Source organism: Malaclemys terrapin, chromosome 23 (assembly GCF_027887155.1).
Source record: "Malaclemys terrapin pileata isolate rMalTer1 chromosome 23, rMalTer1.hap1, whole genome shotgun sequence".
In the NCBI taxonomy this organism is placed as follows: domain Eukaryota; kingdom Metazoa; phylum Chordata; order Testudines; family Emydidae; genus Malaclemys; species Malaclemys terrapin.
Genome location: NC_071527.1, coordinates 4,887,966 through 4,943,494, shown reverse-complemented (window position 1 = coordinate 4,943,494; position 55,529 = coordinate 4,887,966). Strand labels below are relative to the sequence as shown.

The 55,529-nt window shown below is 50.4% G+C and overlaps 1 protein-coding gene across 1 annotated transcript; it reads left to right on the top strand.

Moving 5' to 3' along the window:
• Positions 1 to 20,121: 20,121 nt before the first annotated feature.
• KRT80 (keratin 80) lies at positions 20,122 to 47,986 on the top strand. Its single transcript, XM_054012253.1, has 9 exons — positions 20,122 to 20,535; positions 25,951 to 26,165; positions 31,523 to 31,583; positions 33,381 to 33,476; positions 40,604 to 40,768; positions 41,036 to 41,161; positions 42,514 to 42,734; positions 43,886 to 43,941; positions 44,030 to 47,986. Exons 1-9 carry the CDS (start codon positions 20,218 to 20,220, stop codon positions 44,260 to 44,262), a joined length of 1,491 nt encoding a protein of 496 aa, XP_053868228.1. The 5' UTR covers positions 20,122 to 20,217; the 3' UTR covers positions 44,263 to 47,986.
• The last annotated feature ends 7,543 nt before the right edge of the window (positions 47,987 to 55,529 follow it).

Sequence of the window (55,529 nt, the reverse complement as noted above, 5' to 3'; positions counted from 1 at the left end):
GCCTGGGAACAGTCCCTTTTCTGTGCGCACACAGAGGAAGAAATGGAATGAGTCATAACAGAGAAAAGACAAAGTCAATACAAAGTCCTTATATAAACACATGGACAGGCACAAGGAGATGAGGCCTCATTTCTGCAGGTCCTTGCCCAGCAAGAGCTAGTTGTTACACTCTGGTGTGTAAACACAGCCCTCTGCATTACGCAGCAGTGAGTCTAACCCCGTGTGAACCTGAGCTGTTAATGTCAAGACTGGTGGGTAGGAAAGAGAGGCCATGTTGGCAGGAAACGGAGATGGAGCTAAGGATGATTCTCATCATGAAAACAAGATGCTTATGTACCACAGATTCATAGATTTTCATAGAATCATAGAACTGGAAGGGACCTCGAGAGGTCATCTAGTCCTGTCCCCTGCACGCATGGCAGGACTAAGTATGCATAGAATCATAGAATATCAGGGTTGGAAGGGACCTCAGGAGGTCATCTAGTCCAATCCCCTGCTCAAAGCAGGACCAATCCCCAACTAAATTATCCCAGCCAGGGCTTTGTCAAGCCTGACCTTAAAAACCTCTAAGGAAGGAGATTCCACCACCTCCCTAAGTAACCCATTCCAGTGCTTCACCACCCTCCTAGTGAAATAGTGTTTCCTAATATCCAACCTAGATCTCCCCCACTGCAACTTGAGACCATTACTCCTTGTTCTGTCATCTGCTACCACTGAGAACAGTCTAGATCCGTCCTCTTTGGAACCCCCTTTCAGGTAGTTGAAAGCAGCTATCAAATCCCCCCTCATTCTTCTCTGCAGACTAAATAATCCCAGTTCCCTCAGCCTCTCCTCATAAGACATGTGCTCCAGCCCCTAATCATTTTTGTTGCCCTCCGCTGGACTCTTTCCAATTTTTCCACATCCTTCTTGTAGTGTGGGGCCCAAAACTGGACACAGTACTCCAGATGAGGCCTCACCAATGTCAAATAGAGGGGAATGATCACATCCCTTGATCTGCTGGCAATGTCCCTACCTACACAGCCCAAAATGCCATTAGCCTTCTTGGCAACAAGGGCACACTGTCGACTCATATCCAGCTTCTCGTCCACTGTAACCCCTAGGTCCTTTTCTGCAGAACTGCTTCCTAGCCATTAGGTCCTTATCTAGACCATCCCTGACAGGTGTTCGTCCAACCTGCTCTTAAAAATCCCCAATGATGAAGATTCCATCACCTCCCTCGGCAATTTATTCCAGTGCTTAGCCACTCTGACAGTTAGGAAGCTTTTCCTAATGTCCAACCTAAACCGCCCTTGCTGCAATTTAAGCAAGACAGGACCATTAGGTCATCTAGTCTGGCCTCTTGTATAGCATAGACCATAGAAGTTTAGCCAGCTACCCCTCCAACGGGCCCAATAATTTACGTTTAGGCTTGGCAGAAATAAATTTTTATTTGTTCATCGTTTCGGTAGATAATATCAATTCTTATTTTTAAGCATTTTTCACAGTTGCACAGAATGATGGGGTTTAAGCATTTTTTGTTACTGATTTAAATTTTCACCATTTCGGGACATGATGGGCAGCTCGGACAGTAGGAGAGGTCAGACGACAATTATTTCATGGCAGTCGACACTGAGATTCGAAAAGTGAAAGCTTTATCGCCGTTGAAACGCCGATTGCCTACGTCACGTGTCAACATATACAAAGTAAATAGCCTTCAATCAAACTTTAATATGTTCTCAAGCAGCATTGCTCTTATTTTGCCTGTCTGTGAGTTTCGATGATTACCAGTGGAAATGTCTTTTGATCGGTTTCGGTGTGTTGCGGTGAAATCAACATTTACCTGCAGCCCCTTGCAGTGTAGACGTCCCCAGAATGGCCCGGGTAGGATGACGATCTCTTCCCCAAATGGTGCATCTCATCTGCAGCCAGCTAGTGATTAAACACAGGTGTGGGTAAGGGTTTGCCCTCCTATGGAGGCTCCCCAGTGCCCCCGTTAATAGGCTGAGTTGGTGAATACGGAGCTGAGGAAGAACAGTTGTAAGTATGTCTGTTGAGGGACCCAGGAGGAAAGAAGATCTGCATTGCAGATCTGATTGTAAAGCAGCAAGTTCTGCAGTAACTTGACCCCTGCCAACATCTGCACAACTGAGAATCTCCTGCAGAAGCGCTGGTTGTGCAGGTTAAGCCTGCCCGGGGGGGAGGCTGGAGGCTGTTTTGATCCACAAATTCTCCCCGATTGTCAATAACGGAGAAACTTGTTTGGGTCAGTTCTATCCTCGCTTCATTCACCTTGAAATAGGCACCTCTCCCGCCTCTGCCTCTTGCATCTAAAAGCTTTGCAGTTGTGTACATCAAGACAGCATAATTTAAAGGAGAGAACAGCATTGCATCACCACCTTACCATTTAGGGCCTGATCCAGGCAAAGGACTGAGTCCCTTTGAATTCAGTGGGAGTTGGATCAGATCAGAACACACAGGGGGTTGAACCAGGGACCGTCAGAGATTTTTTTAAAAATGGCTTGCTACAGTTTGAGCAAATCCAGACCCTGCAGAGTGGGCATACGTAACACCCTCATTGCACTGTGACTTCAGCTACTACAAACAACAACAGAGTATACCATGGGGGGAGGGATAGTTCAATAGTTTGAGCATTGGCCTGCTAAACCCAGGGTTATGAGTTCAATCCTTGCGGGGGCCACTTAGGGATCTTGGGCAAAAATCTGTCTGGGGATTGGTTCTGCTTTGAGCAGGGGGTTGGACTAGATGACCTCCTGAGATCCCTTCCAACCCTGATATTCTGTGATAGGGTTCTTGTGGATCCATTCATTCAAAGGCAGCTTTCTTCTCTTGTGTTTGGTTTGTAGATTGCTTCTGGATTTGCAGCTGCATTCAGTTCTGATGCAGACTGGTACACAAGACACACACACTCTCTCCTGGAAACTTTGTTTGTTCTTTCTCATTTGCCATCTTTTAGATCTCAGCCATATGGCCAGGATTCTTATGTTTTGAGCAAACCGTCCACTTTCAGTACAGATGACTTCTATTCTAGAGTGAGAAAAACAATAAAGAAGAGATTAAAGTAAAGTCTGTGGCAGAGAGCACAGCGTGTTTGCCTCTGCAACAGGCTGCAGCGGAGCTGTGCACAAAATGGCACCTGTCTCCAGCAGACTCTTAGGGCTTGTCTACATGGGGACGCTCAGGAAAATTAATCCAAATTAACTAAAGGTGTAAATTTAACGTGGAATATGTAGAGCACATTAAACTCCTTTGTGGACAGTCTCACTCTGAATTAAAAGTGGCTTTAATGCAGGTTAGCTGAATTCATTTCCTAAGCAAGGATTTGGCCGCGTGGGTCTGATTATCCACCGCTCTGCACTTAGCGATGCTATTTACAGCTGTGTAAAGGGAGGGGTGATGTGCCACCCGATCGCAGGTGCCAATGACACCACCTTACAATGGAAAATCAGGCGAGGTGAGTGGGATGAGAAGGGGGGCAGTGATAATACATAAGGAGTTTTAATATACTAACACCCAGGCCTAAAGGCTTCTGGGTTCCTTAACGAAAGCCAAAACACATAATTAATCACACCCTTCCCAAAGGCGTCTGAGAATAGGCGCTAATAATGACATGGCTAACACAAGCAACTCCCCTCCCGGCGGTACCCACAACCTCTGTGTAAAATAAACAACCCAACAGCAAATGACTCAGGGTATGTCTACACTGCAGTGTAAACCCAGGATTTGAACTCAAGCCTAATCCCCCCTTACCATCTACACCCAAATCATGTTAACCCAGGGCTCGGATCTGGGGTGCCGAGTCTGAGCCTGAGTCGAGCCGGGACACAGGCTTCACGCCCTATTGCTTTGCAGTGTAGACACAGCCCCGCTGGACTCATGCTTTGGGAGTCCACCATGAATACCCCACGAGCTGACTCCCTTTGACTTCTGGATGGTTGAGTTTTCCCCACTCTGCACCATGAACAAAAGGCAAGAGGGGCCACGTTTTGGAAGGGTGCTAGGAAGTCTGGGATTGGGGTGGTTGGATTTAGGCCCACAGAAGGCAGTGTAGATGCTGCAGCCCCAGATTGGGCCTCAGAGTGCAACAATTCCTTAGAGGTTTTTAAGGCCCGGCTTGACGAAACCCTGGCTGGGATGATTTAGTTGGGGTTGGTCCTGCTTTGAGCAGGGGGTTGGACTAGATAACCTCCTGAGGTCCCTTCCAACCCTGACATTCTATGATTCTATGAATTCCTAACCTAGGGTTACACATGAGTGTAGACGCTCAAGCCCTAGGGTAACAAACCCAGGGCCTGCTAACCCGAGTTCTACTAACCCAGGGCTTGCATTGAAGTGTAGACATACCTTCAGGGGCCAATGGCCTTTTCGCCCTAGGAGGATGCTACAGATGGGTTCTGGGGAACACAGTTCCTCATCTGCAACTGGCTGCACTACAGTTTGAACAGGCGCATGCAGTGATGGGGCCAGATCCAAGCAAGTGGGCGCAGACTCTCTGTGAGGTGTATGCCCACAGCATGCTGGACATACATTTGAAGCCCAGAAGTGACCACTGGATCATTTAGTCTAGTGGTCTCCAACCTTTTTACGGCCAAGATCACTTTTTTAATTTAAGGGCAACCCAGGATCTACCCTGCCCCTTCTCCGAGGCCCCTCCGGTTCCCCAAAGCCACGCCCCACTCACTCCATCCCTGCCACTCTCCGTCGCTTGCTGTCCCGCACCCTCACTCACTTTCACCAGGCTGGGGTAAGGCGTTGGGGTTTAGGAGGGGGTGTGGGCGTTGGGCTGGGGCCAAGGAGTTTGCAGTGTGGGAGGGAGCTCTGGGATGAGCCTGGGCAGGGGGTTGGGGTTCAGGAGGGGGTATGGGGTGCTGGCTCTGGGAGGGGGGTCAGGGCTGGGGATGGGGCGCTGTGGCTAATGGGAGCTGCGGGGGCGGTGCTTGCAGGCAGAAGCAGTGCATGGAGGAAGACCCCTACCCCCAGCCCCCAGGGCCACTTCCGGGAGCGGCTTGGGGCTGGGGCAGGCAGGCAGCCTGCCTTAGCAGCAGCCCCACTGCACCACTGGAGATCGCGATCAACTGGGAGATCCCCTAGGATCAACCAGTCAATTGCAATCGACCGGTTGGTGACCACTGATTTAGTCCAACCTATTGCGAATCACAGGTCACTAAATTTCACCCCTGTGTTATGCCCAGTAACTTGTGTTTGACTAAAGCATCTCTTCCAGAAAGGCCCCCAGTCTGGATCTGAAGTAATGTGCAACTGTGCAAGTCCAGATACATCCTGTAGAATACACCTGCACGAGTAGGTGGATGCCAGGGTGCGTAGAGCATAAAATGTTTATATAAACAGTGTAGTATGATTGCATGTATACGGTGGCGCACGGGTGAGGTAGGAGAGTCATCTAATTAGGGCACACGACTAGCCAGCAGATCTCGATACTGTGTGACCTCAGGCAAGCACTTCCGTGCCTCAGTATTCCCCTTCTGTAGAATGGGCATCGTGAAACTGGGAAGCTGAGGCGGCTTCATCCATTAATGTTTCTGGGGTGCCCGGATGTTCCACTGAACAATGCCACAGCAAAGCCTCTAAATAAACAAGGAGATTCTAACAGACACAACGCCAATGGGAGTTAGGCACCTAAATGCTCCTTGTGCCTTTGAAAATTTCACCCTAAATTGCTACCCGTGAATATAGTCTCTGGGCCCGATCCTCGTTCAGCACAGCTCCATTGACTCCCTGCGCACGCTCTAGCCCCAGTACCGCACAGGCGGAGTTTATACCTTGTGTTGAGGCTGCTGCCTTGGTAACTTTGTTTGTTTCTCCGGTATGTGCGGCTGAATGGTGCAGATGAATGGTGCTCACCGAAGTGACTCATTGGGGAGTCCACCTTGGGACAGAGCAAGGTGCTGCATGTCGCAAGATGGTTAAACCTCTCTGTTTGTAACGGATATATTTACTTTCAAGCTGTGGCCATTTTCCTTCCTCTTTGTGCAGTGACTCTCTTGGGTGTAACTGATTATATATTTCCTACACCTTTAAATCTCTATGAACAGTGCAGAGACAGGCAGCCATTTTGAGTTCATTTCAGTGCAGACCGTCTCCTGGAAGACTTTGACATACATTTCCCTAGCAATTTGGGGTTCCTCTATGTTTTGGATCCCCAACACGAGATGCCTTCCAGGATAGGGGCCACTGGCACTGCCAACCCCAAGCATTCGAAAATCACGAGACCAGTCCCCAGAAAACACGAGACGGGCTTAAAAATACGAGGTTTTCTTTTTCAAACGAAAGCTGAGATTTTCACGCAATACCATGATTCCAGCAACTGAGGCTTTAAGAAAAACGCTAGAAAGCTCAAGCCTTGTGATGAGGTGTTGAAAGTTGGTTCGGCGCTTTCTGAAAATCAGGCGTCTCGAGTTGAGAACTGAACATTCGAGGCACCCCAAAATGACTAGTCTTTCTGAAAACAGATCCACTGACGTCAATGATTAAAGATCTTTATGGCAAATTACACCAGTTGGGGATCTCATCCACTGACGTCAGTGGAGCCATGTTGATTTATACCGGCTGAGGGTCTGGCCCAATGCATATATGTTTTAATTAATTAATCAAATTGCATAATGTGCCCAATCCAAAGCTGGTCTAAATTGGCATGGATCCACTGAAGTTAAGAAAGCAACACTGCTTGACACCAGCTGAGGCTAATAGCATTTCTATGGTACTTTATGGGCGTGATACACCATTGTGTTACCCTAGTGCAGTGGTCCCCAACCTTTCCATGTGGCGAGTGCCGGACGACTAGCCGCCGAGGAGCGTGGCTACCGGACAAGCAGCTGCCGAGAAGCGGCAACGCCAAGAAGCAGCGACGCCGAAATGCCGCTGAGAAGTAGCGTCATCAAGAAAATCAGCGGCATTTCGGCGGCGATGCTTCTTGGCATTTCCGCTTCTCGGCGGCATTTCGGCAGCTGCTTGTCCAGAGGCCAGTAGGTGGGCGCACATAGATGCCCCGGCGGGCACCAGGGTGCCCGCAGGCCCCGTGTTGGGGACCCCTGCTCTAGTGTGACTCCAGACCCAGTTGAAATGAATGGAGTTACACCAGGATAAAAAGGAAGCTAACACAATAGGTAACCAGAACCAATCTGCTTTATCTTCATCTGGTATAAACGGGAGTAGCTCCACTGAACTCAGCGGCACTGTGCCAGTTTACATGCATTGACCCAGCAGGTTTAAAGGCGTTTGAAACCTGATTTTCAAAAAGACTCAGCCCCCAACGCGTGGGACACTTTAGAGAAGCTCATAGACTGTAAGGCCAGAAGGGACCATCATGATCATCTAGTCCAGGGATCTCAAACTCAAATCACCACGAGGGCCACATGAGGACTAGTACATTGGCCTGAGGGCCGCATCACTGACACCTTTTCATATAAAGGTACAAAAGCCCTCCCCTCCCCCCCGCCGCTGCTGCCCCTGTCCCCCACTCCACCTCTTCCATGAGGCCCCGCCCCTGCCCCACCTCTTCCCACCCCTTCCCCGCCCCCATTCCAACCCCTTCCCCAAAGTCCCCACCCAACTCCGCCCCCTCCCTGCCCCTATTCCAATCCCTTCCCCAAATCCCCGCCCGTGCCCCACCTCGTCTCCGCCTCCTCCCCTGAGCGCACGGATCCCCACTCCTCCCCCCTCCCCCCAGGAAAGCCAGCACGCTGGAGGGGGAGGGGAGGTGGCGGGTGAAGGGAGCAGGAAATAACTCCGGGGGGAGATGCGGGGGGCTTGGCGGGCTGCAGCAAATAACTCCACGGGCCACGTGTTTGAGACCCCTGATCTTGTCTGACTTCCTGTGCATTGCAGACCTCAGAACCTCACCCACCCACTCCTGGAATAGACCCCTCACCTCTGGCTGAGTTACTCAAGTCCTCAAATCATGATTTGAAGACGTCAGGTTACTGAGAATCCATCCTTTACACTAGCATTTGGCTGTGTTTGTACAGTGCCTAGCACATCGGCATCCTGGTCCAGGATTTGGGCCCTTAGGAGGCCGTACAGCAATAGGAATAATAACCCTAATAATTCTGCTGCGTAAATGGGAGCCGAGCTCGCCTGAAAATCTCGGCCCAACTGTGAGCGCCGAGATCTTTTGCAGCTCAAAACCGTCAACGCAAATTTGTTGCTTAAAAGTGTGAAGGGATGTTCATGGGCAAGGCGCAGGAGGAAAGGGGAGACAATTTGTTGTGTTTGCCCTGGTAATTCGGCACCGAGAATACCTCAGCTAGAGTCCTGAGTCCAATTCTGGGCACCGCTCTTTAGGAACGATGTGGACAAATTAGAGAGAAGCCAGAGCAGAGCCGCAAAAATGATGAAAGGTTTCGACAACCTGACCTGTGAGGAAAGGTTAAAAAACACGGGCAAGTTTAGTCTTGAGAAGAGACAACTGAGATGGGACCTGATAACAGCCTTCAACTATTTCAAGGGTTGTTATACAGAGGCCAGTGATCAATTGGTCCTTAGGCGCCGATTCCATGGGTTCTGTGGGGCAGAAGCACCCATGGGGGGAAAAGAACAGTGGATGCTCAACAACTATCAGCCACCTGCCGATCAGCTGTTTGACGGTGGGCTGGAGGTGCTTGGTGAAGGGGGCGGAGCTGGGGTGGGAAGAGGCGGAGCAAGGGTGAGGCCTTGGGGGAAGGGCGGACTGGGGGCGGGGCCTTGAAGCGGGGGTGGAGCTACTACTACCATAAAGAAGTAACGGGCTTAATCTGCAGCAAGGGAAAGGTAAGTTAGATATTAGGGAAAACTTTCTAACTATACCAGTCGTTAAGTGCTAGACTAGGTTTCCAAGGGAGGTTATGGAATCCCAGTCTTTGGAGGTTTTTAAGAACAGGCTGGGCAAACCCCTGTCAGGGGTGATCGAGGTATAGTTGGTCCTGCCTCGGTGCGGGGGACTGGACTAGATGACCTCTCGAGGTCCCTTCCAGCCCTGCATTTCTATGATCCTAGGATATTATCTAAGAAAGGAGACTATTTCAAAACAGGAAGAAAAGAGGCAAAATTCCTTCACACTGCTCCATTGCCAGCCTGCACGCTTGTAGCAAATGTAATTGCTGATGCTGGTAGCAGCATAGGATGGAATTGATCTCTGACAGGGTTAATGACAATCTTTCTCTTACACTAGTGTAATGAGGAATTCAGTTACTCCAACCATGTCTATGGGGTCAGGTGAGTGTGAAAACAGTGTAAGATCACAATCAGGTCCTTAAGGATGCGGGCCCAATTTTCCACTGCATCTGGTGTTAGTCATTCAGACCTGGGCGAAGTGCTCGTCCTTTCCACAGGGGTAAGCGACGGCACGAGATCCTATGTGTGCATGGAGGTGTTAACACCATCTAAATCACACTGGAAGCAGGGCCGGCTCTAGGCACCAGCACTCCAAGCATGTGCTTGGGGCGGCACTTAACAAGGGGTGGCACTCCGGCTCCTTTTTTTTTTTTTTTTCCCCTTGGGGCGCAAAAAGCCGGGAGCCGGCCCTGAGCGGAGGTGAGCAGCGGCGGTGGGGTGCGCGGAAAGGGCCGCAGGAAGTAACCCCGGGGGGGGCAGAGGAACCGCTCCCTCCCCCCAGCTCACCTCCGCTCCACTGCCGCCTGCTCCCCTGAGTGTGGTGCCATTCCGCTTCTCCCCCCTCCCTCCCAAGCTTGCCTTGGACGGGAGGAAAGGGTAGGAGGGGAAATACGGCATGCCCAGGGGAGGAGGCGGGGCCGGGGATTTGGGGAAGGGGTTGGAATGGGGCGGGGAAGGGGCAGAGTTGGGGCGGGGCCGGGGGGCCATGGGACATTCTTTTTGCTTGGGGCGGCAAAATACTTGGAGCCGGCCCTGACTGGAAGAACCAGATTCACCGGCGCTGCCTAGGGTGTGAAACATCAGCATGGAATTTGGCCCCGGGAATTAAAATGAGGATGAATCCGATTATGTATCACAATCAAAGTGGATTAAATACTCTCCTGAGAGCTTTTGTTTGGCATTTTCTCTCTCACACACACACTCACACATATAAACTAGGCAAGCGAGAAGATAATTCCTCTCTCCCGGTCAAGGGGCAGTGCACTGACTCAGAGCAAAAGCTACTGCATGGTGTGAGCTTGTTGTGCAATGCACTACAGGGCATGCGATTTGCTGCCAAATTTTCCCATACAGCCAAGCTAGGACAGCAGGTGGCACTGTTCCAAAACGGGCGATGCTAGGAGTTAAGTTGCCCAAACAGCATTAGCTCATGCCTACAGCATCACTGACAAGTACCCATTAAATGCTTGCCCTCAACACTGACCAACTGGTAGTGCGTGAATTGCATAACCCAACATGCTAGGCAGCTGGCTGGGTTGCATCATTTACAAGGTGGTTCACAGTGCGGAGCCATACAGCCCCGAGGGGGAGCTTTGGGAAGCAAGGGGAGCATATAAGCCCTGCTTTGCACTCATTATGAGTAGGGTTACCAGATAGCAACTCCGAAAAAACGGGACGGGGGTGGGGGGTAATAGGCGCCTATATAAGAAAAAGTCCCCCAAAATGGGACTGTCCCTTTAAAAACGGGACAGCTGGTCACCCTGATTACGAGCAGTTGCTAACAATGGAAAACAGTAGCAGAGAATCCGGTCCAGTGAAAGTACCTCAGCGTAAGTTGCAGGAAATCAGACCCTTTGCCTTATAAAATAGCTTCTTAAAAATCAAATTTTTAAATGTTTGAAATTTCACATAGTTGAAATTTTGTATTTTCTCATTTGTGACTTTTGTAATGTTGAAAAATTTCAGTTTTTATTCCCCCTCACACTCCTTTTTCTCTTCCTTTTTGCCACTGAGAGCCGGGAAATGAATAATTTCTGGGGTCCTTTCCCCTCATGCACTTTTCCTCTTTTCCCACTCTGTACCCTTTTTAAACTTCGCCAGTTTGGAAAACGTGACCGTGTGGAGCGTGACAGAATTTCATTTTTCCTCGTGCGTGGAAAAAAGAAAAGGCGGGGGGCGTCATTCGTGTGGTTACCTTCTGTGGCAAAAAAGGGGGGAAAACTGAAGTGAAACAAATTTCAGCTTGAAGCAAAACTAAACTGAACATTCGGTTTCAAAGCGTCTCACTGAAAAATTTCATTGGTAACCTTTTCCTGTGAGAAATTTCACACGCGACACACCTTTATTTTTCGTCATTTTCAGGTAATGGCTCTAGCTAGCCACTCTCTCTGGTGTCTTCCTCCCTCCTCATGACACTTTCTCCTTCCTTTGATGGCTCATAAGGCTCCCTTCTTAGCCCCGCTCGGGCTCAGCATATCGCTACAGTTGTGTCCCAGTACCACCCTGGAACAAAACTGCGCCTTACCAGCAAATGAGGAGGTGGTTGTTTTGGTTTTTGTCCAACAAAGGTGGCAGTGTATTCTAACCTCACGATCCATCGATTGCAAGCGGGTACGCAATCTTATAAAGACCCACGTTGCCTCACGAACCGCTAGCTTTGAAATGTTTGCAGCGCCCACTGTAACAGAATACACCATGACGGATGCCATGAACAATGAGTTAATGAGACATGATATAAAACCACAGGGCATCGTTAAAGAAGATGATGCAATAAAGCAAGCCAGATCCTAATCTCATTACAGCAGTGTAATGCGGTGTATTGTAAATGCACTGTGCTGCTCTACTGTGGATTGGATTATATTTAGCAGCAAATGTCAGAGCACTTTGCAAAGGCAGGTAGGTATCACTTATGTCCAATGGGGAAACTGAGGCACTGAATAGCCATGTTATTTGCTCAAAGTAACACAACAGGGAATAACAGTAATACCTAGCACTTTTTATCAGGAGATCTGAAACCACTTAACAATCTTTAATATTTTTAGCCTCACAACACCCCTACCAGGGAGAGAAGTATTATCCAAAATGTACAGCTAGGGACCCGAGGAGCTGCATATAACCCACAGGGCTGAAAACAAAACCAAGATTTTGGGGGTCCCATGGTAGCATGTTAGCCACAGAACCACATGGCCTCCTTGTGCATAAGGGTAACTGAAAGATCACAATAGGCAGCAGGTTTAAAACAAACAAAAGGAAGTATTTCTTCACAAAACGCACAGTCAACCTGTGGGACTCATGGCTGGAGGATGTTGTGAAGGCCAAGATTATAACAGGGTTGAAAAAAGAACTAGATACATTCATGGAGGATAGGGCCATCGATGGCTATTAGCCAGAATGGGCAGGGATGGTGTCCCTAGCCTCTGTTTACCAGAAGCTGGGAATGGGCGACAGGGGATGGATCACTTGATGATTCCCTGTTCTGTTCATTCCCTCTGGAGCACCTGGCCATTGTTGGAAGATAGGATATTCTGCTAAATGGACCTTTGGTCTGACCCAGTATGGCCATTCTTATGTTCTTACATTATGTTCTAATTTGGCTATGTGTTTTTTGTTATTGCTGAGTTCATGGCATGCAAACAGAAGTTAGATAAGAACATGAACTATACCAGCTAACCCAGGTTGAAAGCACTACTAAATTGGGGAGAGAGGGTTTTGTGTGTGGACGGGTGGCGGGTTGGTAGGTACAAGCCTGAGTTAACTTGGCAGTGAAGACAGACCCTAAACCATTTCAGCTGCAGTGCTTTCTGGATACCTTTCCCACAATTCTCAGCGCGGCTCTCAGAAGCAGTGCATTTTGGGAGATTTTTGCAAGACCACCAGTGCAGCAGTGAATAGGACAAGTTGACCTGTTTTAGCTTATCTGCGTCCACACTGGTACTAAACAAGTTTGGGCTGAGCCAGTTTAACTTTGAACCAATTTAACCGCTATGCTAGCTGGCTATTGGAGCATTTGTGTGTGCATATGAATGCAAAGTGTTCCATCACGTTCTGAGCCTTTACATGGAATTTTTGAAAGAGACCAAGGGCGTTAGGCACTCAAATCCCATTGAAAGCCAAATGACTCCTTTGAAATTCTTTTAGTGTAGACCAGAGCAACAAGGCTGGGAGTAGAGCTGGGTGGGGAATGTTTTTTTTTTTTCCATCCTGTTTTGCATTGGGATGAAACTGACACCACTCAAAGTTCTTCATGAAAAAATAAGAGAGCGTCCTACAGCCCTGATAGTCAATGGGCCGGTAGTTAGGGTGCTCACCTTGTAGACTGGTGACTCCGGTTCTATACCTTGCTCTCCCTAATTCAGACCAGGCGCTTCAATCTGTTACAGCGCTGATTGCAGGGGAATGACCTAACCACTGGGGTGTGGGGCTTTCTGGATTTGAGCAGAAATTCCATCCTGAACCTGATAAACTGCTCCTGGTTAACATATGCTGAAGCTGGTATGTTCCCATGAGAAGTTTTGGTTTCGATTAACTGGCATTTTTGGATGAAAAATGGTTTAGTCGGAAAATTTGCAACCAGAGCCAGCAGGGGGGTCGTTCCAGAGATGCTGGGGAGCGTGCGAGTTTCTCTCGGCCTTCCCCTGCAGGGCAGAAGGGAAAGAGACTGGGTGTCCGCCAAGGAAGGCGGGCAGGAGAACAGGAAGAGACAAATGATTCTGTCACCGCTTAATTGGTGTTATTGTTGCTTATTTTTTAATGCCTGAAATTCCCAGGAGCTTACGTGGGCAGTGAATGGGTTGAAATCATCCTTGAGTGTGAAATGGGAAGTATCGCGCCGGCCTGTCCCATCCTGCCTTTTAAGCCTCTTTGTAAAATTCTCTTTGGGCGATGTCTTTATTTTTATTTTTGTAACATCGCTGTTAGCTTTGGCAGCTCACAGCCACTGCCAGAAATCTGGGTGAGAGGGGGAAGGAAGGAAGGGGGCAGTGGGGTGGTAGGAGGAGTGGTGGGGTGGGGATGGCTTTGGAGGAGCAGATAACAAAGGGATGAGAGAAAAGAAGAATGAAATGAGAAAAAAAGGGGGACGGACCAGGAATAAATGAGAAAAAAGAGGGAACAGAAGAATAAATAACAGGGGAGAAGAATAGTGATGGAGGAGAGCTAGGATGGGGAAGGAGCCAGGGAAGAACATTGGAGCAGTGGTTCCTAACTTTCCCGGACTGGGACCCTTTTTTCCATACAGAGAAACCCCTATTCTGATGCTCCCCAACCCCAGCTTCTGAGGTCAGACCAGATCCCCCCTCCCATTTAGCAATATGGAAAGCAATATGCCACCCACCGGACACCCATTTGTGAGCTTCCAGGTTGAGAACCCTTGGACTAGACGCAGAGGTTCGCAAACGTTAGCAACCCGAGTTCCCCCGTTTTGATTTTAAAATTTTCAGGGACCCCCAACCCCCCCATTCAGCCCCAGGCACCGCACCCACTCCACCCCTTCCCCAAGGCCCCACCTCTTCCCATCCATGCTCCAACCCTGCCCCTCCTTTTCCCCTCTCCCAAGCACACCCCATTCCCGCCCCTCACTCTCCCTCCCAGCGCCTCCTGCACACCGCTGAACAGCTGTTCTCCGACATGCAGGAGGCACTGGGGGGGGGGGAGGAGTTGATCAGCGGGGCCCGTGGGAGGCCATGGACCCCGGTTTGAGAAATGCTGTACTAGAGGGATAAGCTGAACAGAATGACAGAAGGGAAAGGAGAGAGAGAGAACTAAGACAGTCCAGCAGAGGGAAGGCTAGTTAGAGCACTAGCCTGGGAGTTGGGAAACCCAGCAGCCATTCCCTGCTCTGCCACAGATTTTCTAGGTGACCTTGGGCTAGTCACTTAGGCCCTGATCCTGGGAGGTATTTAGCCTTCTAGCGTCCATTTAATTTCACTGGGAGTTAGTAGCCTATCTCTGAGGATCTGGGCCTTAGTCTCTCTCTGCCTCAGTTCCCCACCTGTAAACGGAGGGTAATAGCACTTGTGAGAATTAAAGATTGTGAGGTGCCCAGAGACTCCAGATAAGTAACAGTGTGACAGCGTTGAAAGAGCAGGAATGGACAGAGACCCAATTAGAGGAAAGGGAAAGGAACTGGCTCCCCTGGTATTTACACGGCTGAACATCAGGAATGAGGCCAGGGGAGTTACTCCTGTCTTATGCGGCTGTGAGGGAGAGATGAGATGGGATTGATTGTCTGACATACTTGGAAAGGTGGGGTTGAAAGAAGTAGCCCAATCAGGCTTCCCCCAGGCAGCCTGGCCCTCTGCTCCCCTCACAGGAGCGGCACAGCGTCTATTAATGAATATGAGCCTCTTCGCTTAGAGTACGTTTCCGCTGGAATAAAAGACCCGTGACATGGCGGCGGCTGGCCCAGGTTAGCTGACTCGGGCTCAGGCAGTGGGGCTAAAACTTGCTGTGTAGACATTTGGGCTCAGGCTGGTGCCTGCTTCTGGGGCCTTCCCCTGGCCCAGCCGCCCCCTCGCGGAGTCCCAGAGCCCAGGCTCCAGGCCAAGCCCGAAGGCCTACACAGCAATTAAACAGCCCCATAGCCCAAGCCCCATGGACCAGAGTCAGCTGACATGGGCCAGCCCTGGGTAGGGGGAGAGGGATAGCTCAGTGGTTTGAGCATTGGCCTGCTAAACTCAGAGTTGTGAATTCAATCCTTGAGGGAGTCTGGGGCAAAAATCTGTCTGGGGATTGGTCCTGCTTTGAGCAGGGGGTTGGACTAGATGACCTCCTGAGGTCCCTTCCAACCCTGATATTCTATGACATGTCCTAAGGGAGAGAATTAGCCTCCAAAGACACCAATTTTTGCTTGGACCTCTGTCCTTATTATGGTGGCTTCTGCCATCTCCAGGAGGGAGAGCTAAGCACTTATACAGCCCGAGTCAGGGCTTAACCCACAGGGACAATTAGAGCTTTACATGAAACCTCAGAGGGACCGAGGGACCCGCCGCCGAAGAGCCCGACGTGCCGCCCCTTCCCCTTGGCGGCTCCAAGCACCTGCTTGCTGGGCTGGTGCCTGGAGCCGGCCCTGGGTAGGGCTGGCTTGTTTATTGGTGACACGCTCGGCACCTGCCTATAGCCCAATAAACAGCGTTGAATGAACTAAGAACTAACCCCACTAGGCAAGATAACCCCGGGTCGATAACTGGATGAGGTCAGTTTTGGGGGCGCGGGGGTGAATCACGGCAGGTTGGGGCAAGGTTTCTAGGAACGCCGTGATTCATCTGAACTACATGGATTGTCACGTCGTGCAGTGACACAGCAGCTGGGTTTTTGTTTGTCAACCTTTCCCCCGCCCTGCAGCCCAGAAAGCCCCAAGTGTTATAGACGGGCACTGCCGATTGCAGCCTTCAGAGACCAGCCCATTTTCAATTGCTCCAAATACCTGGCCAAGGCTGGTATTTTCAATTGCTCCAAATACCTCCATCGGGAAGGGAAGGGAAGGAACACCTTGAGACGGAACTGCTGCCTCTCCCACAGGGCGGGGGAGAGACACACACACGCAGCAGGATTCATGCTGGTGCCACGCAGGGTACCCGCCCTCCATCCCTGCAGTAAGATCACACAGAGATGCCAATTCCTGCTGCTGGATTGGTAGGTGCGGAGTGGCTGCGGGCTTCCAAACGGCAGTGCCATGTCAATGCCAGGGCAGACAGGCCGGAGCAGGGCCATGGCTGGATGCTCTCCGTAGCAGCCTTGCAAACAGCAGCGCCAGACAGGACACCGGCAATGTGAGCTCCCTTACAGCAGTGCCTTCTCTTAAAGGGCCAGACCGGGCCCCATCTTACACAGCCCTGTAGGGCGGAGTGAAGGGAGTAAGAAGTCTGTACCTTGCAGAGGCTGCTCAGAACAGCGCTCCCTGCACAGGCTGGAGAGAAGAGGCCATTACCAAATTGCATCTCCCCCCGCCCGCACCCCCTGCTTGCCCCAGATGAAGCTGGGAGGAGGTGGGGGAATGGATAGAGCCTATAGGTGCTGCAGGGGGAAACGGGGCAGCAGAACATTCTGCTCTCCTTAAAGGGCTATACCTCTCTCTGCCCGGCGCAACCAGAGAGCTCTGGGGATGTGTCTACACTGCAGCCGGGAGTGAGCCTTCCGGCCCGAGCAGACACAGCCACCTTAGCGGGGCTCAAGCTAGTGGGTTAAAAATAGCACGGGCACGGCTGCTCGAGATGGAGCGCGGGGTCTGAAGCCCGCCTGCCCCCTTCGGCTCGAGAGCCCCAGCCGCAGTGTCCACACACGCTGTTTTTAGCACACGCGCTCGAGCAATCTAATATAAGTCCGTTCACCCCCCCAATCAGCGCCTCCAGCTCCCTCCTCACAGCTCCCAATCAGCTGTTTTGTGGCATGCAGGAGGCTCTAGGAGGGAGGGAGAAGGAGCGAGGGCACGGCAGGCTCAGAGGAGGGGGCGGGAAGGGGTGGAGTGAGGGCAGGGCCTGTGGCAGAGACAGGGGCTGAGCAGTGAGCTCCCCACCCCCGGCACATTGGAAAGTTGGTGCCTGTAGCTCCAGCCCCAGCGTCGGTGCCTATACAAGGCTAGAGCAAATCTTGTAAAAAAAACCCTCCAGTCTTGATTTAAAAATTGTCAGTTATGGAGAATCCAACCCAACATCTTGGCAAAATGTTCCACTAGTTAAATCCCTCCACTGATATTGACGCTCTCCCTGTAATCAAACCGCAAATGAGCAGCCCACAATGCAGGTTGGATAATCTTGCCTCATCTTTCAAGAGCCATTAGTTTCTCCATTTCCTATGTCTGGATTTTGCTTTGAACCTTACTGTTATTTTTTACTTATTTGTAGTTCGGTATCACCTAAAAGCCCCCGTGTGAAATTGTTGACCCATTGTGCGAGGCGCTGTAAAAACGCTCGCGATGGTTGAAAATTGTTCAACGGAACATTTGTCCCCTCTTCGAAAATGCCGTTTCGTCCAAAGCGAAACTGAAAATCGAAACTGGCCACAGAACTGTGGCGATTTCGATAAAAGTTTGTTTAAAAAAAAAAGTCCGACGTCTCGGAATGGAACCGTTTGATTTTTCCTTTCGAAAGTTATGTTATTTGGTATTGCATTATAAATTATAATACACATTTTTTTAAAATTGGAATTTTTTAAAAAAATTGGAATGAAACATTCGGCTTGACCAAAAATGGAACATTTTCAAAAATGTTGTTGAGTCAGAAATTTGGAATGTTTTTGGTTTTGTCCCAGTTTGGAATGAAAACAAATTTCAAAATGTCAACATTTCCCGCCGAATGGAAATTGTGAGTTTCAACCAACTCTAACAACCTCAAAGCAAGGGATAATCTCGGCCCTGAAAAGTTTATCATCTAAATAGGCAAAGGGTGGGAGAAAGGCTGTATCATTTTATCCCCATTTTTCAGATGAGGAACCATAGATGGTAAAATGTTCAAAAATGACTAAAAGTGACTTAGGAGCTCATGTTTCATTGAAAGACAACGGGATTTAGGCTCTTGGGGGGCCAGATTTTAAAAGATTTTTGGGCACCTACCGATGCAGGGACATGCCTAGTGGGGTTTTCAAAAGCACCTAGGTGACTAACTGATATTGGGTGCTTAGGTGCTTTCAAAAATCCCACTCGGCACCTCACTGCATATTCAGGTGCCTAAATACCTTTAATAATTTGGCAAAAAGGGCTCACGCCACTTTTGAAAATGGGACTGAGATTCCTAAGTCACTTAGGGTACGTCTACACTGCATCATAAGCCCACATCTGTGGGACCCGGGTTTGTGGACTCCGTATTTCCGAGCCCGCGCTTGAGCGTTCACACTGCGTTGTTAACCTGGACCTGGGTCTCACAGCTGGGCTACTGTGTCCACAATGTGCTACACAGACGTTCTATTTGTCTGCGGCTTGAGCTGCCTCCACACTGCAAAATGACAGGGCTTGGACCCACGTCACAGCAGGACTTGGGCTCTGACGCATCCCCCTCGCAAGGTCCTAGGACCTAGATCCTGAGTGTTTGCTGATCCGAGTCACAGTGATGTGTGTGTGGACGGAAACAGGGCTTGGGCTCAAATGTGAGTGAGAGCGGGGGCATAGTGTGCAGGGCCAGTGCAAGGAAATTTCACACCCTAGGCGAAACTTCCACCTTGCACCCTCCCCCCCCGCCCTGCGGCAGCTCCCCCCACTCTGCCCTGAGTCGCCCTCTCCGCGGCAGCTTCCCCCCCCAGGGAGCCATGCAGCAGCTCCCCACCCCAGCTCACCTCTGCTCCGCCTCCTCCCCAAGCACGCCGCCCCCGCTCTAATTCTCCTCCCCTCCCAGGCTTGCGGCGTCGAACAGCTGATTGGCGCTGCAAGCCTGGGAGGCGGGAGAAGTGGAGCGGCCGCTGCGCTGGGAGAGGGAGTCTGAGCCGCATGTGTCAGCGTGCCGCCGGCAGCCCAGCCCAGGAACGCTGTAAAAAAAAATTGGGGAACCACTTTTGGTGCCCCCCAAATCTTGGCTCCCTAGGCAACCACCTAGATTGTCTTAATGGTAGCACCGGCCCTGATAGTGTGCAGACATATCCTTAGGTGATTCTGAAAATCTTATTCATGCCTAGGGTGACCAGATGTCCCGATTTTATAGGGACAGTCCTGATTTTTGGGTCTTTTTCTTGTATAGGCTCCTATTACCACCCACCCCCTGTCCCGATTTTTCACATTTGCTGTCTGGTCACCCTATTCATACCCAAGGTCACAGAGGGGCTACAATTGTCTCTGATGACTTGTGATTTTACATGCCTTAAATGTTAGGTGCCTGACTTAAGACATCTCAAAAGGGTCTCATTTTTAGAACGTGCTGAGCGCCTGCCCTCTGAAAACCAGACCTTTGTCGGTACCTCCCGCCGGCCACCCAAAATTGCTGGTCTCCTCAGAAAGCCCGGGGTAGAGTTGAGAATTAAACCACCATCTCGTGAATCATTGCCCATTACCTTAATGACATACCTATCCACTTTGTATGAGGGAGGCAGATCCTTGCGCCACTGGTTTGTTTCTTCACCATTTAAGGATGAGGAAGCCGGCTGCTTGGGGCACGTGGGTGCGAGTGATTTAATTTCCCTGTGAGTGTCAGGGCATATGTGCTCGCTCACCAATCAAACAAGCTCCACATGAAAGGCGGGAACATAAACAAACAAAACCAAAAAAGCCAACAGGTTGATCTGGATTACCTCAACGGTCACGCCCTTCTCATTTTATGAACATAGCAGAGCAGGTGTTTGTAATGCATTAGCTAACCCCAGCTCAGTGGAGGCAGGAATTAAACAGACCATATTCTCCAAGGTGCCACTTCTCTTTCCCAGCTTAGTTCATACACCTTCCCCTACCTCCCCGCCACCGGCCGAGCCAGGATGACCAGCCGCTCCAACGAATTCAGCAGCAGCTCGCTCTCGTCTTGGCAGGCGTCATGGAATCAGAACAGGGGGAGCTCGGTGGTGACGTCCTCTGAATACGACGGCTGCAGCAGCCCGGGTGGTCCAGCCAGCAGAAGCTTCAGCACCTCGAGTCTTGGTGGATACACGTCTTCCTCTTGCCCGTCCGTCTTCATCAACGAGAAGCTCTTGACGCCGCTGCGCCTAGACCTGGACCCCACCTTCCAGGAGAGGAAGAAGCAGGAGAAAGACGAGATGAAAATCCTCAACGACCAATTCGCATCCTTAATTGGGAAGGTAAGAGAAGTGCCAGGTTCGAGTGACCACAGAGGCCAGTGGTGGATGGGCTGTGAGGTGCCTATGGCAAGAGAGATTTGCTCTAAATGTTAGCTAATTTCCCAGTTGCGAGGATAGTTCTTTCCTCCCGTGCTGTCTATTTTCCCAAAAGTTTGCATGATTATTAGCTAGTACCCCAGTCCACTGCTTCAAAGACCCTGTCTATCCCCATCGGCTAGTAATCTCCCTGGGAAAAGGGAAACTCGGCCACTGATGGAAGTAGCTATGGGGTAAGCAGCAAAGGAAGGGGCTGTGAGGACAAAAGATGGAGCAGGAGGCCCTTCATACCTGTAGCTGGGCAGAGAACCAACACAGCAGCTGCAATCAGTAAAATAGCCGACAGTTCCTGCTCGTTTTGTTCTCTAATGCCTGAAAACTAACCAGCCAATAATGTGGTGAGTGACAGGGGGGAAAGGAAGGGTCACTGGATCTGCTAAGCAAGCTCTCCTGCAGAGAGTCTTTCCTCTGCTCAGGTCCAGGGGAAGGTAGAAGATTTTCTCAAAGCAAAACAATTCGCCTACTTGAGGCAGGTTCCTGCAAAGCTCTTAGACTCTGTAAACAGATGGTAATCTCCCGAAAGGGTTGCTTCACTGAAGTCTATCATGTAGGCAGCTAATTCCAAGCTACTGCATTTAAAAAAAAAAAAACAGTGCTCATATGGGTATGAACTAGTACTGTGGGGCTCTGTTTTCAACAGCATCTGCCTAAACTGCGTCTGCACAGCCCGTGTTTCCGTGTGCCATTGGGCATCCAGGCAGGCACGGCTGCCCGCTGGAGTGTGCAAATGTGACGATCTGTGCATTGCACTTTTTCAGGGGCCAGCCCTGAGAATGAAATCTGGTACATAGGAAATTCACCCCTGGGCAGAGAGTCCACCACAAGACCCGGGCGCCATTTAAACCCTCAAAACTGGCCTTAAGTGGCGCCTACGAATCCCGCTGGTGAGCGTGTATTACAGGGCCTCTTCTGTGTCTGACCCACATGAGAGTCTGGTACAACCCTAGCTAGGGTGCATTGGCTCTTTAGCTCAAGGGCTTCTAGCTCTGGAGATCTCTGGTAGGTCAGCCAAGATGGCGGCCATCTCCCACTGGCCTTCTACACAGGGGTGAATTTCAACCCATTGGCAGAGAAATGTAACACACAGTTGCCAATGTGCCTCTGGAATTCACATGACCTCAGTCAAATGCCACACGGGCCATAGGGGAGTCGCTATGGCCATAGCTGGGAGGTAGGGGGTTGACCATTCCCAGTCAGGAGGCCACGCACCTTTGGGATCTGCCATGCGGATAGGGATGATGAGTCCTGGTCAAGCTGCTACGCACTCTGGGTTTCCTTTGGATGTGGCTCACGTGTGTTTGGACAGGCGGAAATAATGGCTGGCTAGTGGGTTCTCGGTTCTGACCCCTTTCTGCAGCCTAACGAATACAGGAACACAGGACGATGGACTGGAAGGGACCTCCTGGGTCATCGAGACCATCCCTTCTATCCCAGGCAACCCCGGCATCTCATCCTGTTCATACTTAGCAAACCAGAAACAAGAGACCTGGCAGGTTCTCCCACTCTATGCTCAGTGATGGTCATCGAAGGCCCATAGATCAAATCTTGGGTCCCGCTGTGAATAGCCCCAGTAACTTTGGAAGGAGGGGAGTGGCATGGTCTCCCCTCAGTCCAGACTTAAGGACCAGAACGCCCAGGCTGCAAGGTCTCAGCTATCCCTGCAGCCTCTGAGCAAGAGTAGCATCAGCCACCACCTATGCCCCTTTCACGCCGGTGTTTGGAGTCCCTGTGTCGTGCAGGGACCTGGTAGCCACTTCCCCAGCCCACCAGCCACCCCACTGTCCACGACTCCTCCTCACTGAGCTCTGCCACAGAGCTCTTGTTCGGTGGCACTTTCCAGGTTGGCTCTCCGTGCCCCACTGCCTTGTACATCCGAAACGGGACCTTTCCTAGTGTGTCCCGGAGGATCTTTCACCCAGGCACGGGGTGGACTTGGCTCAGTGTTTGTGCCGGCCGCTTCCAGCGGTGCCTCTGTAGGCTTCAAATTGGATAGACGTTTCTCAGCACCCCTTGTGCAGATCCCAGCGGAGAGAGGCAGCGAGGTATAATGGGTAGAACACTGGGTCGGGTTCAAGGAGCCCCAGGTTCTATTTCTGTCTCTGCCTGCTGCGTGCTCTTGGACAAGTCACTTCCCATCTGTACGCCTGCTTCCACTCCCACTTCTTCTCCGTTTAGATGTAAGCTCATCAGGGTAGATGTTGCTTCTTATTTTATTATTTGTATTATGGTAGCACCTATGGGCCTTAGTCATGGAGCAGGACCCCATTGTGCTAGGTAGTGACTCCCGTTACGCTAGGTGCTGTACCTTATTGGTTAGGTGTGATATGGTAGCAGCTCCCATCGCTCTAGGCGCTCTAAAAACACAGGACAGAAAGACAGTCCCTGACCTAAGCCGCTTTACAATCTAAGCATATGACAAGAGACAACAGGTGGATGCAGACAGGGCTAGGGTGGGGCACTAGGAAATAGCTAATATTGGTCAGCCTCAGAGGCAATGACTTCAGCAAAGCAACGGTCTAACCATTGTCCGGCCTTCTTTGTAGGCCGCGTGGCAAAGGAGAGGTTTAAGGGGGGTTTGGAAGGTGGGTAATGAGGTGGCTTTGCAGACGTTCACAGGGAGTTCCTCCAAAGCATGGAGGGGCAGCATGGGAAAAAGCAGGATGGTTCTCCCTGTGTGAACACCGCTTCGCACAACGGGGTCCTGATCTCAGCTGCAGCCTCGAGACACCGCTGTAATGTAAAGAAGAAGGCAGATCACGGGGGTCGTTCCGTGCCTGCTGACAGCTGAACCAGGGACAAACTAAGCAGATAAACCACCCTCTGTTAGAAGATCTTGTCCCAATGGCCAGCGCATTTTTCTACCCCTGGGCAAAGAAAGTTAAATCAGTCCTGCTGAACTTATTGGATGGGCAGGAGCTGGCAAGTTTGCACAGATGATGCTGTTACTATCCTTCAGAGAGGACGCATGGGTGAGCCATCCCCTCAGCTGACTTAACGGCCGCTTCACAGCATTGACGGCAATTGGCAGCTCTCACCTGCCGAATTAAGTACGATTAAAGCAATTTGTTTCGTGCGCGGAGCGGAGAGAGGAGAGCTGGCGAATAAATCGTTAATGGAAGCGCTTTGAGGCTGAAAAGCGCCACGTCGTTGCTGAGCCGAACGGCCATCACCGCGAGTGTGCCAAGTTAGAATGGAGGCTGGACGACCAAAAAACGTGCACTCACACACACCGAGATACACGCCCGCTGACAGGACACAGGGTCTGTCATTCTTGCGGTGACCGTATGTAGCGCCGTAGCTGTGCACGGCCCTTTGCAGTGCAAACGTCGGAACCTGATTCACACGACATTACTCCAGTTTTGCCCCGGTGTCAGCCTCTTATTATTTATTGATTGTATGGCTGTAGTCCCGAGTAACTCTAGTCACAGCCCAGTACAGCTCTAGTTGTACAAACACAGATCAAAAAGACAGTCCCTTCCCCAAGGGGCTAATCATCTAAGTAACCCTTCCGATTTCAGTGGAGTGACACCGGCATACACTGCAAGGATGCAGCAGCGAATCAGGCCCATATTTATGTTTTAGGACCAACCGTTATTACTGGTACCTGCAGGGAAGCGAATATCATGCTAGGCCAACTGGGCTGAGGAATTGTCTTATCATAGTGTTATAATTTGTAGTATAGTAGCAAGATGGGGGCCCCTGTTGCGCCGGGCGCTGCACGGACACATAGTAAGAGACAGTTCTGTCCCTAAAGAGCTTACAGTCTTAAGGGGCAGAGGCTGGGGGGAAGGATTGTCCGGTGACTAGGACATGAGCCTGATGCTCAGGAGATACAAGTTCATTTCCCTGCTCTACCTCGGATTTCCTCTGTGACCTTGGGCAAGACCCTTCTCACTGTGCCTCACTCCCCTGACTGTAAAATGGGTACAATAGCAGCGTCCTACCTCACAGGGGTGTCGTGAGGATAAATGCATCAAAGATTGTGGAGTGCTCAGATACTACAGTACTGGTGGCCAAATAAGTACTTTAAATAGAGGGGAAACTGAGGCACAGAGGGGGGAGTCACTGGCAGAGTTCAGGTCTTCTGCAGCCCAGCGTGGTGTGCTACTCGCTGGACTGGCTCACAGGAATGTGATCCAGACTTCAGATTCATATCGAGAAGAAGGGGTGTTTACACAGAGGAGATAGTACCTTGTATTGTTTATGCCCCAGGTGACATATGATGGTGCGGGAAAGATTCCAATACAGATTAGATTTATTCTATCCATGAGACCTTGTCTTGGGATCCTTCTACCAGCCTCTTCTCTCCACTCCTACCCATTTCCAGGAGTTGGTTTTGCTATTTGAACCCTGATTTGCCACATTCTTTAGATGGTGCTCTCAGCAGCCATCCACAGCTGTTCTCCTCTATCCTGGGCCTCTCTTTGCATGTCCTCTCTGTTGTTCAGTCCCATACGTTTTCCCTCTTTAACGTTCGATGGAGGTGTTCTATTGGTTGGCCCTTTTTGTGCATTCCTTCAGCTGCCCAATGGTGTGGTAGAAGCTCTGGCTTCATTCTTTATGCATGTCCTAGATATTTCCCGCCTCTTTTGTATAAAACTTTGGCACTTAGGGATCGTCGAACTCTCTGACAAATCTCAGCATTCATAATAAAATCATTCCATTTAATACCTAGTATTTTTCTAAGGCTTTTGTTCTAGACGGCATTGAGATGATTGTCTGTCCCCTTGGTAGATCTCCAGCTTTTCACATCCGTATGCGAAGACAGAAATAAACTTTGAGTTGAAGCTTTATAGTTTGGTCTTTAACTTGTCAGTTTTTGATGACATGTCCAATTGGATGTGCTAATCAGCTGACTTGAGTGATGATCTGTCGGGCTGATTTGACTTGTCAGGAAACCACCGAGTAGCAAAGCCAAGCCTCCATATGTCAATGTAATGCCCTTCTGTGCCTGATTTGCAATGGGATGGGATTCTTTTACAGCTCCTTGTTTGAGAGCCCAACTGTGTCCCTCAAGCTGTAACGGTTTAATATATGGAGATATACCTATCCCATAGGAAAGGACGTTGAAAGGTCATCAAGTCCAGTCCCCTGCCTTCACTAGCAGGACCAATTTTTTTTCCCCCAGAGCCCTAAATGGCCCCCTCAAGGATTGAACTCATAACCCTGGGTTTAGTGGGCCAATGCTCAAACCACTGAGCTATCCCTCCCCATGTATGGCTGGAGGTCCCAATCTCAATGTCTAGTGTGTTGGCTGAAGGGGTTCACATCAGCCTTCCGCCATCAACCTTACTAATGTCTCTGGATTCCGTTCTGCAGGTCCAATGCCTGGAGCAGCAGAACAAAGTTCTCACGATCAGGTGGAGCTTCCTGAAAGATCAGGACAATTCCCGTTCCGAGTTAGACATCAAACTCCTCTACGACCAGTACATGAGCAAACTGAAGCAAGAGATGAGGGCTGTCGGCCACGAGCGAGAACAGCTGGAGTCCGAGTTGACCGAGGTGTTGAAATCCATGGATAACATCCGAAACAGGTGCCGTTTGTCCTAGTTTGTTGGGGGTCTTTGGAAATATAGGGATTAATTTGCAGCCTATTGTTAGATACCAGTTCAACAGTATGGACTGTGGATAATAAGAGATTTCTTCTCCTATTGTCCATACTCAAAAACCTCAAGGGTCTGATTTTGGAGAGCTGATGAGCTTTCAACAAGAACTGCAGGATCTGAAAATAAGGCTCACACTTTTTTCCTGCTTAATGAACTTAGACAAGTAGACAAATAGAAATCCATAGAGGGAAACAGAGAGAGAGAGATTCTAAGGGCTTGTCTACCCAATTTGCACGCACAAAATCACAGTTGCATGAACAGATGTGGGATTTTTGCATGCACAAGTGCCCTGTTTGCACAAGTCAGTGATTGTATTTTGACACAGAAATGAATGCCTCACTCATTTCAAGGGAGTGCTCTCTGAGCCCCTATGAAATGGGTCCCTTCTGTCATGTTCTCCCGATCTGTGTACTTTAGAAAGTGGGACTTTACCCCCGGGTTAACTGTTGTATTGTCCAGTTATTATGGTTTTACAACTATTAATGAACCTGATTCTTCTTTCACTTACACTAATTTTACACCAGTGTAACTGCATGAACTACAGCTGAGTTACTTCTGATTTACACTGGTGTAAACTGAAGCAGAATCAGGTATAATATTCATTATGAGTCTGATTCTTATACCCTTTAAACCACTTTGGCAGTTGAGGCAGTGTTGCCTAATGGTTACAGTATTGGACTGGGACTCCGCAGACCTAGGGTCTATTCTCGGCTCGGCCACTGGCCTACTTGATTTCCTTGACCAAGTCACTTCACCGCCTCGTGCCTCAGTTTCCCCATCTGTACAATGGGGATAACAATGCTGTTTGTTTGTAAAACATTTTGAGATCTACTGAAAAGTGCTATAGACGAGCACAGATATAAAAAATTAGTATTGTTTAAATGGTTGTAATTTTTTAATCTAATTTACGTGCAATTTAAGCCCACACTGTCAGAGTGATGCAAAGGAGCCTTCGTTTTAGTTAGAGTCATGCCCCTCTGAATTCAGCCCCTTTGTGGATTGACAAATCATACCCAACCCTTATGGGTTTTGAACATATTGGTTATTTGTACCTTTTCAGCCAACACTGTGAACAAACCATTTTCACACAATGGACTCACCGTTCACCTGGCTTAATTCGATCTGTTCCCCCATTGGGATGGTTCATGGAACTCGTGAATAATTAACAGCGAATGTGCTTTGCAAAGCAAATTTTCAGACCAAGCAAACCGCAGGAGTAAAAATTCGTGGCATTTTGGGGCATTCGTGAAAAGTTTCTCGAATGCACGGTAATCGTGCAAATACTTGTGCTTAACTATTTGACCCAACAAATCATAGTGAAGCCAGCTCCCTGCTTTTATTCCAGGCGTGTTCCTCAGCTGATGAAAATAAATGTAGCTCCTGGATGATCCACACCAGCTGAGGATCTGGCCTCAAAGGGTGGACTTTTCCTTTACTCTTCAACCAGCCCTTGATTTCGCACACTTTTTTCTCAAGCATTTAGAAAATGTCATTCTTTACCTCATATTTTCCCCGACTGCTATAACAATATTTACCTTTTACCATCCAGAGATCTCAGGGCACCTTTACAAAGATGGGTAAATATCCTGATCCCCATTTTACAGATGGAGAAACTGAGACACAGAGAGGTACCACTAGACAGCAGCAGAGCAGGGATTAGAACTTAGGTTTCCTGATGCTGGAGCTGTTCGAAAAACAGAATTGCTGTCCCCTGGGAAATTCTGATGTTTTGACATTTTGCATCGGTCCTGCATTGTCCATGAAAATGTTGAAACTTTTCATGGACCCAAAATGTCCAAAAATTTTCAATTTAGAAATATTGTAACATTTCATGAGACATAGGGCGAGAGGAGTGCATCATGGGAGATGTAGTCTGGCCAGGTAGCAGGTCCCATAAGGGAGAGTAGAGGCAAGAAGGGTTCATAACTACGACTCCCATCTGGCACCATGGTGCTCAGGCGGACTCAGAGATCAATGTCAAGTCCATCAAAAGACGAAATGTTTTGTTTTGCTTTTCCCAACAGAAAACTCCATCAAAACCAAATTTTCCCCACGGAGAATTTGCTGATTGGAAAATGCTTGATCTGAGATTAGTCAAGCAGCCCCTAGCTAACTCCGAGTCCACTGACTCAGACAGGAGGACCTTACACAGTGCGTTTTTGCCAGACCCTGCTGCGCTGCTACTTAAAGCTACACACCACCACACACATCCCAGGCCCTCCTCTCTGCCACCCTTCTCCAGCCGAAAGCTGGATAAGCCATGGGGGCGGGGGTGAGCATCGGCTGCTATCCCATCAGGATTGTAGTTTGCGCAGTAGGTGACATGATGTCAGTGTCCTGCAATGCGTGAAGCGTTTTCGGCAGGGATTGGGGTGCGGATGGAGCGGGAGAGACGCAGGCTCTCATTAACAACACATGTGCACTGGCACGGAGTCAGACATTCCAATTAAAGAGCAGAAAAACCAGAAGAACCAACCACTTCTCCCATTCGCCTCCCGACCAGGGCTTATGAAACAGTTAAATACCAGGGCGAGGCAGAAACAATGGCATCACCTGTCGTTGTTGTTGGTTTTTTTTTTCCTTTTCCCTGTTCTCCTCCCTTATGCCCTTCCCCTAGGCCCGGGTGGCCAACCTGATCCTGAGAAGGAGCCAGAATTTATCAATGGACATTGCCAAAGAGCCACAGTAATATGTCAGCAGCCCCCTCATCAGCTCCACCCCCCGCCCCAGCGCCTTCTGCCCACTGGCCGCCCTGCCGATCAGCGCCTCCCCCTCCTCCCCGCACCTCCCAATCAGCTGTTTCGTGGGGCGCAGGAGGCTCTGGGGGGAGGAGCGAAGGCAGGGCAGGCTCAGGGGAGGGCGTGGGAAGGGGTGGAGTAGCGACAGGGCCTGTGGCAGAGCCAGGGGTTGAGCAGTGAGTTCCCCCACCCCCGGTACAGTGGAAAGTTGGCACCTGTAGCTCCAGCCTGGAGTCGGTGCCTATACAAGGAGCTGCATATTAACTTCTGAAGACCCGCATGTGGCTCCGGAACCACAGGTTGGCCACCCCTGCCCTAGACCCAGGCTACTTTAGCACTTAGATTGTAAGCTCTCCGGGGCAGGGACCGTCTTCCCGGGCGGTAACTGGCGCTCTTACCGCAATGCAAATGATTATTATGAACGATCAATTATTAAGAAGAGCCACAATAACTGGGGGCTAAGTTTGGGTTCTCTATTACCATATAGATTTGTCTTCTTTGCAACGGTGACGCTCACTTGGGCTCCAGCACGGTTTCCGTTAGATGTAATTGCGGCTACATTTATAAGCAACTCATAAAGAGTTAGCGGAGGCTATAAGCATGTCACCAGCGAGAGTGGCATGTGCCACTCGCTCCCCATAAAGCACATCACTAGAGGTGTGGTAGCCTGCTTATGAGCCAGGGTTATAAGCGACCGATTGACCTGTTGGACGCCATAACAATTGATTAGCCATGTCTTAAAGCAGGTAGGAAGCCTTTATTAACCCTTTGCACACTCTTTATGCAGGTACCCTCAATATCAAGGTGTAACGGTGCTGCCTCTGGCGGGACACAACTGAGAGTATCAATTCAGGACAAATTGCTTAGAGCAGGACAGTCACGGCCCAAGGCTGGGGTCCTTTACTCTTAAGGCTCACCAAACCAGCCAAACAGAGAGGACTTCGGTCTCACCCCACTGGCTAACCATAAGTCACACAAGCAATTCCCTCAGACACTCCAGTTTCCCAGTATCACCACCAGCACCACTCATTTTGGGGAGGAATGGTTATGAAAACCAATACCCCAGTAAAAGAAAAAAGGGTGTCCCGATCCCAAAAGACCAAGCCCCAGACTCAGGTCAATATACAAGTCAGATCTTACCCACAAATCACACTGTTGCCAATCCTTTAGACTCTAAAATCTAAAGGTTTATTCATAAAAAGAAAGAAATAGCGATGAGAGCCAAAATTGGTTAAATGGAGTCAATGACATACAGTAATGGCAAAGTTCTTGGTTCAGGCTTGGAATAAACTGCAGGGTCAAATCAAGTCTCTGGAACATCCCCAGCTGGGATGGGTCATTCAGTCCTTTGTTTAGAGCTTCAGTTTGTAGCAAAGTTCCTCCAGAGGTAAGAAGCAGGATTGAAGACAAAATGGAGATAATGCAGCTGCCTTTTATAGTCCTTTTGCCATACGACCTGTGCTTCCTTTGTTCCGAACACACGCTACCCAGCACATGGCATGAAAAAACCTTAGAGTTCGGTCCATAGGCATGTCCCTGCATGTCTTGCTGAGTCACAAAGTGTATCTGCCTTCTCTCAGTGGGTCACTTGTATAGCTGATGGTCCTTAATGGGCCATCAGGCAGGCTAGGCAGTGCTGATGCCACATTGTCTGGGGTGTCACCCAGAAGCATAGCACAAGTTTGAAATACAGGCAGTATAGAGCCAATTCTTATAACTTTAACTACAACATGATACATGCATTCAGATAGCACAGGAGTCAGCAACCTTTCAGAAGTGGTGGGCCATGTCTTCTTTTATTCACTCTAATTTAAGGTTTCGCGTGCCAGTAATACATTTTAAGGTTTTTAGAACATCTCTTTCTATAAGTCTATAATATAGAACTAAACTATTATTGTATGTAAAGTAAATAAGGTTTCTAAAATGTTTAAGAAGCTTCATTTTAAATTAAATTAAAATGCAGAGCTCCCCGGACCAGTGGCCAGGACCCGGGCAGTGTGAGTGCCATTCAAAATCAGCTCGTGTGCCATCTTCGGCACGTGTGCCATAGGTTGCCTACCCCTGAGATAGCATAATCGTAACCAGCAAATCATAACCTTGGTTGCACCAATGATCTCTACGGTCACTGTTCATATCAATAACGTCACAAAAGGGTGTCCATCATTTCCTTTAAATGGCCCTTTATCTTTGCCACTCTGATGGAAGCTGAAGGAAGGCTGCCATTGCTGGACTGGGTTGGGTTGTTCCCTTTCGAGAGAGGCAAATGGGGAATTTGGTCCCCTGGATGCAGGGTGGGCCAACGAGGAGACCATTGGCCTAGGGTTCAGAAGACCTTGGTTCTATTTCTGGCTGGACCAGCCACTTCCCCTCCCACCGTTTGTCTGTTTCAATTATAAGCTGTCTGGGGATCACTGTGACTCTTATTGATGTATTGGTACAAGAGATGTTAGGTGCTACTGTAATAAACAAAGCAACATGCAAGATCTCCAATACAGAACTGAGCTTCGCCCTGCCGGGATTCACACCAATCTGCTTCTCTCTCCGTAGATACGAGGATGAAATACATAAACGGAGTGGCTTGGAATTCACCTTCGTGGAGCTGAAAAGGGTAAGTGGCCATTCATTTTCACAGGGCTGTGTGCGCATCTACAGCAAAGATGCACCTGCAGTGGAAGGAGTGTCTAGTGGTTAGGGCCCCAGCCTGGGCTCAGGAGACCTGGATTTGAGTCTCTGCTCTGCCACAGACTTGCTGCGTGGCCTTGAGCAAGTCACCTCGTTTTTCTGGCGCAGGGCCTCAAAGATATTTAGGTGCTTAATGTCCACTGATATCAAAGGAAGTTAGATGCCCAGGTTTCTTTGAGGACCTGGGCCTCAGATCTCTGTGAAACGGGACTAGCAGCAGCGTGGTGAGGCGCTCAGATACTACATTCACGAGGGCCAGGGAAGCACCAATAAGAGAGTTGGGTTGGCTCTGTGTTTGCATGAGAGACCTGCCCCTATAGGAAACCTAGAGCATGGCTACCCAGCACAAAGAGACCAGCAGCCGTGAGTTGCAGAGCTAAAATAGACGTTCAAACCTCGGTTCTGAAACCCAGAAACCGGGGGAGGGACTCAAGACCCAGGCTCCAGCCCAAGCCTGAACATCTACATGGCCATTTTTAGCCCTGCAGCCCGAGCCCCACAAGCCCCAGCCAGTTCACCTGGGCTCTTTTGCTGTGTAGCCATTTCCCTACAGCGCTAAAGGCAGGGGCCCAGTAGATGACAACCTGGGCCAGGAGGACCACAGACTGGTGGAGGTGATGTATTTTGAAATGAACCATAGACAAGTGAGGACCTGAGCACCTGTGGTTGCTAAAGACCGCGTAGCATTTGGTGCAAAAGCATGGAGTATTAGCTGCCGTGTCTTGGCCAAATTCTATCCGGCAAGATTCCTGTGCCGTTTCAGTTGCATATACCATGGGGTCTCAGCCTGGGGTCATGATCCAGTAGGGTCGCAAGGATGGGTCGTAACCACCTTCCCTTCAGGGGCATCCTGAAACATTTCTCTACATGAGATCACCGTATGGAAAGGTTGAAAACCAGTGGCAGAAGTGTAGTGCAGCCAGGCCCTGCTAAATAGCCACCAGGTTCTACCCCAGAGGTAGCTGCACTTGTGACGAGTGAGTGGAAATCAATTGTGTATATGGGTTTGGAATCTTGGGCAAGGAAAGGTAGGGTGTTATGAGCTGTGGAAAATGCTCACCATAAATGATTGTTATTGTTAATTATAAGTTGTTCCCAAGCGTGCTCATGGCCTGGTAGGGGCAGTTTGTGTGGCTTTTGTTTATTGCATCAGTGTTTTCAACAATCTCTGCTTTTCCTTATGATTAAAAGATGACTGTTTATGGGCCAGTCCTGTTTGTTTCCTTTTATGGAATGGTTATTAGCCAGGATGGGCAGGGATGGTGTCCTTAGCCTCTGTTTGCCAGAAACTGGGAATGGGTGACAGGGGATGGATCACTTGATGATTCCCTGTTCTGTTCATTCCCTCTGGGGCACCTGGCCTTGGCCACTGTCGGAAGACAGGATACTGGACTAGATGGACCTTTGGTCTGACCCAATATGGTCATTCTCATGTTCTATGCCCTACCTCCTTCCCTGCACTCAAGCACTAACAAAAAGAAATTTTATCTAGAGGTCTTCTTCTCAAATCACCCACCCTCAATGGGAGCAGCAATGCAAGGTCCCACCAGCAACATCCACCATCCTGCAGAATGGATGGATAGTATCCCCAAAGGACACTGCTTTGTCCCAGGACTGGGTAATCAGTGCACAATGGAGAAGATCTCTCACCCCAAGGCACAAGTCAGAGTCCAATGTACAGATCATTTGTTACTAGCGCTGATATGTCTTCTTTGTCCCACAGGATTTAGACGCTGGTTCCATGCATAGAACCGAGCTAGAGGTAAAACTGCAGGGGCTTCAAGAGTTGATGGAGTTAAAGAAAGCCGTATACGAGCAGGTAAGAAGCAGCTATAAGACCAGATGCCTAAGTGTGTGCAACGAGGCTGGTGGAGCTGGGCAAAATTTTTCAGCCGAATACTTTCTTTTTGGTGAAAAATGCAATTTCGGCAGCCAAAATGTCGGGTAATTTATGTCCGTTGTGCCGAATTGTTTGTTTTGGGTCTCTTGTTCCCCTGGCTTTCCAAAGACTCTGGAGTCTACCTTTTGTGGGCTGCAGAAGTCTCTTGACCTTTTCTGTATTTTACCCTCTCCCCAAGGGCGTGCCAGAGAGGTCTAACCTTCTACACCATCACAGGGCCAGGTTCTGATCTCAGTTACGCTATTGTAAACCCAAAGTAACTCCATTAGGTCTGATTTCTTCTCTCAGCAATGGTACATCAGTCTAACTTCACTGATGGTGACCCAGTTGGGCCCCGATTCAGCAAAGTCCCAGAAGCATGTGTGATGGGCCGTATGCATTTGCTGAGTGCTTCGTTGCACTGCAGAGCATGCTTAAGGTTAAGCACACGCTTAGGCGCTTTGCTGCACTGGGGCATTGTTCCTGATTTCCATTGAGTAGGAGCAGGATTTGGCCCACTGATTTCCTTGGGGTCATTCCAGATTTACGCCATTCTCAATGAGATCAAAAATCTGGCCCACTGAATAGAACAAACTACCTCTGTGCGTACATCTGCAATACAAAAAACTCACGGCATCAAGTCTTAGAACCCGAGACAGCTGACTCGGGTTCCGGGGGCTACCGACTGCAGTGTAGAGGTTTGGCCTTAGGCTGGAGCCGGGGGTCTGAGACCCTCTGCACTCCCGGGGTCTGAGAACCCAGCCTCCAGCCCAAGCCCGAAAGTCTACACTGCAATTCGATAGCCCCGCAGCCCAAGTCAGCTGCCCCGGGCCAGTCCCGGCCATGCCACGGGTCACTTATCACAGTGTAGACGTAGCCTGTGTCATTTTCGTAACGGGATATTGCTAAGGGAAATAGCTTAGCGAGAGTCAAAGGAAGGGGATTAAGGCATATTAGCATCAATAGAATTGCATCTGCAGTTAAGCTAGCTAGGATGATTTTACAAGCTCAGTGCTGCAAGGCATATACTTGTCTCCAGCTGGGATCGGGAGGGAATCCTCAACCAGCACCCTTATCCGCAGCGCCTCTATGGTACTTTATAACACAACAGGTGCCTTCTAACCTTGTTCAACCTTCCTCCGAAGCACCCGGAATAGGCAGCTCTCCAAGGAATGGGCCCGGCCCTTCCATTTCGGAAGCATGCTGAGCGATAGTCTCCTTCAAACTCGCACCGGGAGTGTTGCCTAGGCGCCAACTCTGTGGGTGCTCCGGGGCTGGAGCACCCACAGAAAAAAAATAGTGGGTGCCTGGCACCCACCAGCCACCCGCCGATCAGCTGCTCGGCAGTGGGTGGGAGGTGTTGGGTAGGGTTACCATATTTCAGCAAGAAAAAAAGAGGACGGGAGGAGCCCCGCCCTAGCCCCGCCCCTGCCCCTCCCACTTCCCGCCCCCCCAGAACCCCCAACCCTCCCCCCGTTCCTTGTCCCCTGACTGCCCCCTCCTGGGACCCCTGCCCCTAACTGCCCCCCAGGACTCCACTCCCTATCTAAGCCTCCCTGCCTCTTGTCCCCTGACTGCCCCAACCCTTATCCACACCCCCACCCCCAGACAGACCCCTGGGACTCCCACGCCCCATCCAACCACTCCCCACCCCCTGACAGCCCCCCCAAAACTCCCAACCCATCTAAACCCCTCTGCTCCCTGTCCCCTGACTGCTCCGATCCCTCTCCCCACTCCTGCCCCCTGACAGCCCCCCCCCAGAACTCCCAGCCCCCTACCCCCCGCTCCTTGTCCCCTGACTGCCCCCTCCTGGGACCCCTGCTCCTAACTGCCCTCCAGACCCCCACCCCCTACCTAAGACTCCCTGTTCCTTGTCCCCTAACTGCCCCCTCCTAAGACTCCCCCCCAACTGCCCCCCAGGACCCTACCCCCTACCTGTACCCTGACTGCCCAAAACTTTCTCCACCCCCCCCAAAAGCCCCCCCCCCCCGTTTCTTGACTGCCACCTCCAGAACCTTCCTGCCCCCGGTCCCCCTTACCCTGCTGCTCAGAACAGAGTGTTGGGCTCTGTGCAGCCGAGCCGGACACGTGGCTGAGCTCCCCAGCACAACAAAACCCGGTCCCTGGCCCTGCACAACAAAACCCGGTCTGGCCCTGCACAGTGCTGCCGGACCGGGTTGCAGGGGAGAGCTGCCGGCTCAGAATGCAGGGCGGATCCGGCTCCTCTACAGCTGCTCCTGAGTCCAGCCCGGGACTTCCCTGCAGCCCTCCCAGCTGCTCGCTCTGCTGTGCCGGGGGGGAAATCCCGGACATTGTGAGTGCTTTACAAATTCCCCCCGGACGCTATTTTTAGCACAAAAAGGAGGACATGTCCGGGTAAATCCGGACGAATGGTAACCCTATGTTGGGGGGCAGGGGGCAGAGCAGGGGCAGGAAGAGGCGGAGCAAAGGCGGGGCGTGCCCGGGGAGGGGGCGGGGCAGGGCGGGAAGAGGCGGAGCAAAGGCGGGGCGTGCTCGGGGAAGAGGCGGAGCAAAGGCGGGGCGTGCTCGGGGAAGGGGCGGGACAGGGCGGGAAGAGGAGGAGCAAAGGCGGGGCGTGCTCGGGAAGGGGGTGGGGCAGGGCAGGAAGAGGCGGAGCAAAGGTGGGGCGTGCTCGGGGAGGGGGCGGGGCAGGGCGGGAAGAGGCGGAGCAAAGGCGGGGCGTGCTCGGGGAGCGGGCAGGGCAGGGTGGGAAGAGGCGGGGCAAGGGTGGGGCCTTGGGGGGAAAAGATGGAGTGGGGGGTGAGGCCTCGGGGTAGAGCAGGGGTGGAGCACCCGCCCAAAAAGAAGAAAGTCGGTACCTTAACAACACAGCCTCCACCTCAGTGAATTGACCCAGAGAATGCAGCTGACTCTCAGTTGCGTGGTGCTGATGTACCATTGTAACATGCAAGTGAAAAAGACTCTGCTTTTCAACAGTAAAGCGCCAAGTGCTTTCCAAAGCAGGCCAGGATCATTCTCCCTGTTTTATAGGTGGGGGAACTGCAGCACACATCACCCAGCCGTGCACTGGGACTAAAACTCAGGTTTCTGGAGGGTTAGACCTGTGTCCTAGCCACTAGACCGTACTGCCTCCTGATTGACTTTATAAGCTGCCAGGCTGTCTCCCAGTGCTGGCTCCGCTGCTGGAAAAGGATGTCATAGAGACGGGAGGAAGCCGTCACTGTCCACCACAGCTCCTACTGGCCTGGCTGTATGCACCCTCGCTACATTCCCAGCCTCTTCTTGAATTCATTTCTGTTGGGATTCACACTGTTGACTTTGGCAGCCCGTCGTGTTCTTTCATCCACCCTTTATGCAAAGAAATTATACCTGCCCCGGCCGTTCCGCAAACCGAGCCTGTTTTCAGGTTAAGCCACTTTTCTAGCAACCTTTGTGGAGCTATTTGACGTCAAGGATCTTGTTTCCTGGATCCCTCGCTTTGCCTCCCCTTTTCCAAAGCTACAGGGGCCGAGGGAACAAATCTTTCTTCTATGGCAAGAGCTATGGGGGAAGGTCTCTAAGGGTATGTCTACACGGCATTGTAAACTTGGGTCTGGAGGACCGCGTTGGTGTGCCCAAGCCCACGCTTGAGCGGCCACACTGAATTGGAAACCTGGGTTTACATTTGCCAGATCCGGCTCTCACAGTCATGTTAACGCATCCACACTACTCTGCGTAGACCTTCTGCCTTGAGTCTTCAGCTAGAGTTGTGGCCACACTGCAGAATGACAGGACTTGGGTTCTGACCTATCCCCCTAGCAGGGTCAGAGGACCTGGGTCATGAGTGCTTGCTGACTCAAGTCAGATTGATTTGTGTGTGGACAGGAGGAGGGCTCAAACCTACAGGAGAACTTGGGCTTAGAGTGTGGTATAGACATACCCTAGCCATGTTATAAATCTGTTGTGCATAGTTTTTCCCTGGTACAATTCAAAATTGATAGTGAAAGGTCCCTTTAACAGCATTATAATGTCTTCTGGGACTTCCATCATAACTTACGGAGTTTTTTTGTTGGTCCTGCTGGTCTGCTAAATCTGGATTAGTGGTTAGAGCAAGGGGGAGTCAGGACTTCTGGGTTCTGTCCCCACCTGTGGGAATATAGCCTAGAGCGAGTGGGACTTGGGAGTCAAGATTCCTGCGTTCTATTTCAGCCTCCGGGAGCATACTCTGCTGGGAGAGAAAAACTTGGTTCTCTTCTCAATGAAAAACTTTCCTTTGGAATTGATTTGTCAAATAGTCAGGAAAATCCACCAAAAAAATTTGAACATGAAATAATCCCCCTTTTTGAACCACCCCTACTTCTCCCTGAGGTAACTGATATGCAACCTAGCCCCTAGTTTGAATTGGTTTCCTCTGTTATTCTGTAACGACAGCCGCACTAGAAGAAAAGTTCTTGGGCTCGATTCTGCTCTCACGTCTGTTTCACAGCCTTCTAACTCCACTTACCTGATTCTGCTCACCCTTATAACGGCGGCAGTCACAAGTAGCACTGCTGAGTTACTCCTGATTTATACTGGTGTGAATGTGAACAGAATCAGGCCCTTTGTGCATGGAAATTGCTCCAGCATATGAAATTCTCCCACATTAACCTTTCCTGTAACAACCCCTATACATTTACCTGGGGATCAAGCCTCAATGGGGAAGAAATACACTTAAAATCCTGTTCATGGAAAGAGATTTGTCACCGGTAACAGATGAATCATCCATCCAGTCCCAATCATTGTTCCCCCAATCAGGGAGAGGTAACGCAAACAAAGCCATAAGTGCCCTACCTTCTAGCAAAGCCTTTGATACAAGGGCTACAAAAGCGTGGAATAAAAGCACGTTGACGGGGACAAAAGGCCGAAAAAGCAGAGACTGAGTGCAAAGGGGTAAACGAGGAGTAACCCCACTGAAATCAGTCATGTTACGCCATCATGAGAGGAAAATGAGACCTACAGTGAGAGGCAGAGTGAAAGAGGCTTATCGGACATTCCACTAGCTTACGATCCCTTCAGGTTGGGTCTTGTCTGAGTACCAACAGCACAGGAGTGTGGTTTCCTAACATAGATTAGGGTGTCTTTTTTGATTTGCTGAACCATGTCTGCATCCGTTGTCACTTCCCCCGAGTCATCAAGAACAAACACCCCAGAGTCAGGAGTTGCAACACGTGGATACGGGCTGATATGAGCAGACCACAACTGCCCAGTGTTGGATGGAGTCACACCTTCTCATGGGCAGGAGAAGGCATAGGACATATAGTCCCCATTTACCCTTTGGGTGGCGGTGATGGGCGATGGCTCAATATTGAGTGGTGGACAATGGATAGCTCCCTTTAGTTCGGCTGTTTTCCCAGAGAAAAGCTTTCTAGTCCTGTGTCCGGCTGCTAGACACTGTAATCCTGAGACGGTAGCAACCCCATGCCACCGACAGTTTCCTCATGGAGGGCATCTATAACCAAGGACACATGGCCACCTTAGCTTTGCGACGTGTGCAAGCGCCACACTGCCCTCTACTGGATGGCAGGCATGTGTCATAGGCTGTATATTGTCAGGAGCTAATGGCAATTCTTCGTAAGCGCTCAGGGGCCTTTGCTGCAGCACGTGGACCCCCGTTCTATCTATAGCATTGGTATGGAGTCCCAGGGGGGCATGTGGTACAGTCCAGAGTCAGCCCTGAAGTCCGTGGGCCGCCACAGTATGTCAGCAGGTATCTGGCACAAACTCGCTAGCTAAGAACATAAGAATGGCCACACTGGGTCAAACCAATGGTCCATCTAGCCCAATATCCTGTTGTAACAGATCGCAGACTCACCGGCACGGCGCCTCCTACTGTCTCGCCTGCCACAGGCCCCGTGTCCCTCCCAGACCCCGGTGCCCTCTTATCTTGGGGTGTTGCCCCACAGCAGTGCCCCCACGCTCTGGGTCCCCCTCCCAGGGGAACCTCCACCTCCTATGCCCACCTTGCCTCAGGGGCTACTGCCAGTCGTCATCTAGCCCCCTTTTTCTGGGGCAAACTGCAGCCTGTCATGGCCACTCATCACAGGCAAGGGGATTGGACCAGCTGCCTCGGCCTATCCCTGGGCTGCACCTCTGCAGTCCCAGTACCTCCTTAGGCCTTTACCAAGGCCTCAGCCTGGGGAGTTGCCAGGCAGGAGCTCCCCGGCTCCTTGTGCCCTTCCCCAGCCCTGCTCCGCTCCAGCTACCCTTGTGCTCACAGGCAGCTAGGTCCTTCTCGCTCCCAAGCTAGAGAGAGATTGACTGCCTTCTGGCTCTGCAACACTTTTATAGGGCCCAGCCTGGCCCTGATTGGCTGCCTCCCCGCCTCTTCTTATTGGCTCTCAGCCCCAGCCCTCTCCAAGAGCTGGCTTTTAACCCTTTCAGGGCTGGAGCGGGGTGACCGCCCCGCTACGCCGGTCTTCCGACAGTGGCCAGTACCAGATGTTTCAGAGGGAATGAACAGAACAGGGCAATTATCGAGTGATCCATCCCCTGTCATCCAGTCCCATCTTCTGGCCATCAGAGGCTTAGAGAGCATGGGGTTGCGTCCCTGACCATCCTGGCTAATAGCCATCGATGGATCTATCCTCCATGAGCTTATCTAATGTTTTTATATACTTGTGGCCTTCACAGCATCCCCTGGCAATGAGTTCCACAGCTCTCCCATTAATTCACACCCCCATGATCCCTACCCCACTTGCCCACTGCAGATCAGCACAGCGGCTGGGTATTGACATGACCACAAACACTTGCTAAATCAACCAACACCCACTAGTGCTCTCATGCGACACGAGCACATCATTTTGCCCAGGGTCTGGGAGAATTAGAAATCCCAGCAATGGCCAAAGCCAGAGCCACTACTCTGAACCCCAGCCCAAACCTTGGGGAGGGTTGGTTGAATTAAGCAGGACACCAGAGCCAAACCACTCCATGGTGGGGTTTGCAAACCTGCGCCTTGACTTATGAAAACTTCCCACCTCCCAGCTGCGTATGGGACGGATTGGACTGGCCCCGCTCAGCTGACATACGTGTCCGCTCAGTTCTCCTCTCCTCTCCTCCCCGCCATCTAGGAGCTTCAGGAGCTGCTGGCAGAAATCAAGGACATCTCCGTCGTCATGGGGATCGATAACAGATGCAACCTTGACCTGAGCCGCATCGTGGAGGAAGTGAGGGCGCAGTATGAAGCCCTCGCTTTCAGGAGCTGGGAGGAGGCAGAAGCCCTTACCTGGAGCAAGGTACACGGCTCTCTCTCGTGGGAGACATGACGCAAAGCCATTGGTGTGGGGGAGCAGGAGAGAGCCTGCCTAGAAACCATGGGGATTGGTGAGCGGTAGATAGACAGAGAGGTGGTGGAGAAAGAAGAGGGGCAAGGGGAAGTGAGAGAGACGAGAGAGCTAGACAGTGTCTGTCCCCGGCACCCACGAGGGACCAGCTCCCTGCAGAATCCCGGGTGCAACTGCAAGGCGGGGAGGAGGTGACGCCGTCTCAACTCTTCCCTGCAGCTGAACGAAGGAGCCACCCACTCCGCCACGTACAGGGACCAGCTCTTCAGTGGCCGGAGGGAGATCGCGGAGCTGACCATACGCATTCAGAAGCTGAGGACCTGCATCGTGTCCCTGAAGAGCCAGGTGAGGCCTGGGCCTCGGGAGAGGGGAAGCCTCGGGCACTGGAAACACAAGAGAAATGGCAGCTGCCCCCAGGTCGGAGCCAGGTGCCCGCGCACACCCGTCATTCCCCCCCTTGGGATGAGTCTGGCGGGGGAATCTGTTGTTATTCTGTGTTACCCCGGCGCTTACAGGCCTCAAATGAGATCAGGGCCTCGTTGCGCTGGGTGCTGCACAGACACACAGTGGGAAACAGTCCCTGCCACAAAGAGCCCACGGTCTAAATAGCCTAAGGGTGGGAGGGGAAACTAAGGCAGAGAGGGGAGGGCTGTGATTTGCCAGTGATTTGTTGTGGAGGGGAGAGTGGAAGTGGGAGAGGGCTTTGGGGGGGCAGTGTCATGAGGTGGGGCTGGGATAGGGCTATGGAGGGAGGGAGGTGGGGATGTCATGGGGTGGGGGTGGGATAGGGCTATGGAGGGAGGGGGATGGGGATGGGGATGTCATGGAGTGAGGATGGGATAGGGCTATGGAGGGAGGGGGGTGGGGATGTCATGGGGTGGGGGTGGGATAGGGCTATGGAGGGAGGGGTGGGGGATGTCATGGAGTGGGGGATTATGGGGGGAGAGTGGGGGGAGGGGTGCCATGGGGATTGGGTTGGGGGAGAGTTATAGAGGGAGAGTGGGGCTGGGGAGAAGGTTATGGGGGAAGTTGGGATGGAGGTGGGAGCAGGAGTGATATGAGGGGAGGTCGGGGGAGAACGGTTATGGGGGAAGTTGGGGTGGAGGTGGGAGCAGGTGTGATATGAGGGGAAGTCGGGGAGAAAGGTTATGGGGGAAGTTGGGTTGGAGGTGGGAGCAGGTGTGATATGAGGGGAGGTCGGGGGAGAACGGTTATGGGGGAAGTTGGGGTGGAGGTGGGAGCAGGTGTGATATGAGGGGAGGTCGGGGGAGAACGGTTATGGGGGAAGCTGGGGTGGAGGTGGGAGCAGGTGTGATATGAGGGGAGGTCGGGGGAGAACTGTTATGGGGGGAGGGGAAGATCTATTATGGGTGGAGGGAGGTTTATGGAGGCAAAAAGTACTTGGAGAAAATAGCTGCTGGCCTGTCCTGCTGTTTCTAAAATGTGGGAAATCTCCCAAAAGTAGAAACTTGAGCATTTCAGACCCCTCCCCCTCAATTCCCCATAGACCCACTGCAGCAGCCACCCCCAGACCTCTTCATTTATGCTCTAGGCAGAAAAGCACCCTAAGAAAGGCTGTGCGGGAAATCAGGGGTGTGCGCCTGGACCCCTAGTCATGGGGGTGGGGAGGAGCTGCCCATCTGGCTCAGCACCCGCTGCCCACCTAACGGCGCTTCCCTTCCCCTTTGCTGCCCCAGTGCCTGCGTTTGGAAGAGGACATCAAAGAGGCCGGGGGGAGCGGCCAGCTCGCCCTCCGGAACGCTAACGCCAAGCTGGCCGAGCTTGAGCAAGCCCTGCACAAAGGCAAGGCGGACCTGGCTGGCTTGGTGAAGGAGTATCACGAGCTGATGAACATCAAGCTGGCCCTGGACGTGGAGATCCTCACCTACAGGAAGCTGGTGGAAGGCGAAGAGAGCAGGTGGGTCAGAGGAACGTGTCAGGGGAAAGGACGTGCTTGAGCCTCCTGGGAGAAAACCAGGCACCCAGCGCATGCGTCTGGCTCTTAAAGGCCGGATCCAATGTCCTTTCAAGTCAATGGAGAAGTAGATCCTGAGTCTCATCTTTGTCGCAGGAGAAATTGTGCCACGGTGGATTGCATTCATTAATGAGGCCACGCCGCCAAAGCTTTAAAACTCGGGGGGAACTTGTTATATCAAATACGGTCGTTAATTCACTTGAAGGTGTACCAATGAGAACACAGAGACACAAACGGACAGAGCCCTCACCTCCAATCCCCGTACAGCATGGGTTCGGTTGCCCAGCAACTGTCCAGTCTAACTGAGCTCAGAATTTAGTCAGTGGGGTTTTTTCGGATGTGAACATTGCACTAGCACTATATCTGTACCTAACAGCGAAATCTGGACAGATGGCTAAAGACGGATAGTGTTATGGGGTACGCGGGCAGCTGGTAGCTCTGGAAGGCGGTATGCGGGCAGCTGGTAGATCTGGAAGGGGGTTCGAGGGGCGCTGGTAGATCTGGAAGGGGGTACGCAGGGAGCTGGTAGATCTGGAATGGGGTACGCAGGGAGCTGGTAGATCTGGAAGGGGGTTTGAGGGGAGCTGGTAGATCTGGAAGGGGGTTCGAGGGGAGCTGGTAGATCTGGAAGGGGGTTCGAGGGGACCTGGTAGATCTGGAAGGGGGTATGCAGGGAGCTGGTAGATCTGGAAGGGGGTTCGAGGGGAGCTGGTAGATCTGGAAGGGGGTATGCAGGGAGCTGGTAGATCTGGAAGGGGGTTCGAGGGGCGCTGGTAGATCTGGAAGGGGGTTCAAGGGGAGCTGGTAGATCTGGAAGGGGGTTCGAGAGGAGCTGGTAGATCTGGAAGGGGGTATGCAATACTCTCTGGTGTAGAGAGTCAAATTCTGTCTCCATCTCCACCCATGTAACCTCATTCAAGTGGGGACAGTACGCAGGATCAGATCCTACATCCATTTCCACCTATCTAACCTCCCTGAGGTCATTCGGGTCACGGTGCCTGGGTATCACATTGTTTGGAGGGCAGCATTTTGCACAGGGGTCTGAAACCCGTCTGTGTTCCATAGCCTCTTAACGTCTGTCTTTACCTTCCCAGCATGGAGTCCCCGACGTGCCCTGTCATCAGCAGCATCCACTCCAGCCCTAGGCATTGTAAGCATCTATTACTATAGCTTGATGCAAGTGGCAGCTGTAGGAAAAATAAACACCACGCCACTACTCTCCTCTCCTTTCCCTGCAGTTTCATCCATCTCCAGCTTCTCGGGGTCTTCCCAGCTGGCTTCTCGAGCGAGGGGCAATTCTACTGATGGAATGATCCGAAATGGAGCGGTGGCAGAGGCCGTCCTCGCCAGGAGCCAGAGCGGCGGCTCAGCAAGTCGGGATGCAGACGAACGGCCCAGTGGGGCACGTCCGAAGCATCGCTTGCTGTCTGACGAAGAACACTGCCGTGAGGAGTCGATCCCTGCGGAATAGATGCCAGACGCATTGCCATCTGCACCTGAACGAGACCAGAATGCCTTCTCCTGAAGCCCGATTCTTGCCAGCGTCTGCGGGGCCAAGAATGGGAATCAACCTCAAACCGGCTCTTCCCAGGGTTTCCTTGACGCCTTCCCCACTCCATCACTGGTTAGAAGCGAGACCCCCATCCTGGCAGAACTTTCTTTGAACATGCCCAATTCTCACACCAGCCCCAGCAAACTCATCCTGATCCCACCTCCCTGAGGTGGGGCTCGTAAGGCTTAATTCATTGATGTGCTTTGAGATCTTCAAACTGAAAGCAATGCAGAAGGAGGAAGTGTTATTACTTAGGCTCCAACGATGGTAAACTGAAGGATAGTAGCAACATAGCAGAAGGTAGTATGGGGGAGACTGGTGGGTAGAGCACTGGACTCAGGAAACCTGGATTCTATTCCTGACTCTGCTGGGCGAGCCATGTCCACCATATGCCTCAGTTTCCCCCTCTGTGAAATGAGGATAATGCTATTGACCTTCTTTGCAGAGCGGTTTGAGATCTCAGTGCTAGATAAGAGCTAAGTATTATGAGTTATTTTACCAGTATTACCAAAAGATTTCTCGCGTTCCTTCTTACTTTCGTTCTTTGGTTTGTGCGGATTTGCGTTAGGGTCTCTTTCACCAGCTGATGATGTGATGCGGGCGAACGTTCTCAGCCACATGAGTTGGCAGAGGCTGTGTTTGGTGATGTTTCACCACTAGCGCTCTGGCTACTTAGGGGAAATTATTGTGTAGACCCAGAATCCTCAGTCAAAGGCTTTTTTTCCTACTGCCAATGGGGACTCTATCTTGATGGTGTCCTTTAAAAATAAAATCAAATAATCGTGACCTCGGGTGCACTGGTGTAAATCCGGAGCAACTCCGCTGACTTCAAAGGAGCGTGACCCAGATGCTGATCTGAATTACAGTGCTGTAAAAACGGGTTCACGTCACCTGGGGGAATGGCATTAGGGCCTGTCTGTAATCTCATTTCCACTAGCATAAACCCAGAATGACTCCACAGCAGGTTTATCCTAGTGTGATAGAGATCTTAAAAGAAACCCCTATGTTTGTAAGTGTCCTTCTCTGTGTTGCTTGATAATGGCCCAGCCCAGTATATTGAAACTGAACATAGTTTAGAAATCTGTTATTTTTTACCGTTTCTCCTGGATTTGGGGGTGCACTTTTCTCAACTGGACAGTAAAACTAGATGGGCCAGTTTTACTTGCGGCTCATGGTGGGTCGAGGAGCCCAATTCTACAAGGCGCCGAATTCTCCTTTACTAGATGTCTCAACCCCCACTGCCTCCTTTATTGATGCTTCAACCCAGCACCTTGTATGGTTGGGTGCTCATGGAATTGCCGTAGGAAATCCCACTGCACGCTGGCTGTTCCGTATCCTTTCAGTGCTGACCTCTGCATCCTTTCGCAGAGAAGCAGCACATGGCGGGGACACCCTTCAAGGTCCACTTAAGCAGGGTCAAGTAGACCCAGTGCACGAGGGAGACCGTCATCCTCAGAGCTCCTGGAGGTTACAAAAAATCCAACATGACTGTAAATGACAAGCCTCAGTGCGGGGAGGGAGGTTAGTTGTTATTTGTTCTGGGATATTTATTGGTTGTCATTTAAAGAGAATAATCAACATTATATAAATATATATTTCATAACGTATGAGGTCGCTTTTAACTTAATTCGCTAGATCCCCAGCTGGTGTAGATCAACATGGTCCCATTGATCTGCCTGCGTGTATATATTTGTTTCCCTCTGGCACAGACTCAAGTATACCCTGCATTGCAGTACTGCTTTGTACCAAGGGCCAACGTCTACACAAAGCCAATGGGCTTGCTCTGGTGGCAATGAGTCACTTGCGAGGCCCTTTTTGTATGTTTCTGTTAAGCGTGTTGCAATATTTCCACGTGTTTCTGTAGGGTCGCCACCTGCTATGGCACCCGTGTAACCAGCATGTCGTCTGCGCTGCGCTATGGCTGTGTTATTAAAGTATTATTCCGAGTGGGTGTAGCCATGTGGGTCCTAGGATATTAGCAAGACCTGGGGAGTGAGGTCAGATCTTGTAATGGGCCAGTTTTTGTTGGTGGAAGGGGAGAGACAAGCTTTCAAGCATATCAGAGCTGAAACAGAGCTGGCAGAAAAACCAAAGTTTGTCTCTTTCTGACCCGCTTCGTCTCTTTCATAAAGTATTGAGAGGCACGGAAGGGGGGAAAGGAGGCGGCGTGTCAATTATTTCCTTACAGCGTCCTGACAGCTAAGGCACAATCCTGCTCTCAGAAGCCAATTCCAACCCCCTCTAGAAACAGTTCCTTGGCTATTGCCTCACATCAGTGGCTGGAGAGGAAAGCTGGCCTGGGGGCTTGGCGGCAAATTAGCAGACCTCTGCTCTGCTGTTGGTGACCTAGGGCAAGCCGCTTAGTCTCTCTATCTCTCTGGGCTTCAGGTCCCCCTCTGCAAAATGGGGATCATCCCACTTCCGTACGCTTGCCAGGGATGTGGTGAAGGCAAATACATTGGAGACGGTCAGGTACTATAGTAAAGGGGGTGTCACGGAATCCCCGGGCGATGCTTTGGAACTGCTCCCCACAAAGCCAGTCAGGACTTTGGGGAGCCTCCTCTCCCTTGGAGCAGACTGTCTTCAGGGCAAGGAGCTCACACGTCTTCATCTTCCTGGGTCTGACTTTGGAGCATTCAGCATATGCCCCTCCGTGCGCTTCCCACAGCAAGTCCGCCCAGGCGGGGTCCTGGGGAAGCCAGAGGGTCCTGCACACACACCCACTTCACAGTCAGACGTGACTCTTAGCCAGCCAGTCAAACAGAGGTTTATTAGATGACAGGAACTAAAATAGAGCTTGTAGGTACAGCGAACGGGACCCCTCAGCCAGGTCCATTCTGGGGTCCAGCGAGCCAGACAACCCCATCTGCACTCACTCCCCGTCCCCAGCCAGCCCCGAACTGAAACCCCTTTAGTCCCTCCTTTCTGCCCTTTGTCTCTTTCCCGGGCCAGGAGGTCACCTGATCTCTTTGTTCACCTTTAGCTATTCCCTTGCAGGGGGGAAGGGCCCAAGCCATTTGTTGCCAGGATACAGAGTGTCGGCCATTTATGCACACTGGAGACTTAAGAAATGCATAGGGGAAACTGAGGCACCCACACAGTACTCAGAGGAAACATTAAGAACCATCCCACTTTGTCACAGGGGGCCAGATGCGGAGCTAAGATTGAGCCAGCTCTATCAGAAATCAGTTGGATTTCACTCCCACCTTAGCCTTCCTGCTCATTCAATGAAGAGCGTCCTCCACCTTGACCTACACCAATAGCCCTTTATCTCTGCCCTAGATGGACTCCCCTTTGCTTGGGGTAAAAAGGAAGCAAGGAGGAGACCACCCTCTCGGTGGAAGGGGAGAAGAGAATGTAGCCTTTGCTCTGAGTGGCAGTAGGGTCCAGTGGCTAGACCAACGGGCTGGAACTCAGGAGAGGTGGGTTTAATTCCAGACTTTGCCCCTGGCTAGTGCAAGTTTCTCCACCTTTTCCCCTCCCACTCTTTGTCTCAGCTATTTAGACTGTAAGCTCTTTGGGGCAGGGATTGTCTCTTACTATGGGTATGTACAGCTCCTAGCACTATAGGGGCTTTATCGAGCTAGACCCTGCTGTAATGCACATAATAATAACAATAATAATAAATGTTATTTGTCCGGTTCCTGAGCCTCTGATCATGTCATACAGTGATGCTAGACCCTTGAAGATTCGGGACTTCATGGTCAATGTATTTGATGGGAGACCCAACAACAGCCACCTCCAGCGTGCCGATCTAGAGACCGGTTTAGAAGGGAGGGAACCTTATCATTGCTCTGGCATTCGCGGGTACAAAATGTGTCTCCTGGAGAGATCTGACCCCCCCCCACCCCCCGAGTTGCGATGAAACCAAATTTTGAAACCGCAGAATTTCCCACGGGAAGGAAAATCCCTATTTCGGCCAGCTCTGGATTTCACACATCCCTGAAGTTTGTGTTTCCCTGCGACATGTGAAGAAATGGCGTGTGGCTTTTGTCCCTGGTGGGCCTGTACTATGGTAACCCACACGTCTTCTGGGTACGATGTTCTGTCCCACCTAGTGACACCGAGACCACTTAGAGAGAGAAATAAAATGAGTCTACTCTACAGCCTTATCTAACAGACAGTTGTGTTTTAGCTCCTGTGGTAGAGGCTCATGCACTAATCTCCAGAGGTCCCCGGTTCGATCCCGCCCACCACTGACCGGGGTCTGTTGGGGTTACACTACCTCTTCGGAAACAACAGTGGGACGTCTCTTCTTCAACCCACTCCTCCTCCCTGAAAATTGCACCAGCATCTCCCCTCAAATAATAACATCTCCCTCCTTTGCCAAGAGCAAGTTTGGGAACAACCTTGGCAAGAAATCAGAATGTTGCATCCTGAAGAAATACGCACACAGCGAGATCAAGAAACTGTATGGGAAAGGTATACCAAACATGGGTGGTGACTGGAAGTGGAGGCAGGGTGTAGCAACCTGAATTCCCACAAGACACTACTTAGCTCTCATTCGAGATGCCATGGAACTTTTCATAAGAGTAGAGACTTCTCTACACACAAACTTGAACCAGTTTAATGAAGCAGTGCCAACCCCCTGTGTGGACACACTTATTTCCATTTAGGAGTGGCTTATTAAGACTTAGCTTAACCCTATTCCTTATTGATTTAAGCTCAACCAAATGAATCTATGCTCCAACCAAAGTAACTGTCCACACAGCATTTTGCACTGGTTTAACTGGTTTAGTACCATAAGTTAGACCAGTACAACTCTACATATAGCAAGCCCTTGGGGTATTGGCCCTACTGTGCTGGCTCTATCCTAACTTGGGGAAGCAAATTCTGTCTCCTGGGATACAATCTCCTTCTTTAACTCATGCTCTAACCTGTAATGCCGGCAGTGTTGCTGTTTGCTGTTAAATAGCTGCTGTGTTCTACCCCAGAGGCAACTGCATTTCACAGATGGGCGGAGAGATCCCGGTATATCTCTTTGGCTCTTTTATTAATATAAAATACAAGCTCTGGAGATTCTCAAGGCAACATTTTCAGACGTGGGTGCCTGAAGCTAGGCACCAAAATCCATATGGAAGGAATCTAAATGAAAGTGGCTAACGCCTCTGAAAATCAGGCCCCGTTGATTTAGGCGCCTTGTTGTGGAATTAAGTGCGTAAATTTAGCCACCCAAACATCTACAACATACCATCATCCCAAACAGAAAATGATATGTTGATTTTAATGGGGACTCAGAGGGGTAAGGACCAGCACTGACTCACCTGAGAGTTGCCTTCACAGGTAGGGGTTTTTTATGCATCTGCTGACATCCTGTTTACTCGATTTCAGAATGTCTCCCAACACCGGCAGCACTTGTCACAGCAACGCTCTCTTGCACAACACCAGCATGGAGCTTTTACTGGAATGATCGCATTCCTTCCTGGGAAGGCGAGGCCACCCGCCTTGCAGAGTACCTGCCCCGCACATCTCTGCTCTGACTGTCCCCAAGAACAGCAGTGCAAAGACTTCCCTCTTCTTGGCTGGATCACTCGCCAGTACATGAGATGGGATGAAAAATATAATGAAAGATGTTCTAAAGCCCTTTGAAAGCAATAGAAAGACCCCCTCATTCATTCCAGCGGGGCTGGAATCAGGCCCATGAATGCTTGTTGCCTGTATTGGCCTGTGCGGTTAGCCATTATTCGGAGCCTTTCCAGGTTGCTTCCACTGGGAGGAGAAATCGCTGATAGGCAAAAAATAATTGGTTTCAACGAATCGGCGCTTTCCAATGAAACCAACGTTTTGTCGAAGAAGTTCCCCATCTGCTCTGTTTTAATAGAATAGACTGAATTGATTAATTGGGCCGGAGAGAGGGAGAGAAAGCAAACATGAGACCTAGCCTTGTGCATTCACCTGGCAGGTAGGAGATCCAGGGTACATCTACACTGGAATGAATGACCCGCGACACAGGGTTGTTTCCCTGACGGTCTTGGTCAATAGCCATTGATGGACCTATCCTCCATGACTTTATCTAGTTCTTTTTTTTTTTTAAGCCAGCCATACTTTTGGCCTTCACAACATCCCACAGCAATGAGTTCCACAGGTTGTGCATTGTGTGAAGTACTTCCTTTTGTTTGTTTTAAACCTGCTGCCTATTGATTTCATGGGGTCAACTCCTGGTTCTTGTGTTATGAGAAGGAGTAAATAACACTTCCTTATTTACTTTCTTCATACCATTCATGATTTATAGATCTCTATCATATTCCCCGCCACCCCAGCATCTCCTTTCTAAGATGAACAGTCCCAGTCTTTTTAATCTCTCCCAATGATTTTCTAGGGACTTAAAAGTTAGACATGGTGATGCCCAGCAACTGTCACCATGTGTACGTTTCTTTGTGAATCTATTTCTCAGTGTGGCCAACTCTCACAATTTATCATGAGTCTTACAATACTGAGTGCTTTTCATAAAGCCCCAGCTCCTGGAGTCAGGTGATGACTGTAAGAATGACATTTTTAAAAAATAGTCCATTTCTAGCCCTTGTTATGGCAGAGAAGAACTGGAAAAGACGACTGCTAAAGGCTCCGACACTGGAAAGCAAACGAAAAGAACCAAACATGTATTATTATTTTCAAAAGACGATGATTTTTAAGCCAATCTCGTGATTTGTTTTGGAGACCTGACTCATAATTTTTGAACGCTCTGGGCTGGCAGTACTGGGTGCTGTACAAACACATCAAGGGGGAGAGATTCAAGCCCTGCCCTGATGCGCATGCAGTCTGAAGAGACAAGCAAGGCAACTGTGCCCATTTTACAGACAGGGCACTGAGAGTATATCTACACTGCAATGAAACACCCATGGCTGGCCCATATCAGCTCACTCAGGCTCAGGCTATGGGGCTGTTTAATTGCAATGTAGATGTTTGGGATTTCATGATGGGGGGTGGGTCCCAGAGCCTGGGCTCCAGCCAGAGCCCAAATGTCTACACCACAATTTTACACCCCTGTAACCTGAGCCAGGCCAGCCGCAGGTGTTTCATTGCAGCATAGATCGACCCAGAGAGGCTAAGGCCCAGATCTTAAATACCTCTGCGAAGCTGCACCTAAGTGACTTGCCGAAGGTTGCGCAGGAATCTAAACCCAGTGCCTGACCGGAAACAAACTGCCGGCAAGTGAAGCTGGAGGATTGTTCTGGACGGGAGGAAGCGTAACTAGTGCTGAGATAATTCGTGGGTGAGACGTTACAAGCTGCTGGCAGGTCAGGCTGTCCCCTTGCCTCAGATGCTCACAATAACCCAGTCATTAATGAGCTGGTAGTGCTGCAAGTCAACTGAAAAGCTGTGGCACAAAGGCACATTTCTGAGCTGCTAATGAGCACCCCCTGTGCCAGTCATGCCAGAATTTCAGCAATTCGTATTTACTTGTTGGAACATCCCCAGCCGTCTGGAGTGCACTGGGCTCCCTGCAGACACAGGGTCTAATGCTGATCTCGCACCTGTTTCACCCTGGTGGCCTGGATGCAGGAATTACTGGGTGAGCATCTCGGGCCTGTACTATGCAGGAGATTAGAGAATCCAGTGGCCCCTTCTGGCCATAACATCTAGGAGTCTCCTTTGTCCTCACCTAATTTGCACCAAGGTAAGGACAATTGTTCATGATGGGCCCCTTGGCTGATCTTCCCCTTTCATCACTTTCTCCTCCTTTATTAGAGTTGGTTTGAGTTTAGAAATTTCACCAGAATGGGAAGAACTTTTTTCATGGAGAGTTTTGTGAAATTTTCACCTTTTGTTTTAACTGGGCTGGTCAAAAAATTTCACAATATTGTCTGCCCCTTCTCCCTTCCATTCTAGTTTTCAGGATTCCCTCGCAGGTGATTCTTCTCCTGCCTTCAGTTCATCCTTCCTCTCAAGCTCTTCCTTCTGTCTCTCAGCAGCCCTCAGGGTTTTGTCCTTGAGCCCCTCTTACCCTTGCCCCTCTACCTGGGTAACCTTTTGTGGCTTCCACTGCCATCTCTATGCAGATGAATCCCAAATCTACCTCCCCACGACTAAACTCCTTCCAGCCGCTCACTCACACGTTCTGAGCCTCTTCCACACGTCTCCTTCGGGGATGTCCTCGCAACTTGATCAACTTGCCAACCCAACTTGCCTTCCAAAACCTCCTTTCTCCTTCACTGCTGGAAAATCTTCATCTCCCCATCCTGGCTCCAGCTCCGGCTCCGTGTTGCTCAAGATTCTTTGCTCTCCTCTCTCACGGTATATGGGATGTTCGTGGGAAGGTGTGTGGCATGTTCAGTAGAAGGATGTTCATGAGAAGATACATGGGATAGTTATGGCAAGGTACAATGGAAGTTCATGATAAGGTACATGGGATGCTAATGAGATATTCACAGAATCATAGTATCATAGGGACCTCGAGAGGTCATCTAGTCCAGTCCCCTGCACTCAAGGCAGGACTAAGTATTACCTTCTAGACCATCCCCGATAGGTGTTTGTCCAACCTGCTCTTTAAAATCCCCAATGATGGAGATTCCACCACCACCCTAGGCAAAACGGTAACTACCTCAATTAGCTAGCGGCACTTGTAGGTTTTTCATGACACGGTACAAGGGATGTTCGTGATAAGATCGAAGAGATTTTCACTGGAGGGTACACTGGATGTTTGTGGCAGGGTACATGGGGTTTTCATGGGATGTTCATGAGAAGGTACATGGGGTGTTCTCTGAAAGGTACGTATTAATGTCAAAGTACATGGGACATTCATGGTAAGGTGCGTGGGATATTTGGGCAAAGATATGTAGGCTATAGATCAGGGGTCGGCAACCTTTCAGAAGCGGTGTGCCAAGTCTTCATTTATTCACTCTGATTTAAGGTTTCATGTGCCAGTAATACATTTGAACGTTTTTAGGTCTCTTTCTATAACTCTATAATATATAACTAAACCACTATGTAAAGTAAATAAGATTTTTAAAATGTTTAAGAAGCTTCATTTAAAATTAAATTAAAATGCGGAGCCCCCCAGACCGGTGGGCAGTGCGAGTGCCACTAAAAATCAACTCATGTGCCGCCTTCGGCACACGTGCCATAGGTTGCCTACCCCTGCTATAGATCAATAGAATTCAGGGTAAGGTCCTTATACCAGCACTGCATGCACAGGGACAAGAGAAGCCTGTGGCACTTGCAAAACTAAAATGTAACACAGTAAAATAATCCGTTCACCCCCCAACTCCTGGAGGGCAGAGGTTGCTGCCCTGAATTTTCCTTTGTCACCAGTGATTGTGCCACGGGATTAATAATAGACTCCTGGCATTTATATATAGTGCCTTTCAAAAGAGGATCTCAAAGCACTTTACTAGCATGAATTAATTAGCAATGTCCCTGGGAGCTATTTATTATCATCCCTGTTTTGCATATGGAGAAATGAGGCACAGAGGTAGCATGACTCAACCAAGGTCACCCCACAAGTCAGTAGCGGAGCTGGAAATGGGACCCACACTGATTGCTGATCCCATGCTGCCCTGGTCACTGGCGGTAGCTCTTTTGTTGCATAAGGTACCTGCTGGAAGATTGTTTTGTCCTTGTGCTGCCTGGCCCACCTGACCAGCACAGGTGTGATTCTGCAACCCTTACTCGTGGTCAGTTGCACTTAATTTTGCAAGCGGTTGTACTGAACGAGAGCGTTCCAGCGTGAATAAGGACCATAGGATTGAGCCTTGCAAGTTTGCAACTAAAGCTGGTGGGTGATATTTCTCAGCTGAAACTTGGGGGGGGGGGGCAACTTTCATCAATTTCATCGAGTCCAAGGCCAGAAGAGACCGCTCTGCTCACCTAGTCCAACCTCTAGCATAACACAAACCACAGGACTTCAACATACCAACAAGCCACAGGACTTCCCCGAAATAATTCCTAGAATGGATCTGTCCAAAAAACATCCAGTCTTGATTTTAAAACGATCCAGGCTGGAGAATCCACCACGACCCTGGGTAAATTGTTCCAACGGGTAATTACTCTCACCATTAAAAAAATTACACTTTCTTTCTGGACTGAATTTGTCCGGCTTCAACTTCCAGCCATTGGATCGTGTTAGACTTTTCTCTGCTCGACTGAAGAGCCCCGTTCTTAAATATTTGTTCCTCAAGAAGGTACTTATAGACTGTGACCAAGTCACCCCGTAAGCTGAGATCCCTTTTCCTGACATGCACACGCCCAACACCCCTGCAAACATACTCCCCCGGTCTCCTGGCTAGAGCCATGTCCCTCGCTCGCTACAGCAATCACCAACCCTTGTATCTCTTTCAGACCACTGCTAGACAGCATGACCATTAAGGCATGTGCCTGGGTCCTGTTTTTGATACTGCAAAGCCCCTCTGAGAATTACTGTCTTGTGATTGTCTCCTTGATCAGCTATGGTTTGCACTTAAAATTTAGGTCGACGTAGTTACGGCACTCAATGGCGAGGGCCGTAGTTATGCCGACCTAATCCCCAGTGTAGATGCAGCGAAGTCTATGGGAGAACACTTCCTTTGCCCTAGCTGCCGTCACTCAGAGCACCGGAGTTCCTATAGCAGTGGAAAAAACCCTTCCATCACTGCTGCATCTCCGCTACGAGAGTTATGCCGTCAAGTTAAGATGCGATATATTGATCCCTGAACGCGCTCCCCGTCGACTCCAGAACTCCACCGGAGCGAGCGGCTGTAGTGGAGTCGACGGGGGAGCCGCGGCCGTCGATCCCGTGCCGTGAGGCCCCAAGGTAAATCGATCTAAGATACTTCGACTTCAGCTACGCTATTCACGTAGCTGAAGTTGCGTATCTTAGATCGATCTCCCCCCCAGTGTAGACCAGCCCTTAAACATGATAATCTAGCTCTTGAATCGCTCTGTACCTTCGTTTCCAATCTGTCAAATGAGGGTGAGAACAATTATGTCTTTATTTGTATCGTGGTGGTAGCATCTGGGAGCCCAAGTTACCGCTAGGATCCTATTTTGCAAGGCACTGTACAAACAGAACAAAAAGATGGTCCCTGAACCAAAGAGCTTATAAGCTAAGTATAAGACAAGGGACACCAGATGGACGGGGTAGCACGTGGAACCAAGTCATACTTCCTTATCTCCCTGATTGCGAGGGGCTCGTCTTGCTGTGGAGATGGAGGCCGCGGAAGAAGCTGCATAATTCCGGGTGAACCCGCTCCCATCCTCTGAGCTCCACC

What these genes read in the sequence shown, in the direction of transcription:
- KRT80 (XM_054012253.1), top strand. Translation starts at nt 20,218, where the DNA reads ATGACCAGCCGCTCCAACGAATTCAGCAGCAGCTCGCTCTCGTCTTGG. An exon ending in AAGCCCTTACCTGGAGCAAG is followed by an intron (nt 40,769 to 41,035) that starts GTACACGGCTCT and finishes TCTTCCCTGCAG; the next exon opens with CTGAACGAAGGAGCCACCCA. An exon ending in CCACTCCAGCCCTAGGCATT is followed by an intron (nt 43,942 to 44,029) that starts GTAAGCATCTAT and finishes CTTTCCCTGCAG; the next exon opens with TTTCATCCATCTCCAGCTTC.